Source organism: Aegilops tauschii, chromosome 7, assembly GCF_002575655.3.
Source record: "Aegilops tauschii subsp. strangulata cultivar AL8/78 chromosome 7, Aet v6.0, whole genome shotgun sequence".
NCBI classification, from domain to species: Eukaryota; Viridiplantae; Streptophyta; class Magnoliopsida; order Poales; family Poaceae; genus Aegilops; species Aegilops tauschii.
The window spans coordinates 641,146,481-641,218,569 of NC_053041.3; the positions used below are offsets into that span (position 1 = coordinate 641,146,481).

The 72,089-nt window shown below is 42.1% G+C and overlaps 3 protein-coding genes across 8 annotated transcripts; 2 read left to right on the top strand and 1 right to left on the bottom strand.

Moving 5' to 3' along the window:
• Window positions 1-11,036: 11,036 nt before the first annotated feature.
• LOC109734087 (xyloglucan galactosyltransferase KATAMARI1 homolog) lies at window positions 11,037-12,800 on the top strand. The gene is made up of 2 exons (XM_020293316.2): window positions 11,037-11,428; window positions 11,547-12,800. Exons 1-2 carry the CDS (start codon window positions 11,037-11,039, stop codon window positions 12,583-12,585), a joined length of 1,431 nt encoding a protein of 476 aa, XP_020148905.1. The 3' UTR covers window positions 12,586-12,800.
• Window positions 12,801-19,436: 6,636 nt separating this feature from the next.
• Window positions 19,437-24,413, top strand: LOC109734059 (disease resistance protein RGA5). Of its 3 annotated transcripts, none has more exons than XM_020293282.4 (6): window positions 19,437-19,802; window positions 19,886-19,962; window positions 20,153-21,063; window positions 21,875-23,774; window positions 23,911-23,970; window positions 24,054-24,413. In XM_020293282.4, exons 3-5 carry the CDS (start codon window positions 20,231-20,233, stop codon window positions 23,920-23,922), a joined length of 2,745 nt encoding a protein of 914 aa, XP_020148871.1. In that variant the 5' UTR covers window positions 19,437-19,802; window positions 19,886-19,962; window positions 20,153-20,230; the 3' UTR covers window positions 23,923-23,970; window positions 24,054-24,413. The 3 variants fall into 3 exon arrangements, with proteins under 3 accessions (XP_020148871.1, XP_040251193.1, XP_040251191.1); XM_040395259.3 differs by having other exon boundaries at window positions 19,510-19,664; window positions 19,858-19,962; XM_040395257.3 differs by having other exon boundaries at window positions 19,636-19,760; window positions 19,858-19,962.
• Window positions 24,414-26,754: 2,341 nt separating this feature from the next.
• LOC109734060 (probable flavin-containing monooxygenase 1) lies at window positions 26,755-35,704 on the bottom strand. 4 transcript variants are annotated; one of them, XM_020293284.4, is made up of 5 exons: window positions 35,003-35,659; window positions 28,136-28,373; window positions 27,757-27,932; window positions 27,288-27,640; window positions 26,755-27,210 (listed from the first exon to the last, which is right to left on the bottom strand). In XM_020293284.4, the coding sequence occupies exons 1-5, from the start codon at window positions 35,447-35,449 to the stop codon at window positions 26,859-26,861; spliced, it is 1,566 nt and encodes a 521-aa protein (XP_020148873.1). In that variant the 5' UTR covers window positions 35,450-35,659; the 3' UTR covers window positions 26,755-26,858. The 4 variants fall into 4 exon arrangements, with proteins under 4 accessions (XP_020148873.1, XP_045087113.1, XP_040251196.1 ...); XM_045231178.2 differs by lacking the exon at window positions 28,136-28,373 and having other exon boundaries at window positions 27,864-27,932; XM_040395262.3 differs by lacking the exon at window positions 28,136-28,373 and having other exon boundaries at window positions 27,757-27,807; window positions 35,003-35,654.
• Between the last annotated feature and the right edge of the window lie 36,385 nt (window positions 35,705-72,089).

Below are 72,089 nucleotides of genomic sequence, written 5' to 3' on the forward strand. Positions count from 1 at the left end.
TCATAGAACATCCCTGTTTCTCCGACGACCTCCTTCATGATGATTTGGGCAAGTTCGCGCTGGATGTGATAGAACTCAGCTCGAAGTCGATGATCCTCGATATCTCCTACGTTCTTTGCCCATTGCAGAATATGGGCATCGCCGGACGTAGGTGCCATGCCAAGGTTCTGGTGATCCCGTTTGTACTCCAGCATGTGGTGTAGGACATAGAATCCATCATTAAGAGAATCACTCGGTTGCTGGATGCAGCAGAAGTCGGTCTTATGGCCGAAGGCGAGCCTGCCGCCCCTTCTCTTCTTGTCCTGGACCTCTCCACCCCGTGATTCGTAGTAAAACATAGCACTGTCGAGAACATCCTTGATGTGGGTGTAATCCTTTTTGTTAATGTTCTTCGACGATTCCAAGTAAAGAGCGTGGGAGTATCGGGGGTAGAGGATGATGAGGACGGCGCGCCCGCCGCTGCGCAAAATAAGTACACTTCAAATTAATTAGCCTCCACCGTGCAAATGAATGATTGAAATCGAAGGAAGGATATCCGCGCGGATGACTTACAGGGGATGATAAGGCACGAGAATCGCCTCCTTGTCCTTATTGGCGAGCATGAAATTGACGATGTATTCCCTCGCGTATTCACGGTGCTTTGCGCAGACTCCCAAGAAGCCCTCGTGCATGAAGTACGGGTCAGCGACACAGATATGAGGTATCTGCTCAACCCCGATGATGTAGTTCATGTGCAAGGCATAAAGGCGGACAAATGTAAAATCCAGCTTCTTCACGTGAAACATGTCGAATATGTAATCGGATCGAAGGAAGAACTTATCCGCGGGGAAGAAGTCGACGTATGACAATTGCCGCAGAACGTTAACCACGTAGAGTGGGTATCCTGGATCTTTCGAGGCGATGAGGCCTTTCTCTATCCGCAACACATCGTCATGAAGTCTCCTTAGATCACCGAATCTGGCCCCTAGCGCTGCTGCAGGTAGGATTGGTTGACCGGGGATATGCAATTTATCCGCACCGGGGATATCTATACGGTCTTGAACCCGAGGCTGCTGAGGCGGCTGGATCATAGAATCAGCTTTCTTGCCTTTCCTCGGTCTCTTCCTAGGCTTCTTTGCCGGAAGGTCGTCTATAATATGTTGAGCCTCCGGAGGCGGCAATTCAGGCACCGACTCATGACGCTCAAACCCTGAGTAGGCGCCAGTATAGACATACTGTTGAGTGCCATCGTCATCCTCATCCTCATCCATGGCGACGTCGTCAGCGACTAATGGAGCCTCTTCCTTACCCCGCCCGCTATCACCCAACCCGACACCCGATGCTAATTGGGTAGGTGGGGCGTTGATGTTCATACCTTGTTGAGGCTGCGTGCTCGTGGGTGTGCAAAAGGCACAAGGATCGTTTACAAATATGCATGACTAACGTGTAGTTGAATTGATCAGAAACTAAAATTACCAGCAGTCTCATGAACTCCGTCGTGAGCGCGTTCGTCTCGAAAACCTTCTTCACTGGGTCCCAACGGTGCCGGGCCCTAAGGACGTCACACTCCTGCGGGACGGTGAACTCCGCCAAGGGGTCTGGGATGCCCAGACTCGCGACTTCCGCGTCCTCCTTGGCCCATATGGACCTCTTCCCGCCGTACCCACGACTTCCGAGGTGGTGGCACCCAATGTTCCTCTATTGAAGCCCCTTCATGTACTTCGACTTTTTTTAGGCATCTTCGGCCTCGCAAGCCGCCTTGAATATTTCAAATTGCTCTGCCGTGATTGTCGGATTATCCTTTACAATCTCGGAGTAGGGATCGTTTTTTGTCGATCTTTGCTTTCACCCTTGTTTTGCCAGGCGGCCAACGCATCGCTAAACTTCGACATGGCATGTTTGTTTATCTTCTTCATTGCCGGGTCCTTATCTGGATCTTTATAATCCTTTTCATTCCGGCCCGGGAACAAGAATATCTGGTGCAACTTCTTTAGGAGGGAGCGCCTCATATTATCTATCTTCTGTAGTTTCTCATCGTTGATGGTGGCGGTTGTCCATACGATGCAGCCTATTTGATTGCCGTAGCACGCGCGCGCTTCCTCGGGCGCGGTTGGCTCAAAATTGCCGTCGTCCACCGACGTGACCACCAGTCTAGTAGTCCTGAGTTTGTTAGGAAGCTGTTGCCTCTTTGCTTTCGGTTCTACACCGGCTCCACTCCCCGAGGAAGCGTCGGCCTCAGTCTCAGCGCCGCTCTCGATGTCGGTCTGAGTCTCAGCGCCGGTCTCAGTCTCAGCACCGGTCTGCGAGTCGGTCTCAGTCCCCGATGCGACCGGTGGGCCCAGCAACAACATCGGTTGGTCATCGGCAAGGCTCAAAAATTCGTCTGCCGCCAGGTAGATGTCGTCGCAATAACCAGAACCCTGTCCTTCATCGTTGCTAGCCATGTTTCCTATGATTAAATCTAGTCAATTAATTCTAGACCTAATAAAATGAACAATCACATAAAAAAGGCCTATGTTTTGCAGGAACGTTGACTCCTTCCTGGTGCGGCAAATCCCGGGAACTCGATATGTCCTAGTTTGTAGCACAAGTCATGCCGAAATTCACGGAAAATTTCGGCATGACCTTTGTAAAAAGTGGACAAATCGAGAACCTGAAATTTGCCGGAACGGAAATGAATCAACATTCCAGCAAAACATAGGCCACTCAGCTTCATTCCCTGGAAACAACAAAAGGCCACTTGGGCACAATCGAAACAAGGGCAAACACAATTGAGGAATTTGCATATATCCTGACCACTTCAAATTTGCATGTCCTAGCGTTTGACACTACAAGAAAATCTACACAAATCTCATGCTCTCTCCAACTCAATTCAAAAACCAAATATAGATTATATTTAGTTAACTACTGAACTAAACTTTACTCTAAACTAAACCCTACTGCCCTAATTAACATCTAGTTAAACAAACTCAATTCAAAAACTAAACCCTACTGAACTAATTAACATCTACATTGTCTACTACTTAACATCTATTATTGCCCTAACTAAAAAACATCAACATTATCTACTACTTAACATTAACATCTATTAACTAAAAAGGATGGGTGGGGGGCTTACAGAGAGGGGACAGACGGTGGCGGGGAGGTGCTCGGCGACGGAGGTAGGGGCGGCGAGGGCGGCCTCAGGATCGGGACGCGGCGGTCCTGGCGGGCTCGGGGGCGGTGAGGTCGAGGGCGCGCGGCGGCGGTGAGGTCGAGGGAGGCGACAGTGAGGTCGAGGGCGGCCCGAGAGGCGGCGGCGGTGAGGCTGGGCGGCCTCGGGCGGCGGCCGTGAGGATGAGCGCGGCGTCGACACCGGCAGGAGACGGCGGCGAAGTGGGGGAGACGGCGGCGAAGTGGGGCGAGGGATCGATTTGGGGGAGAAGTGGTGGCCGGGGGGAAACCGTTTTTGGTTAAGTCAAAAGTAACGGTAGCGCGTTACAGAAAACGCGCTATAGCTAAGTTAGCTATAGCGCGTTTCAGAGAACGCGCTACTGCTACGTCTTCATCATTTTTTCCCTTTTTCATTTATTTTTCTTTACATTTTATATTTTTCCTTTTTCCTTTTTCTATTTCTTTCATTTTCATTTACTTTTCTATTCGTTTTTCATTTTATTTTATTTTCATTAGCAGTAGCGCTTTACGCATAAACGCGCTGCTATAAGTATATTAGCGGTAGCGCGGTTTTTGGAAGATCGCTACTACTATGTGTAACCCATCGGCTAAGTAATTGGAATTTTAGTAGTAGCGAGTTTTCGGTGAGATGCGCTACTGATATATGTCCATCTACAGCGCGCTTATTTTGCACGCGCTACTGCTGTCTAGCAGTAGCGTGCTTTTTTAACAAGCACTACTGCTAAAGTTCTGTGTATCACGTTTTCCCTAGTAGTGAGGTAGCACTCCAGACATCTGGCTTAGCCCGGACATGACTGCTCTCTGGCTACTCATCCGACCACTGCGCCCGAGTAAGGTGCAAATCTACTTATGTTTTTAGACCTTAATCAGGACATCTGGGTAGCAACCAATACTTTTCGGACATCAGCCCGATGTTCCAATAACATCCCAGAAAATCCTGCCATTTAGTGAATTTGACAAAAATAGAAGTAGGAACTAGGCAGCCTAATATGGCTTTAGACTTTGTGTGAATGATTTTAGTGGAATATTGTATAGAATATATTAACTAGAGGAAATCCATCACAAATGCATTTGATCATGTCTTAAGAGTGCGAGATCACTATAGTTGAAGAACTTAAAAGAGATACGCTTGATAGCTTGTGAAAATCAATTCTTGAGAGTATATCTTTCTTTGCTGGTCGTCTATGCACACCACTAAAGCCAAGGGAACTAATACCTTTGACTAGAGCTTTTCCATTTGAGGTTGATGTTGACGTTTCTGCATGGATCAAGTTGGAAGTCAATCTGGATCACATTACTTGGTGAAGACCTCAAATGGCTCACCCATATACTAGGGGAAGCCTCTTCTTGTGAACTATCTTCACACATCTATCACGCGATAAATTGCAAGCTTGAAGTATGCATGCAATCTTTCGATATGCATGTCTTGAACTTGCCCTTGACAACCATGAGCAACATCACTTTTCGTCATCCTCTAATGGGCACTTCGAATCTTTCTCTTGGTGTAAGGCCATGAGAAACACCTTACCCACATAGACATATAAACCACATAATATGGGTTAGTACAGAAATTGGAATTAAAAAATACTTACCATATCATTAGATTTCTCATGTCATTAATCAGGACAAGGTCGACAAAACGACATCAAATCAGCAAGTGTCCAACATGACTATTCTTTGGTTCGTCGATGCTACCAATTTTTCGATTTGATCCTTCTCAATCCATGGTCATATGCATATTCCGCAGCCCCAACAGTCCGACCTGATAATGAGTAGAAAAGTTTTGCCCAATACTGGACACCCATACACATATGTCTGACAGATGGTGATTCGGTCCCGAGATATCATCGAACGAAAGGGTGTTCAACAAGTAAAGTCTTTGCCTTATTGAGCTAAACCAATTTCCGTTCTTTAGTCATTTCAATATTAGATCATATGTGGATTGTTGATTGCAAATAGTAAACTCCATTGGTGGCATTCATTCTAGATTCTAAAGTGATGATGATGCTGTTTATTCCAAAACTGAGCCTTGATCAACACATTATCCTAAGCATGAAAACGTCTGAGATCCTTCAAGGAATTATCAAATTAGATTCTGAGCACATCTTTTTCATCACATGGAATACATCTTGATCATATTCAATTCAATCACTGAGCTTATAATCTTGATGCACAACCACATGTAGATGGAAGTCATTCCCAATCCGTCCAACATCCTTATTGCATCACCCATGGAACATATCTTCATACATAGAATGTTGTCATTGTTTTATATATTGGAATTGTCATTCATTAGCATGTCTTAAAAGTTGTATTAATGAATTTCGTCCTTCAATTCATCCTATATTCTTCATGCATGGCAAATGGAACACTCCTTTATAGACATCAGGATGTAAACATTATTTTATAAGCATTGCCATCTCAGCATGCAACATACGTGGAAAAAGGTCCACGTCAAGATGCAACTATGCATAGCAAAGACTACACCTCAACATGCTAACATGGATGATGATTTCCATTATGTTATGCTATTTCTAATTAATAGATATTTTAGAAATATATGATAATCAAATGTATTTTTAGATTTCCACTAACCTATTTGTCTTCACAAACAAGCATTTCACCTCAGCATGTAACATATAAGTCAAAAGACTCACCTCTTCATGCAAACATGCATGAAAATTTCCATTCTATTATGCTACTTGCACTACCAGGAAACTGGTTATAGGTGGGGTCACATTAATGGCGAGTAGGTTGAGGGCCCTGCTACTACTATTATTGCCAGATACCAGTTGCGGGTAGGAAAATATACCTGCCACTGGTATGATAGCAGTGGTGGATAAAACTGCCTGCCTGCCACTGGCTTTCGGGTCCAGGTTAGTCGACTGGCAACTATACCACAGGTAGGTGCACACATGCGCCCTCCATTGATAGTTTCATTAGCAGTGGCAATCCCGCTATCCACCCACCACTGGTAACATGCTTTTGCCCACCACTGAGCAAACAAGTATGCATTTTTTTTCATTTTCTATATTTTTTTATCGATTTTAGGGTGTTAATTGTTTGTGACCATGACATTGAATGGAAAATGGTTTTGCAAAACTTAGACATTTTATGACTAAATTTGTATTTAACTATATATAATTCAAATTTGAACTACAAGTATTTAGAATTATTTTCAAAATATTTGAAGAAAGATCGTAAATAAGGTGTTTAGGTCTAATGAAACATCATATTTTTACTTTCAAGTATGTATATGTAAATTTGGAACAGACAACTTAATTACAACAATATAAATTTGTTCTTTGAATTTTGAAAAAAATATTACTGTGGCATGAAACCTATGAAATTTTGAACGCTGTCATCAAATGACATGTTGGATATGTGGTTGAAATTCTAAAAATATTTGAAAGGCTATGATGTAGATTTTTACAAAGTAAACACAGCCTCGAGGGCCGCACTCGGTTACCCACTTAATGAACGTGTAGTTCTTACTTGCAGATATGGCCTAAATACATACGCGAGAACTTAAATGGTATGTGTTCATCAATATTTTGGCATTTGTTAATCTACATATAGTTCAAAATTGATTCATCTCCATCAATAATTGGATATTATTAGACGTGCATAAAGTCCCGATCACAGCTTGATCTCATACGAGCTTGCCATGAAGAGTAAAATCTGAAAAATGGAAATTATTAAAAAAAATACTAATTCTTCATGGTAAACATTGACGAATGTTTAGAGTGTTCGCAAAGTTTCATTTTGAAATGACATTCGGAGAAGTTGTCGAAAAAATATAATCAGCACTCCAAATGCTTTTGAAAATAATACTTTTGGAGCATCATTTTTGTTTTTAGCCATGACTTCCATGAATGTCATTCCATAATGAAATTTTGCAAAAAAAGGCATTTTCCAATGTTTGTTAAAAAATAATCATGTATTTGAAGTTTTTTCTATTATTTCTGCATTTTACTGTTCACCCAAGCTGGTATTTGCTCGAGCTGAGATACTCCGCTTCCTATATGCATTAAATATATCATATAAAGCCATAATAGTACAAAATTTGAACATGAAACTTGCAATGGTGTATGTTAAAGATAGAGAATGTTTCAAGCAGAAATGATGAAAAAAAATTCCCTTCAAAACCGACAAATTTCTATTTGAATCCCCAATACTTCCCACTGGACTCCTCAATTTTTACACGAAGTGCGTCATGTTTTCTCCATAAAACATATAAATTCATAGCGCGCCCTTTTTAGGGGTCATACAGTTACACTATCCGAAGTTTCATGTTATTCAGGCGCCAACTACATTTTTTAAATCACAAAGCATTTTTCTCCTTTTAATAGCTAAAAAATTCATTTAATGACCTAAAAGTAGCAAAACAATCAAAAAAAGTTTCAAACCTTTCAAATGACTGTTTTTGTGAAGTAAATTCAGTACAAATGAAAATGGAATCGAAAATATACCTGTAAACACTAAACCACAAGATTACCAAAAAAATATCAGCGGCGAGCGGCGAGAAACACCCACCACTCGCAAGATATAGTACTGCGGGGCCTTGTATATTGTCGTCCACTTCTAACTTAGTTAGTTGTGATGACCTCTCTCTTGTGTCCGCCAGTGGTGGGAATGTACATACTCCTTTGACCCGATTCGATGCGCTAGTGGTATTTTCGTCAAATGAACCACCATCTAATTTGATCCTCTTCTTCCAAACCGCTTCAACGCGTATCCCCGTTTCGACGTCTCCACCATCTCTATAGCCGAAACCATCCAGGTTGGCACCCTGCTTCTCCATGCCACGGCCTTACCAAAGAAACCATTGACATATGCGCACCTTGTTGGTATGTGATTTCACCATCTTCTCGCACCTCCTCACCAGTCCGCAACACCGCCTACCAGAGCAGGGTGAGGTATGCCCCGTACCTGCTCTTCCCTCACCCCTCCGCACCCTACCTCCATGAGCAGGATCGGCTATCACCGCTACATTGCCTTACCTAGTGCATGATCCCCATGTGTTTGTGATAATGCATGCCTAGTGTAAATTTTAGAAAGCTAGCTGCTTGCAGGAATTTTCTTGTTGGTTTAAGTGATGATATATCTTTATAGGATGATGAAAAGGTTTAGGCAAATTTAAAATTTTGCATGATGCTATCTATTATTGTTAAGGAGCTGCTGCTAAGTGGTTGATTCATTTATGTACGCGTGCTATGTGGCAGTCAGTAATTTATCATGTTCATAAATATAGTAGAAGCAAAAAAGTTCACCAATGGAGGTGCTTCACTGCTACCTACACTACTTCATATAGCACATTTTTTTTAGCAGTTGCTAGAATTTGTTTCATGAAATTCCATCTATCGAGCACTCCTTTTTGAATTTGCAGGGATCAAATTGAGTGCCAATGCTTTAGCTAACCATTGATTAATTTCTTTTTTGCCAAATTATTGGTACTCAATATGGCCAAATTTTGGCAAAGGTCATACCATTTTTTTCCGGTGATATTTGCTACATGACTAATTATGATATATTTCTCGCACTCGATGACTGAGGGAATTCCCGTTAGTTCCCTCGGTAGGGTTCATGGCCAGACCGGAAGTACAAGAACAGAGTCTGCACACACTATTTACCCAGGATCGGGTTTCCGGAGAGTAATACCCTACGTCCTGCATTGTTTTGGTATTGATGGTGAGGGGATACCTCGTGTAGAGGATTACAATGGTGTTTGGGATGTCTATCGAGAGTTCAGTTCTAGATCGGATCCCTAATGAGGTTCTAGGCCTAGATTTATATAGATAGGAGAGGCCTAGGGTTTGCATACGGGGGGTAGGCCATATTCATACGGCTGCGGCCCTTCATTTTGGGGAACACACTCATTGCCTTCGTCTTCTTAGGGTTCCGAGATGCTCCATGGGCCTAGTGGGCCCTGGTTAATGCTGAGGCCGGGCTCCTTTATGTTAGGCACTCCGAGTCTGGGACCTCGTCACTCATTATTACAATTAACAGATTGGCAAAGGCAACACATGAGTGGAGATATGGCTCTTAACTCGTTTCTATATGCAATATAATTAATTCTCCATATTTTTATGTCCTTTTCTTTGTTCTACAAGTAGGCCATAATATTAAAATGAAAAGATTATCCATAAACCAGTTAAATAGACTATGACTTAGATAAGACACCTAAGAGACAATGCATTGGGTTCATTGTCTTTAATTTTCTTCTACTCCCTCCAGACTAGTATTTTAGTTGGGAGGATAAGTCGCTGCGACAAAACTAGCTATTAATTATCCGCGGTTGTCATCTTTCTCCCTTGATTTGGCCATTCGAAGTGCCTGTATTGTCGCTCCAAGCGGCAGCAAAACTCAAAGATCAGTTAATGCCTTGATATTTTGCGGGCTACACGCAACGTGAGCCCTTGCAGTAGTGCATATTGTGGTGGAGTCTCCTTATACAATGGCCACCATGCCAGGTGGAGATATTCTCATATAAAACACAAGCATAGAGGGTGATTAATTGCATGGACTTCGATTGATTAACTGCACAACCGACTAATAATTCAGGAATATCTAGGATTGTGAGGGCTCTCTCAATGTGCAGGTTTCTTAGCACAGTTTAATCGGCATTTTCCTCATGTGGCATGGTAGTTAATGGAGACAGAGAGAATGGAAGGTTGCAGATTAACTAACATACAACCCTTGCATGTGACTGTAAGCAGAAAAATCTGCTAGCTCGCCCAGTCAAATGTATGTTGGCCTAGTACTGCGTACTCAATCAACCTAGTATTGCTGGCCTCGAGATGTAAGTTGAGCTAGGTGCAATGCCAATGCATCATATCTCGAGATGTAAGTTGACCTCAGGGCACTCCCAATGCATCATATCTTGAGCTATACTATCTCCGTCCTGATTTAAAAGTCCCTCTTATCTTCTGATTCCTATTTTGATCATAATTTTAACAAATATAATATGAGTTATACGTAGCAAAAATAACATTATTGGAAGCTAAATTCGAGTACAAATCAAATAATATGATTTTTTGGTGACACACATTCATGTTTTGCTAGCCAAATATGTCATCAAACTCTGACCCAAAATACGATGGGGACTAATAAACCGAGATGGAGGTAGTATCATATAGTATATAACAAATATGTGTTTATATAGATACAACTTACAATGCGTTGTACTTAGTGTTGTATATAAAAGTACATTCATATAATGTATTTTGTGAGAAAAATTGGTACTTGTGTTAATGCGCTTGCTAGGATCAGTATTTACATTGAGATACTACAATATAAAAATTGTTAAATAAGCCAGCACATCAAAGTTTTTACCTCGATGACAGCCTTTAGGGCAGTCCCAATGCACTGTATTATATTTTAAGCTACAAACACCGAGTTCTGAAAAATACAGAATGAAGCAGTGGGCCGGGAGTGCCCTCATCGAATGGATACCCGATAATTTAAACTTTCAAGCCATTTGCAGTAGGGAATATCATACATTACAGTTCTAGATATGATATTACTGTATGATCCTATCTTTATAGTGGATGACACAGTATAATAATATGATACTTCATTCTCTCTTTCTTCATTTTATCATCTTCTGAAAATTGTTTGTTTGACATGCATGATAGTACTAAATATGATACTTCCGCCGTGGATAGTCTAATTGATCTGTGGAATGTAAACCCATCTCAACTAGAGCAAATCTTAAGAGCACCCAAGTCTGTAGACCAAGCCCCAGCTTGGAGAAAATCGTAGGAGCAACCAAGTCAAACTGGATGACTAGTACCAGGTTGTTTAATTTTCTACTAGTACTTATCAATAGAAGTACTGCTAGATGCGCTTCTCTTGCTTCTGAAATCTCAACTAGCCCCGCCATGGAAGCTCGCAGCTGCCGCAACAAGTTCATACTCTACGGCCTCCTCTTCATCGGCTCATGGCTCCTATCCTGCCTTCTCCACTTCCAGTTCTTGCACATCCCCATCTTGAGTTACACATACAAGCCCTCCTCTCACCGTGGTGCGGCAGCCAGACCCACCACCAGTCTCCTGCTCTCTCCCCAGCCAGCCGTTGTCGACCATCGGTCGTGCAACGGGCGGCGAGTGTTCATGCTGCATCCACCGTCACGGTTTAACCTTCTTCGCGGCTGCCTTGAGGGGTCGCCGGAGTTTGAGGATGCGTGCATCGTCATGTCCAATGCCGGCCTCGGCCCAGAGCTTGTTCCCCTCTCCGGCAACCACACCAACGGTGTCATCCCCAACGGCGGATGGTAAGCAACCGCGCACATAATCTACGTGTACGATGGCACTGCCTTTCGAACCCATCGAGTTTCTTTTGCGTTCTCTGCCTCCTAAACACATCTTGATTTAATGTGTGGATCTACGTAGGTTCAATACCAACCACCACGCCCTGGAGGTGATGTTCCACACACGGATGTGGAGGTACGAGTGCCTCACCGACAACCCGGCGGCCGCGACGGCAGTGTACGTTCCGTACTACCCGGGCCTGGAGCTGAACCACTACACCTGCGACACCAGCGCTATGGTGCGCGATGGGCCTTCCGGGGAGTTCCTCCGGTGGCTGTCGTCGCAGCCACGGTGGGCGACGCTCGGCGGACGCGACCACTTCATGGTCGCGTCCAAGACCACGTGGATGTTCCGACGCAGCGGCGGCGACGACAGCCAAGGCTGCGGCAACGGCTTCCTCAACCGGCCCGAGTGCTTGAACATGACGGTGCTCACCATCGAGTCCAACATCTGGGAGCGGCGGGACATGGCCGTGCCTTACCCCACCTACTTCCACCCGTCGTCCTCCAGCGAAGTTGCAGCATGGCAGGCGCGCGCTCGCGGCGCGCACCGGCCGTGGCTGTTCGCGTTCGCCGGCGGGCGGCGTCCCAACGGCACGCTGGTCCTCCGCGACCGCGTCATCGACCAGTGCGAATCCTCGAGCCGATGCGGCATGCTAGACTGCAGCCACGGCCTGGAGGGCAGCATCACCTGCCAGTCCCCGGAGAAGCTCATGTGCCTCCAGCCGTATGGCGACTCCTTCATGCGCCGGTCGTCCATCGACGCGGTGGTCGCTGGCTGCATCCCCGTCTTTTTCCATGAGGCATCCACCTTGGAGAAGCAGTATCGATGGCACGAGCCGGCCAGAGGCAGGGACGGCGTCCACCGCCGCTACTCGGTATTCATCGACAATGACCATGTCCTAGAAGGGAAGGTGGACATCGAGGAGGTGCTGAGCAGGTTTACCGATGAGGAGGTGGCCGCCATGAGAGAAGAGGTGATCAAGATGATCCCGAGGTTCGTGTACACAGACCCCAGGGTGAGGTTTGAGGGGGATATGAGGGATGGCTTCGATATCGCCATTGACGAGGTGATGGCGAGGATGATGAGGATAGAAAACGGGGAGGATTTGGGATGGTAGCGGAAGATGCTCAAAGGCACGGAGGATGGAAGGAGACTCGTGGCATGTGCATGTCCGATGGGGCGAGAGAGAGGCAGTCGATTATACTGCCAAATAAATACTCCTGGCTTGTACGGATGATTGCTAATCAGCTATCTGTTGGTCTCGCGTTCAACTCCTCCAGGGTACAATTTTTTGTACTGAATGTTATTTGTGGATGAATTTTGCAACAACCTAAAAACATTTAATCATGTTTCATGTAGGAATATTTCATATTTTTTCTATTTAGTGTTCATCTCGGTGTGGTACACTCGGGATTTTGTTTCATACTATTTTTTAGATGAGGTAATAATAACATCGGTGGTGTTTAAACTCGACACGGATGTTCACTTTAATGCCTAAACTTAAAAAATAGGCCAAACTGGTTCTAAAACTTGACGCATACGTGCACATACATGCACATATGGGTATCCTATCTCATCTTGGAGTTCCCTTGCCTTCAACAAGCACCCTTGTCTATCGACCAGGTTTCAGACTACAAATCCCCGCACTCAGATAGCACCCAAGTATAAGGCTCTGTCGACTGAGTACATCATCTAGGATCCACGAAAATACCCGAAAATAACGAATAAAGAGAAAATTCATTTATATACATTTCGTGTTCGTTTCTAAATTTCTGCTTAGTTATTCCCATCATCGTAACCACAGGATGATCCCACTCTCCTTTTAGTAATAGTTCTTTTTTATCCTCCCTATTAGAGAATAGTATGTGCGTAGTGCTTAATTTGAGATGACTGCAGCAGTCATAAGACTAGGATCTCATGCCTTTTCTTAAGTCTTGTCTGTTCCATAAGCATCCTATCCTCATATCAACCATGGTTTGTTTTTGGCTCTTCGGCTTCTCAGGCGCTATTTGCTTCGCTGTGGTGACCAGTGAGCAGTTGAGAAGTTGCTTCAGATCGAGCAAACCAAAATCAAGGCCGGATGGAGGTGGTGACCGGAGCTATGACCACCCTCCTGCCCACGCTCACAAGACTGCTCAAGGAGGAGTATGACCTGCACAAGAACACCAGGGGTGAGATCAGGTTCCTCAAAACCGAGCTGGAGAGCATGGAGACCGCCCTCCTCAAGGTCTCCGACTACGTTACTATTATGCTCTTCAACAGAAAATCCCGAAGGGATTGTGTGCCTCATCTGATGCATACGAAAGGTCACATGGATGTTGTTAATTTACGGCCAAGTCTGCCTACGGGTCACTGTTGTTCATACAAGATTTCTCAAACAGATGAAGACCTCACAATAAAAGAATGGAAAAAAGTTATGAATAATCGTAGGGAGCTACTTGGAAGCAACATTGTGCGAAGCCCACGATTTGGAGACAGGATAATCTCCATTCTCCATATTGGAGAGTCAGGGGCTATGTTGTTTTATGCAATTTTACCTTAGAGAGGGTAGCAGGTCCTAGCTAATACTCATGATCATGTGCTAAGAACAATTAACTAGGGTTGGTTAGATGACTATGATGATGATGAGTATGACCTGTTATTATGATAACGAGTAGAAGTTGTTAGATGACTATGATGATGATGAGTATGACTTGTTATTATGATAACGATGATGAGTTATTATTATGATGATGATGATGAGTTGTTATATTGTTATGAGCATGATAAGTTTTATATATATATATATATATATATATATATATATATATATATATATATATATATATATATATATATATATATATAAGTGATCAATGGGTGAAATAAACGTTGATTAGATTCAAGTGGAGGCAACATAGTGCAGATCGAAAGTACTACTAATCCAAACTAAAGTGATCAAGTTTGGATTAGTAGTACTTTGGATTTGCACCATGTTGCCCCACTTGGATCTAATCCACGTCTCTTTCACCCAATGATATATATAATAACTCATCATGATCATAAAATCATATGATAAGACTAATGTATAATACCTATACAAATACAGCACTGCAGCAAAAAAAATACTGGAAAATTTAGCAGTAGCGCGGGTATGCACATAGTAGCAGCGTGCTTTTAGCAGCAGCGCGCTCCTGGAAAAGTCATTGCTGCTATTAGCAGTAGCGAGCGTTCCAGCAAGCTCGCTATTGCTCTGTATGTTAGCAGTAGCGCGGGTAAACCCACGCTACTGGTAAAGTTTAGCTGAAGCGCATTATCAGTAGCGCGGGGGGGCCGCGCTACTGATTAGGCAAAACCGCGCTACTGCTAGCCTTTTCCCTAATAGTGACAAACTAAAATACCGGAGTAACTATAAGGAAATAAGTATAATTTGAAGGAGATCTACTTTGTTCACAACCATATTATATGGAGAACCAGGGAACTGGATTAATGATTTTGGATGGCTAATATGAAAAATATCACATCCTAACTCATAATTTTTGTATTGGGCATAGATATAGATTACGCTTTCTTATAGGATCATTAAGATTCATGTAATTACAAATAGACGAGAAGTTTATAATCGGATGGCTATGAATGTAATTGACAGATAACTCTCACTCCCTAATAATTATTACACTCTTCTGTTCTTTAGAACATATAGTTTTAGTCATACAGATGAGTGAAATTGAAAATATAATTGCATCATCTTTTTAGTATTAATTAGATACTCAAGAAACCTATACCTAAATTTTGAAGTCCTAAATAGACGATTTTTTTTTGCAAGAAATACAGATATTTACAGATTAAGCTGATGGAACTTATTTTACTTTGAGCAATATGGAATGAGGGGCAGAGCCAGCTCATTAGCATTATTTTCAAGTGAAACCAATAAGACGTCATTTGGTTTATAGGATTTGTAGAAATTCTATAGGATAGATGAGATTGAAAGCATGTCTACATCAATCATAAGTACATGCATGCACGTAATGCATTAAAACAAGAATACTCAGTTAGATGTCGATATGAATTCAAGTTCGATCTACCAATAAGTACATACAAATGTGACTGCACAATATTGGATTGAAGAATGGGGTAGAACAGGGAGATATTTACTAAATATGCATAAATGAATGAAACCACATGTGGCAATAAATAGACAATGTTCTACAAACTCTATAGTCAAACTTTTCAAACTTTTACTATATATCAATGTGTAAATATACTACTGAAACCATTGAAAAGAAAATAATATTACAAAATTTGTGTTGAACCTACTTTCTTTATAAGGTTATCTTAAATTTCCAGAATAATATTATACTCCCTCCATTTTATTTAGTCCGCGTATTAGCTTTGGTCAAATTCAAGCTTTGTAAACTTTGACAAAGTTTATAAACAAAATATGAACATACACAAAACAAATCAATAACATTATATTTATTACTGAATGTACTTTCACATTATATAGATTTTTTATGGTAAATGTTCATATTGTTTTCTATAAACTTGGTCAAACTTTACAAAGTTTGACTTCAGCCAACTCTAATATGCAGAGTAAATAAAAACAGAGGGAGTGCGAAATAATTGCGAGCTTCTGCATTGGGGAGACTATGTTCATGTATAAAAAAATATGTATATGAATTCAGCTAAGTAACTAAGAATAAAAAATTAAAAGGTAATTGAAACAAAATTATAACCGTTATATTAATCCTATCTGTTAATGGAAATATTTTCCTATTCATTTTGCAAGGAAGTTCCTATTTATATCAATTCAATAGTCAACACCATTACTCTATTGGATCCTCATTATTATTTGGATCAGAACATATAGACTTTCGTCAATCCGGATGTAGTACTGACAACCAACAATTGGATTTTAAAGCTGTGTAGTGATCTAACATCAAATATATAAGAAACTCATCGCAAAAAAACATCACATAAGAAACTATATATAGTAATAAAAATCATGTGATGAATTTTAAATTTATGTATTGATCTAATGTCATGTAAGAACCATACATATGGCGACTATATGGTACTTTAGAAAGGGCACAATAATCATTCACCCACAAATTAAATGTCATTAAAGATGTCACATGTATATATGTGATTTTTTTCTCATAATATTTGCGGTTGTTATAGGACCATACAATTTCGTATATCATATAATATGAATAACCATGAAACAATAAATTTATTTCTCAGATATAAGATTAATTCTCAGACATGTCCGAATAATTAAAGATGATGCCCTCGCATTTGTGAGGGCCACCTTGCTTGTTTATGAAAAAAAGGCACGTTTAGCCCTGGGCCGTGCTGGCCCAGGTGGCCAGGTTTGTATGTGACAATCTTCTCAAAAACCTCAAAAAGAAAAAAAATACCATAGTCTTCTAAAAAAAGGATAACTCAACCACAGTGTCTGTTTATGAATGAAGTGCATTTCTGCAGACAGAGAATACGCAATGTGTTTCCATAAAGTAAAGAACCAGAAATAGGCTCACGAATACCATCAATATCTACTGGAGGGGCAGCGATGAAGGCGATAATAAATACAGAAGTTGCGGTCAATAAGGTAGGGATCATCAAAACACCGAACCATCCGATGTAAAGACGATTTTCAGTGCTAGTTATCCAGTTGCAGAAGCGACCCCACAGGCTTGTACTTTCGCGTCTCTCTAAAATTGCAATCATGGTAAGATCTGGGTTTATTCAAAATGCAAGGACTCCCAAGAACACGTAGCTTGTTATTTACACTAGCAAATATGCTCGTGCGTTGCAACGGGAGAAAAAAAATCACGCCTCATACACACACTTGACGGCATCAGCAAATCCCTTGAAATCTTTCATGATGCCACGCAACAAGCAACATTATAAGTGGTGTTGTGCAAAAACATAAAGGTGTGATGATTTTTGAAGTGTACTCAAGGTGTTTAGAATTCATTATACAACACAATATCTACCTAGTTGCCAGTATATGTTTACGCATTTGCTGTTGTTTCTCGGTGATGCCCAAAAAATATTGCATTAGAATGAAAATAGCAAAATACATTTTAGTATTTAATGATAGCATGTGCATAAGAGCATTGCTTTTGTCATATATGTGTTTGCATATATAAATATATATATATATGTGTGTTTGCAATCGTAGTTCAATTCAAGACTTAATTTGGTTGCAAACATATTGGATAGCTCCACCAAAAACAACCAACCTATAAGGACATATGTAATAGGCATTTCTAAAATATCTCATCATATAAAGAATGTATTACTTAAGTTTGCACCCTGGACATAATTTCAAAAATTAGTGATAATAGCATTTTTGAAATCTACACATTTTTCTGATGAATTTTCATATATGACATGGCAGATTTGGAGTTAGGGTTTCAAAGATATTGAAATTTTATAAAGTAATTGATCTTTTGAAGAAAAAGAGAGGGTGTAGGAATCGAACCCACGACCTCCAGCGCATTAGATTAAGGAACCAACCAGTGCGCTTCTCGCATGGTTGTTGTACATGAAGGGATCCCCTCTTCTTCAGCTATGGCGGCCGCGAATAAAAAAAATCCAAACGTTTTTCTCACTTACAAATGGTATTGATGGGTAATATTTTAGTACAACTTTAGGGACAGTTTTAAGGAAAACGTTGGCAGCCGGTGCGCCGGTCGCGTCCACGCACGAAGCGTTATCCTCTCGTTTAGGCAGCCACATGGCGCGGTGGCCCACCAAGCTAGTTTTCCTCCCCTTTTTTTTCTCTCTGTTCCTGCGTCTTATCCCCTACCTTAGCCTCCTTTTCTTCCAGCGAGCCAGTACAGCGGTGTAACCAGCGGAGACAGTGCGCCGCGTACCACTCGATTCCGGTGAGCGCATCCGCCATGTCCCTCTGCCTATCCCCAAAATCCTCCTCCACGCCATGGTCGTGCACCACATCCGCCTAGTCCTCCTCTCGCCGTGGTCATGGCGCCCGCCTAGATCCTCCCCGCCTGGCTGTGCTACAACCGTCGACCATTTATGCTACAACCGGCCATCGGATATGCTGCATCCGGCGACGGGGAGGTCGCGGCTGCCGCCGTCGACAATGCACTTTTTTGCTACAACCGGCAATAAAAAGCTACCAGCGACCGACGGATTTGTTGCAACCGGTGTTGCAATTTGCCAGAACCGGCCACGTTTGCTGGAAGCGGCCGTCGCAAGATTGATGAAATGCTGCAACCAGCCTGGTAGTTTGCTGGAACCATTGTCACGGTTTGCTGGAACCGGCTTTTCCTCCCTCGATGGTGACCATGGTGACAACGGCGCATGCAATGCGTTTTCCCCTCTTTAGTTTTTTTTTGGCTGGAACCAGGTAGCCGCTTTGGCCGGCGCCTAGCATCGTCCCAGTTTTAATGACGGACGGGCAGAAGCGATAGCCGCTTTGGCAACGCATGCCTCTCCTCGGGCGCGGCGGCGGCTGCTGTCTGTAGACTGTAGCGCGGGCACATGCTCTTTTTTTTGAGAAAAGCATTTTTTGCAACTTTAGGGACAGTTTTTAATTAAAGATAAAGATTACAGGGTTTCCTCCCTCTCCCCCGGAGTCAGTGGCGGCGCATTGCAACGCGTGCCGGGAGGCTGATGCTGCTCTACCGCTGCGGATGCCGCTTCCCGGATCCGGGGAGGGAGTAGGCGGCGAGATGGGGGCAGTGGAGCAGGACAGCGACGGGAAGCCCAACCTGGGACGCACGCGGGGGGAGACGGGGAGGGGGATGCGGGGCTACCGGATTTCGTGGTGGCCACCGCGGGCTTGCCTTGGTGGCCTGCGGTGGGGGTCCGGCCCGCGCGTCGCCGGGCGCGGCTTCCGCTGTCATCACCGACCGGCAGGTCGCCGTCGCCCGAGTCGTCGGCGCGTAGCTGGGGGGCGGCTTCGTCTGGCGCAAATATCTCCGACGACGAGTGGCCCTGGATTTCTTGATTCTTGGCGGTTCCATTTGGTGGCCATTCGAGCCCGCGCTGTCAATGGCGCCCGTCGCCATCGCGCTGCACTATCCTTGGCACTCTCCTTCCGGCGATTGGCCGCCTGGGGTTTCCCGGTTGCTTCGTGCCTTCTTGTAGCCCGTGCCGTCGCCGCCAAGCGCTTATCGCCGTCCGCAGGACTGCCTGCGCGTACATATCCACTGGGCTGTGGCTTCTTTTGCAGTTCGTGAGGTATTTCCAGCTTGGCTCCACAGTTACATTCCCCTCCCCTCCTACTCCAAGTCCGGCGAATTTTGCCGGCTCTCCGGGCCTGCCGGTTGCCACAGAGTCGGTGCAGTGGATGCCATTAGCGTCTTCTTTGTTCCACAGGTATCCTATCCTCGCACCAACCATGGTTTAATTTTTGGCTCTTTTGATTTTACAGGTGCTCTTTGCTGTGATGTGGTGACCAGTGCAGTTGAGCAATTGTTCAGACTTCAGACTTCAGAGTTCAGACCAAGCAAATTGGCTTCAGACTTCAGTTCGTGAGGTATTTGCCTGCTTGGCTCCACCGTTACCTTCCCCTCCCTTCCTACTGAAAGTCCGGCAAATTTTCGGCTCCCCGAGCCTGCCAATTGCCACAGGGTCGGTGCAGTGGGTGCCATTAGCATCTTCTCTGTTACACATGTATCCAATCCCCACATCAGCCATGGTTTAATTTTGGCTCCTTGATTTTACAGGTGCTCTTTGCTGCGCTGTGGTGACCCGTCAGCAGTTGAGCAATCGTTTCAGACTGAGCAGTTTGAAATCGAGGCCCGATGGAGGTGGTGACCGGAGCTATGACCACCCTCCTGCCCACGCTCGCAGGCCTGCTCAAGGAGGAGTATGACCTGCACAAGAACACCAGGGGTGAGATCAGGTTCCTCAAAGCCGAGCTGGAGAGCATGGAGACAGCCCTGCTCAAGATTTCTGAGGCACCTTTGGATCAGCAACCTGACGTCCAGGTCAAACTCTGGGCGAAGGAAGTCAGGGAGCTATCTTATGAAATCGAGGACAGTGTCGATAAATTCCTGGTGCGTCTTGATAGACGTGCACAAAAAAATCCGCATAGCTTCATGGGCTTCATCCATAAGAGCATCGATCTGATGACGAAGGCTAAAATCCGCCACAAGATGGGCACTGAGATCAAAGACATCAGGAGCCGTATCAAGGAGGTCAGCGAGCGACGCGATAGGTACAAGGTTGACAGTGTAGCTTCCAAGCCTGCTGCCGGGTCAACTATTGAGAGCCTTCGCCTATCAGCTCTATACAAAGAGGCAACGGAGCTCATTGGCACTGAAGATAAGGAAAATGACCTAGTTAAGAGGCTGACAGAGGGGGATGCGGCATCCAAGCAGCAACTGAAGATAGTCTCTGTTGTCGGTTTTGGTGGCTTAGGAAAAACAACCCTCGCTAATGTGGTGTATCAGAAGCTTAAGTCGCAATTCGACTGTGAGGCCTTTGTTTCCTTGTCTCTTAATCCTAACATGAAGAATATTTTAAGAGACATGCTCCATCAGCTTGAGAAGCACAACTATAGTGGCATGAGCAAACAGATGTGGGGTGAAGCACAACTTGTGCGTGAGCTAAGAGATTTTCTTCTAAACAAGAGGTATGTCTGTAAGTATCGACTGCGCAATGTAAGTTGTGTACTTGATTACGACTTCAGCACTTTACCATGTCATCAATATAGCTTGCCTAGTATGGATCCAGATATTAATAAAATATTGGGTCCAGTTTTGGGTGTGGCACATTTTTGTGGCTGCGGATGTAGAAATAAGACGTTAGGTTTGAATTTCCGTAGAAACAAAGATATGGAAAATAAAATTCTAATTTTCATTCTTTTTAAAGTGCTATTTTTATATTTATTTTTTGAATTCCACAACCATTTAATATTCAAAATATTGAATAACATGAGTGTACTGAACATCCAACTTCTAAATTTTCACGAGGCAAGTCCGTACCCTGTGTTATATCTCCGATATATTTATTTGATTGATCCTTTCTCATCCATAGGCATGCCATCTATTAAGTATTATCTTCCAAATAGGCAGGCCATTGATTTGAGTATTGTTAACCCTCTTAAAGTATCAATCTGTCACTAATCTGATTTTCTAATTAAGATATGAGGCTTTAAGTATGGGGGGAACTCAATTGAACCATGAACAATAGCGACTATTCTAAAATGTCAATGCGGTTATCAGCTTTGTTTCATTGGCTTCTATCTTCAGTCATGACGATGTTTCTAATGGGAGACTTCCATCTAAAAAAAATACATGGATGTTGACCAAAGAGGAATAATGAATGATGATTAATTCCCTCGTTTTATTTTCTGTTGACACGTTTTGACTTATGTGTGCTAAAAGAAACAGAAGATCATATAGAGCTTCACTAATACATGGTCTTCCGATATCATCTTATAGGTACCTCATTGTGATTGATGACATATGGAAGAGTTCTGCATGGAAAACCATCAAACATGCTTTGATTGAGAACAAATGTGGAAGTAGAATAATCACAACAACTCGCAATCTTGATATTGCCAAACAAATTGGTGGTGTTTATGTCCTAAAGCCACTTACTCTTGCACACTCAAGAAAATTATTCTGCAAAAGAATATTTGGTACTGAAGACAAATGTCCTCCTAATCAATTAGCTGAAGTATCACATAACATTATAAAGAGATGTGGTGGAGTACCATTAGCTATCATGACGATAGCTAGTATGTTAGCCAGTAAAAAAGGAAATGATTGGTCCAAGGTGTACCAAGCTATGGGTTCTGGGCTACAAGATAGTCCTGATGTGAAGGACATGAGAAGGATTTTATCAGTCAGTTACTATGATCTACCTCCACATCTAAAGACATGTTTATTGTCTATAAGTTTGTACCCAGAGGATTATAAGATTTTAGCTAGAGATTTGATATGGCGGTGGATTGGCGAAGGTTTTGTTCGGGAAGAACATGGGAAGAGCTTGTATGAAATAGGAGAAGATTATTTCAGTGAGCTCATTAACAAAAGCTTGATCCAACCGGCGGATATCACTAATGATAAAGCGAGTGCTTGCCGTGTACATGATATGGTGCTTGATCTCATCACTTCCTTGTCAAGGGAAGAGAATTTCCTAACATATATAGGTGGTCAGCAACCAGTATCTGCACCAAGTAAGGTATGTCGATTATCAGTCCAAAGCCTAAATGAAGGCAATGTCAAGCAGATGGCAACCATGAGTGTCTCCCATTTGCGGTCACTCAGTGTGTTTGAGCAAGATATTAGTTTGTTACCAGCACTTTCAAGCTTTTCACTCATGCGTGCATTAGACTTAAGTTATTGTTCAACTGTGGATAATCGTCATGCTAAGGTTATTTGCAATATGTTTCACTTGAGGCATTTATGGCTATGCAAGACAAATATCACTCAGATCCCGGACGAGATTGGGAATCTACAGTTCTTGCAAGTATTGGACGTAAGTGAGACGAAAATACAAGTGTTACCAGCACCATTTGTTCAGCTAACACAACTAGTGTACCTTCATATTGGCATAAGTACGAGCCTGCCAGAAGGAATGGGGAATTTGAAATCCCTGCAAGAATTGAAGGATATCTATGTCACATCCCCATCCATGCTGCATGGTCTGAGCAAGCTGACGGAATTGAGGAATCTTTGTATCAGGGTTTATGAATGGAACGATGACTATAAGGAACTTTTCCGGCGGTGTCTCTCCAACCTGGTCAATCTCAAAACAATTAAAATAACCGGTGTCCACCGAAGCATAGATTACGGAGTTGACAATTTGTCGTCTGAGCTACAACAGCTTCAATGCATCCATCTGACTGATAGCATAAACTTCAATATGCCAAGATGGATATCCTCACTCTCCAACCTTTCTACCCTTCTAATCCAGCATCTGGAAACACTCAGAGAAGAGGACCTTCAAGTGCTTGGCAACATGCCATCACTCCGCGATCTTGATATATGGGTGGTAAAAACAACATATCGCAGACAAAGGATGGTGATCAACAGCAGTTATCCATTCCAATGTCTCGCAAGGCTCAAGATCGGCAGTAGCATCATGGAGCTGAAGTTCGCACAAGGAGCCATGCAGAGGCTAGAGACCCTTGAGGTTATTTTATCAGTGCAGCGGACATGGGATCAATTCGGTGATTTGGACTTTGGCCTGGAGAACCTTTCTTCGCTTAAACAGGTCTATGTTGGGAGGTGGTATGATGTGTCGTGGTCCAAGCCAGAGCCGGAAGAGGCAGGGGATGCAATTTGGCAAGCCGTACACGTGAATCCCAACAAGCCGACGCTCGAGTTTGTCATGGTAACTACTAACTACACCGATTCACCCTTCCAATTAACACATTTAGTTCTTCGCCTCGGGATTAGTTGCTTCTATAATTTTGTCTTTCTTTACCGTGCATACATATTTGATTTCTTACCACATTCTCTTTTGACAGTTCAAGTTGTGATGATGAGTCAGAAAATCATTCTGGAAAATCATCCTCGTTAATCTGCAGGTGCGTATCATTACACTAGTATTATCTTGGCCAGCAGATGATGATTAATAACTTCTCTAATATTTTGCCATCTTCATCTACAGCGATGTCTCCTGGTGATTCTTCAGGAGCTACAGTTATGACATCAAATAAATGATCTGTTGTGCAGAGGATTCCTGCAAACTTCTTATGCGATCTGTATCATTATATTCACAGTTTCATGCCATGTATCCATTATATCCCTGGATCATATTTTCCGTGATGGTGTCCATGACAGGATGAATGAACTGAGACCACATCTTGTTTCTCTTCCTGAGGTTTGTTCTGAATATACAGGGGAGTATTCACTTGCAATCACGAGTCTTAAATCTGCAAACAATATGATGAACTGCTCGGATCTAATGCAGAAGCTATTTTCTTCCATAAGTTTGTTCTGAATATACAGATGAATATTTAGTTTGCAAGTGTGGATTCCTACTTTTTCTTTTATCTGGTGCATGCTTACTAGTACTATTGTTTACTGACATCTGAAACATGCAAGAGCAACTTGTTAAAAAAATTAGTTCAGGGCAAGGGCGTAAGTGATTACTGGGTTGCTTTAGTTTGGGCTTCTTCCTTTTACAACACTGTTCATCCGGGCCGAGCACCTTGTGTGAGAACCAGCGTGAAGGCTTTTGGCCCGTGTGCAACGTTAGCCCACCATAGTTGTTAATTTTGTAGGAATTGTTTCTTTAGGAGAGGGAGGGAGGGAGCGAGGGAGGGAGGGAGGGAGAGAGAGAGAGAGAGAGAGAGAGAGAGAGAGAAGGATCCAATAGGAATTTTCAAAGCCAATCCTACATAGGAAAACAATCATATAGAATTCCTTTCCTATGAAATTCCTGCAAAATTCTTTTGTTTCAAAACAGAAAGCATGTGACGGAACGCAAGCAGAGAGGATGCATCTGCCCAGATTTGAAGGTTGATATGCAGCAAATCTATGAAAAATTGTTGCAGTTTCTATGGTTGACCGGTCTGGTCGGAGCGACGCTCACATTGGATTTGCTCTTGAACATGATTCTTTGCCCCACACCCTAGCCCTTGTCCCATCTCCTTTTCGCTCACCTATGCTCCCCATGGGTTCAGATTTGTAGTCAGGGGATTTCGTTGTCTCTAACCGCTCAAGAGCGCCAAGGAGCTTAGCTTGAAGACATTGGAGGAAAGGTCGGGCCTCTTGGTACACAGCCAAAGAAGGTGACATATTGGCCCTGAGCATGCTCTCGACCTCACAGAGGGTTTGAGCAAGGAGAGCCTGCAAGGACACGATTTGTTCCCCGACCAATATCACCGCCTCACTTGGAATTTCCCCTAGTTCAAGGTCGTTTGGTGTGACTTCCTCATTGTTTGCATGATCGCAACCCTCCCTAAAGTTTAGGACCTTGCTTTTTACAGGGTCTAGCCCTTCTTGTCAATTTTACCTTTATGACCATGCAAATCAAGCACAGAAAGGGTTGTTCGATCCATAGCCCGGTTTGTAAAAGGGATTGCCATCTGATCTGACATCTGGAGGAACATCTAGGCATTCAAAACTGATGGTTGGGATGAGAGGCATGCCCGCCTGCCGTTTGGCGCTCACACCTATAATGACTTTGTGAGGCACGCCACCTCGGTACCATCATTGTGTAGTCCCACCATAGTAAGGTGTCGAAGCTGAAATAGAAACATTATGCTGGTGATGAAGATGCTAGGCATTATCTGGAGAGAGGTGGACTAAGTTATGGACAAAATCCATGATGGATGACAAGTATCAAGGATTAATTTACTGTTGATCTCGGGATCGTGCCACGAGTCAGGGTCTCAGAGAGGAGAATAGAGATGAGGTAAGGAACCCGGGATCACTTCAGAGACAACAAAGTCATAGAGGTTTCCCAAGTTTAGACCTTAACATGGATAGTAGGCCTACTTGTGCTACAAGTGTAATTGATATGTATGATTACAGATTACATGAACTAGATTGCATATATAAAGCTAGATTTTCAGATAATGGCAATTGAAATGCCTTGAGGCTCCGGTAGGAGTCTGTAAGCCTTTTTGTAGAGGCATATTCTTCCGTAGCAAATTATCAGCCTTTGATATCATACAATATGTCATCCCCAAACAAAATAGGAAGATACATTCTAGTTATGATAGGATCCCAGAGTTAGCAGATCTGTCGATCCATCTATCTATCCTCCGTGTACCCCTATAAGGTACCTCAACACGACTAGGTCGCTAGATACTCATTGGTCTACACGGTTTATCCACCCCACCCCCATAACCACCAGGCCACATAGGTCTCCCATGTTGGCGCGTGAGCTGGAGTTTCTTGATAGGCCAACACAAGTGGATCCATTATTTGTTTTTAGTCGGGCTAATTTTATATCTCGATCCAATCTGGATCCTCAGAGTCGTATGTGGTTAGTAATAATGGAAGAAAATTGACCAAAAAAGACCTAGCCGACGACGACATAGGATTTGGCCCTCACTCGTCACCAACCGGCCACCTCTTTTATGCTCTCCGACCGGCCACCTCGTTTAAGCAGATGGTGGTTCATCCCTACCCTTTTCCTCCCATGCTAGACTTATGGGCCTATGAGCTTATATATGCATGCTTCTGCCCATCGTGTAGTTTGGAAATAATTTTAAGCGCTTATGCATCGATCCATGGGCAGCTAAGAGAGATATTGTGTTCCTTTATGACTTTGTTGTCTCTGAAGTGATTGACACCTAAAATTATGATACAACCATGGGGAAAACGACAAGTGGTTTTATTGAACATGTTATGACATATATGGCAACAGGAAGTATAGTATAGACAAAAGTCATACACAGAGTTGAGCAAGCAGTGACTAGTAATTAAGCCCCGTAGAAAAAAAATGTCTAAAGATCTACTCTTACTTAGGGTGAAGATCATTATAATCATCGGGACCATAGGACTCAAATAATTCAGCAAAAAATCCATTCTTCCTTCTTGGGTTGCATCCCATGTCTTCACATAATCTATCATTGTACCAAGTAGGAAGAAGTCCAATGCACGGTGTACGGGATTCTTCACGGGAGTAACGCTTCATGACCTTTTCACATTCAAGGACATCCCTCTGCATTGCTTTAACACTTGGTAATCTAAATCCACCATCCATGAAATATGCTAGCCACTTAGACCGTAGTTCCGAAGTGTAGACATTCGCATAGTTGTCAGAATATCCGATGACCGCAAGTTGTGGAATCTTAGGATGTATGCACTCCCTGTGAAACAATAATCAAATAAATTATTCAATAAAGACTTGATGTATGTAAAAAAATATGACTATCAAAGTGATGACCTATAAAGTGGTGTCGCCGTGGATGTTGAGCCAACGACAATAGTATGAAAGTACTTTGAGATGAACATGTCCTTGATGTTTTGATCACCATTGAATCCTGTTCCAAATATAACTATGTCACTCTTTACCAATGTAGATTCACCTTCAACAAGCACACCTTCTTTGCAAAAGCCGAAGGTCTTTGACTTTTTAATAACTATGATGCCTTCCTCTAAATTCTTGTAATGGTCCTTGGGTGTAGTGGAAAGCATACACCCCACCATCCCCTCAAAAAAGCTATGGTCGGGCACCATGCCATGCTTCTTCATTGGAATGGAGTAGTAGCTCTCAGCAAACTTTGAAATCATCAACCTCTTCTCACACACAAAAGAAATGTACACATGTCTGAAATTAGTCTAAAACAAAACCATTTACACTTCCAATAATATTGAGATTATGAATTATATAAAATGGAAACATGTTGTAGTACCAATGGAGTCAAGACGGTAGCTAATATGCTAAGGAGGAAACCTTCACCGGGCTTGTGAATAAGGAGTTCAGCAAAACGAGTTAGATAGAAATTTGATATGTTAATACCCCAAGCATAGAAGTTCGGTATGATCCATTGCTTGGTTCGGACAACCATTGTGCATGGTTTCTCCATACCTAAATAACAATTAAAATAGAAAGTTATAAAAATATAATCGCAATGTTTCGTTTTTATCTAGGCAACTATAAAGATGAAGATTATATAAGCATGATAGGCAATGCATACATCGGAATGCTTTAGAAAAATGGACATAATAATGTTTCAATTTCATTAACCAAGAGAAACAAGGTATGTTTAATTGAGGATTGGATATTTTTACCATTTATATTTGCACATTCATTAGCAATGTCAAGGGCTGAATTTCCATAGCCAACAACAGTCACACACTTGTCCTTGATCATCTCCTTAGCTTTCTCGCTACCCATTTTGGAGTAGTCCATGGAGTGGATCACTTTCCCATCAAATGCTTCTGGGCCTCTACCGGGAGGGAATTTGGGTATGTTGGGACAATTGCTAAACCTTCCCGTACAAAGAATCACAAAGTCTACCGTGTGTACCTAGAGAAAGGGAATACATGTTTATGAACAGTCACATGAGAAAAGTTAATTAGTGTAACACCCTGGCCCAATATGAGTTATAACTAGCCCACCTGTAGGGTGGACCCATATATATGTAGCACTCCCCTGACACTTTCATCTTTGCATCATGTAAAAGGGTTAGCCCAATGGTGCTATATTAGGAATACAAGGCTGGACCAAAGAAAGGGTCGTCGTTTACTTGGCAAACTATTGTGGCTGGAATTCAGACTTTCAAGAGAGGTTGTGTATGGCGGGTTGGAACGGGCTCGCAAATAAATATTTGTGATGATCGACCTTGGATTCCTTCTAGTGCATCAAGAAAGGTTATAACACCTAGAGCAGGGACAATGTTATAACACCTAGTGGAGGAAATTATAGACCCTCACACAGGACAGTGGGATCAGGAACTTATTAGGTCCGTCATTAAACCGGTAGATGTTGCTAGAATAATTCAAATTCCTCTCCGGATGGAGGCCATGAAAGATCTTGTGGTGTGGCAGTATACAAGGTCAGGAACCTTCTCGGTTCAGTCGGCGTACCACGCGGATTTTAACCATTAGTTTGGGAGCCAAATAGCCAGGTCGGACGGATAGGGTAGCGTTCAGTTAAACTGCATATGGAAATAACTTTGATAACTACATACTCCAAGGAAAATAAAACACCTTGGGTGGAAGGTGCTCAGGGGTGTACTAGCATGCATGGGAGTCTTAGCCGGAAGACACATTCCAGTCCTTCTGCAATGTCTAGTTTGCAAGACCGGGATCGATGACATTCAACAGGTTTTTTTTCTGTTGTCCTCAAGCATGCAAGGTTGGGTAGCGCTTGGGCTAAAATCTGCTAAATTTTTTTAAATAATACATTTTTTTATTAAATTACAGAAATATTACGCTGAAAAAAGAATTTTCAAAAATAATACACCGTCGGCCCACTGCAGGCCGACTGAACCCAGTCAGCCCACAGCAGGCCGACTGGTGGCCCATCAGCTTGCTGCTGGTCGATTGGGCTGTCGGCCACCAGATGAAGCCCAGTCGGCCTGCAGTTGGCCGATAGGCCTGCAGTGGGCCGATAGGCCTGCAGTGGGCCGACTATGCTCAGTTGGCCTGCTGTGGGCCGACTGGTGCATGCCTATTTTTAATAATACATGATGATATTTTTTAAAAGTATATATTTTAACACGTTATGAATACATGGTAACATTTCTTTAAATACATTTTTAATGGAAATACCATTTTTTTAAACCACACAACATTTTTTAAAATCGTATAGCTTTTCTGAAATTTTCACAAACTTTTTTTAGAAACACGCGAATATTTTCTTAAAATGTCATGATTTATCTAAACATTTTTTAACCCACGTGATATGTGAGTATATTGATTGTAATATCATCTTATATTATGGGATGAAGGGAGTACCATTTTTTACAATGTCATGGATATTTTTTGGAAACACGAGAATATTTCGAGCAAAGGTGACGTACATTCTTTAAGTGGCACGAACCATTTCTTTTACATTATGCAAACATTGTTTAACATTCTTTTCATATTTTCCAAAAAAATTGCATGCATTTTTTGAAAGGCGGGAACCTTTTTCCATTGTGATGAACATTTGTTTTGAAAGTTATCGACATTTTCAAACTGCGCTTTTCCCGCCACCCATTTCCCGCCAACCCTTTCCCGCCACCCATTTCCCGCCACCCATTTCCCGCCAACCCTTTCCCGCCACCCGTTTCCCGCCACCCGTTTCCCGCCAACCTTTCCCGCCATACCGCAGTCGTTCTTTCCCGCCATTTTCTCCTCTCTACCTATAAAACCCCCTTCAGACGGAGGTGGATAAGCATTGCAGTGTAGTGTAGTTGAGATGTCCCATTATCCTTTCGATCGTAGTTTTCACCCTGGGATGAGCAGGACTCTTCTGAGGCTAGCCACCGATTTCAGGATGGATAATAGGATAGTTTCATGGGACGAACTCACCGGTAGTGACACCATAGTGAATGAGTTGGCTCACCAATTACGTAGGTCTGGGTGGCCTGAAAGGACCTATGAGGAGGTACGTAAAGAACTTCTTAGGTTGCATGACAAGTGGAAGAAGGTAGTGGTGCCGAAGAGTGAAACTTTCAGAAGGATTGCAGCAAATAATCCATGTTTATGGACTGAGGAGAGCGAGGACGAAGATGATATCTTCATGCCGCCGCTTCCGGGTTCTGCATCGTCGAAGGGGAAGAGTTCTTCATCATCGAAGGGCAAGGTTTCTGCATCGTCGAAGGGCAAGAGTTCTTCATCATCGAAGGATAAAAATTCTGCATCGTCGAAGGGCAAGAGTTCTTCATCGTCGAAGGGCAAGAGTTCTGCATCGATCGAGGATGACGATGATGACTTCATGTAGTTTTTATGCTGTATGTTGTGAGTTCAGTTACGTGCCATTTAATGTAGATGTAGTTCTATCTAGTTGTTTGTAATGTCTCGTTGTATGAATATTATGTTCTATCTAAATATGATCTTGTAGTTCCGATAACAGAGTACTAAAATAGGGTAGGCATATGTCTCGTACATAAGTACATAGTCATTTGTCTCATACATAGAATAGACATAAGTCTCACACAGAAATAGATGGTAATGTCTCTACTGATAGATAGGAGCGTCAATGACGACGTCTGGCCTGACGGGGAGGCGGATCTCGAATGACAAATTCATCACATATAACTCGGTTTCCTGTAGCAATGCAACTCAACAACCCTTTTTCATTCCCATTCGCTCAGCATTTCTTGAATCTTGCCATCATCAGTTATGTCAATCAATTTTCTTTCCCCAGGGCCATCTGACTGCTTCCTGCTGACGTAGTACACAAAATCGTCTTCCTTCAACCCTTGATTCAACATGAATTTAGTCTTCAACCAATCAAAAGTGAAATCCACTTCACGATCTGACCCTTGTACTTGCCTGTGAGAAAAGTACCGTCAACACATATCACCGGTCGGCAATGCCTGAAAGCTTCGATGCATACACCGAAAGAGAAGAAGAGACGATGCAACACCCTCACAGTTGGGAACTCTGGCATGAACATGTCTTGGATATCGATATAGGTGCCTGGATTCCGCTGCTGCAGGGTGTGGAGGAGGTGGACAACAGAGTCATATGCATCAAAATAAGAACCAAATCTCCTCTCAAGCGCTGCATGCTTAGCCCTCCAAGCCTTGCCATAAGAAATTCTGAACTTCAACCTGGCGAAGACTTTTGTCTGGACTGCCTTCACTTCCATAGCTTTGCCTTGCACTATCTCATCGTAAAACAATCGAGCAATAAGCGTGGATGAAAGGTTGGCATGATCTTGAGGGATGCTGGGAATAAGACAAGTGTGATTAACTAAGTCACTTATCACCCAACTTGTGCCATACTTAGGGAGAAAGCCGTGCACCCTTGCGGGACAATCTGCGTTCTTACATACCATTGTCAGGAATTTCTGACTGGACACCTCAGCTTTGAAAACCCTTTGCGTGGACATTGCCCAATTAATTATTGCATCCTTCAGGGCTTGCTTGTTCGGATACATAGCACCCGTCGCAATATTGTTCTGGTGATATTGCCAGGCTGAATCATGTCCATCATTCACGGTCATTGCAGATGAGAAGTCATGATTCCATCATGCAGGATTCGGGACCTCCTCTGCATTTTCTTCTTCATCTGACTCGTCAGAATCATCGGCATGACCCCTTTCAACATCGGTGTCTTCTTCTTCCATCTGGTTCTGCATGTGCCCATCTACCTCGTCAGCGTCCACCTCGCCATTGTAATCACCATCGGCATTTCCTCCTTCTACCTGACTACTCTGCCCTGGTTCATAACCATAAGCATTTCCTCCTTCTACCTGACTGCTCTGTCCTTGTTCGTAACCATAAGCATTTCCTCCTTCTACCTGACTGCTCTGTCCTTCGTACCCACCCTCGCCTTCATGTGCAGTGACCTCCTTCACGACGGGAAGCACTAAAGCAACAGGATTGCATCCCCTTCGTTCACAACCTTGTAACCACCGCACCCAATCGGAGTCTCCCTCTATTGGCCTCAAATAAAAGTAAATTTTTGAACTTGACCATGTCCACAATGCATGAACACCGACGGTGTGTGTTTCAGTATCAAGACCTCAACTTGCCGCAATCCATTTTTTCAACTGACTAACAGACCATGTTTGTGGTGCGCTGATTGCCACCTCTATGTGAGTAAATTCACTCAGATCTGCTCCCAACTCATTTGTTTGGACAGTACCAGGACCATAGTAAAATCTCAACTTCACTACATCGGACATCTCGACTCACCTATTTTTTTTTCAACAACGAAATACAAGTATTAGACATGTCTATATATTACCAGGACCATAGTAAATTTCACGATCAATATAATTTAATCTATGTGGACGATTATGATGAGTTGCTTGACTCTTGTTTTAATAATAATATAATAAATAGGCCCATGTTTACTAATAATAAATAGGCCTCAAATAATAATAATAATATAACCGACAAATATGATAATTCAGTTTATTTGAATTATATGGCCCATGTTGATGTATTTTTAATTTTAATCAATTTTAAAAAAAATTGTCTCTTCTTTCGAACTTTTTATTCATGTTTCCAACTTCTTATCACGCACCTGTGTACGTGTCAACTATTAAGCAACAACTTATTATCCCCACTAACAACTAATACAATTCACACACCTAAAACTATATTACGAAAATTTGCCGTAGCAACTACAAATATTTACGTATACTACCGGGGCAAATAACAATAATCGCACACAAATTTAATTTCACATCGAACGAAGCGTGCGTGCGAACGAATAATATTTGCGTATACTACCGGGCAAATAACAATATTTACGTATACTACCGGGCCAAATAAAAATATTTACGTATACTACCGGGCCAAATAACAATAATCGCACACAAATATTTACTTATACTACCGGGGCAAATAACAATATTTACGTATACTACCGGAGCACCTACAAAAAAAATGTGGGCTGAAATATACCCTTGAAGCGTGCGTGCGAACGAAGAACGACGAACGACGAACGACGAACAAAAAACTGCCGGTGCTCCGGCTCCAACGAAGAACGCCGAACAACAGCTTCACCTCCACCACACTGCCCCAACTTCACCACCACCACACTGCCCCAACTTCACCACCACCACCTCCACCAAAATGCTCACCACGACCACCACGAGCTACCCCGTCAGTAGATCGACACCTCTTTTGGCTGCCCTAAATGAGTTGAACCCATTCACGGTGCCAAAATCGCGAAAATGTTGCTCATTTAGGTGCACAAATGGGTGCCATTTTTCTGTAGACAGAGGAGAAGGAAGAACACAGAAGAAAGGAGCAACGGGAGAAGAAGAATGGAGGAAGGAGAGGAAGGAAGGAGAGGATAAGGCCGGGCCGGCCAGCGTGTCAGGTGGCAGCCCCCTGTCGGCCAGCAGCTGGCCGATCGGCGGGCGGTAGGCCGACAGGGGCGCACAAGCCGACAGCCCACTGCCTCCCCCTCGCGCGACGTGGCCCGACCAACCACAGGCCGCCGCGTGTCAGCCGGGCCTGCAGTCGGCCTGCTGCTAGCTGATTGGCCTGCTGTGGGCCGATTAGGCCTGCTGCTAGCCGATCGGCCTGCAGCGGGCCGATGGTGTATTATTTTTAAAATTTCTTTTTTTCGCGTAATATTTATGTAATTTAAAAAAAATGTATTATTTAAAAAAAATTAGCCTAAAATCTGCTACAGATGAGGCGGTAGCATAAGAAATGCTAGATTAACATTTCTTTTTTGTTGACCTCAGGCACGCAGGACCGGGATTGATAACATTTTTTACACACATTTAATATTTTACAAATGCTAGATTAACAGTTTTTTCAACAATTTTATGTATAGGGTAATCTCCTCCTCCCCCCTCCTCTCCTTCGACCAAGGCAGCCTCTCCTCCTCCCCCCTCCTCTTATGTGTGACTCTCCTCTTATGTGTGACTGTCCAAACAACAACATGGCATTTTCTGTGGTTTTTACAGGGATCACATGCGAGCAGGAAAATCCCCGCTTGGGGGTTTATTGCCCAGGCTTTTCCATCACCAACAACCAAATGAGCCCTAACAGGATAGTAGCCCCCTCCCCCCCCCACCCCCACCCCCCCCCCCCCCCCCCCCCCCCCCCAAACAAAACGGTGCGGTAGGTGTGAGGAGTATAACATTAGGTCGCCATCCTTTCAAGAAGAAAGTAAAGGTCGCCATCCAAACCAATATATATAGTCGCCATCTTGACTCTCGAGAGATTAGGACTACTGCCATTTACATGATGGTTAGGTGGTGGTTGCGTTGCGTGGGTGCATGCTTATCTAGAAAGAATTGAGAATTCCATACATGAACTTTCCCTCAACACTCGACTCCCATTGCTATGTGATTATGAGAACAAGCTCGAATCAAGAAGGCTCAGCAAGATTGGATTTTGTGGTCAGAAGATCTTGAAGACCATGACCACGAACAAACCAAATAGTACCAAGTTTATATCTACTTGAATATCATCATCCTAATCCTATATGAAAAAACGTTTGCGCAGTAGTAGCATATCATGTCGTTACCTCTATGTGACCCTCGGCGTCGGCCACCGTGAGGCGCCACTCCCCGTCGCCGGAGCCGAACGCCTCGCCGCAGCCGGCCCACTCGTCCCACGCCGCCACCTCCTCCTCCGCGACGCCGACGTACTCCATGCCGGTCACGCGGTGGCCGAGCCTGACGCAGTCGAGCACGTCGAAGCGGCGCGCGTAGGCGTGGAGGTAGTCGGCGACCTGCCGCTGGTTGGGGAACATCTCCGTCACGGAGTCCGGCCAGGGGAAGTCGGAGTACCGGTACATGTGCCGCGGCGCCTGGAGCCTGGTCCCCTCCATGGCGCTCGGCCACACGCCGCCCACGGCGTCGCCCGCCTCGAAGACCACCGGCCGGCACCCGCGCTCCAGCAGGTGCTTGCACGCCGCCAGCCCGCTCACGCCGGCGCCGATGATGGCCACGCTCCTCTTCTCCAGGCCCATCGGTTGATTTGTATGTTTGTGTGCGCCGTTGACGACGGCCGGCGTGAAAGAGGGTGCTACTGTGCGGGAATCTGATCACTAAGCGGGGTGGGCGGTGTTTATGTAGGTGGTGACACAGAGAAAGCGAAGGATACCTCACAAAACTCTCTAGTGAAAGCGATGCATGCAGTCCCCGGCCGCCCGGTGTTTAATTACCGGAGCCAGCAAGTATGGTTTGCTCCATCGAATATTGAAGAGAAGGAAACTATTGGATAAGTCAAGCATGGTAGCATCGTAGCAATACGAGAATTTACCTAGCGACCGCTACAAGCACTGTAGCAAGCTGAAGGTGCGCCGCTGTCATCATCCCTCCTCACTAGAGCTAGGCCAAACTTCATGACTATAGGTTGAAAGCTTTCTCGCAAAAAAAAATTGAGAAATCTGCCAACAAAAATATATTTATATCTTTAGCTACATGTCAGTCAGCGGAAAAATGAATTTGGGTCAGTCATTTTTTGAGCCATTGATTTGTACTTCAAGATTCGTGCTCTTGTTCTTTTCCGTGTTGTGTGCGTGCGTGTGGCCAAAAGTAAAGCCGTGTCTGACATTAGTTGAAATCCAAACATATTCATGAACATCCTTTTGGAATCCGTGAATATGTTTTTTAAATGTCACGTACATTCTTCTGAATGGTAGGAAACAATTTTTTTTACTTACACAAACATTTCTATATTGTATAACATGTTTTTAAATGTCATGTATATTTTTCTGAACATTTTATAAATATCATGAATATTATTTTTGAATAATATCTACTTTAAAAGGAAATATTTTTCAAAAAAGTCACGTACGTTCTTCTGAATGGTAAGAAACATTTTTTTTTACTTACACAAACATTTTTTTATGTTGTATAACATAACTTTACACTACGCTAAGATTTTTCAAATTCGCTGTGAACAATTTTAAGTTTTTGGAGTAATTTAAGATTTTGAAATATATGTTGTTAAAACATATTCGAAAATATCACAAAAAAAGAAAAAGAAAAAACGAACGAATGAAAAAGCAGAGAAAACATACATGAGCCTAGGATGCGTCGGCCCAGTGCGGGAGGAGTGCTAGTTCGCTAGCGCATGTTATTTTTTCCCTCAAAAGGGATGTTTTTTTATTACTTTTACTTATATATCTGAAATGGAAAAAAGATCTTAAATTCTAGAAAATGTCGATGCTTGTTTGAAAAAGATTCATGCAGTGTAAAAAGTTTGCAGAACTTCTAAAATGTTGATAGCCTTCAACCAAAATCATGATATTTCAAAAATGTTCACGTGTTTCCAAAATATGTTCCTGACAATTTCTAAAATTTTAATATAATATAAGAAATAGCACAAAATTTATTAAATATACTTAATACTAAAAAATAATGATTATGACATTTCAAAAATACATTCATGTGATTCAAAAATATGTTTAAAAACGCTTCCTACCATTAAACAACTATTCATGGCATTTTTTAACTGTTCATACATTAACAGTATATTCATGATTTTGTGAAAAATGTTAATACAATATAAATAAATATTTGAATAATTTTCAAAAATGTTTCATGCCATTCAAAAAATGCTCGATCATGCGTTTGAATGTTTTAACATGTAGTCAAGAAAATGAACAAACTTGTATTTGAAAAAAATGTTATTCACGCATTTAAAAAATTGAAGGTGTATCATAAAAAATTTGGGTGTATTAAAATTGTATAACTTGTGTTATTATAAAGTACACATGTAGTTGAAATATACATGAAACAGAAAAAAAATGACAAAACCCAATAAGAAACACGGGAAATTGAAAATTGAAAAAGAAGACGATAAAGAAACACAAAGAATAGAAGAAAAAAGAAACACATGGAAGGTTCTACACACCGGTTTGGTCGAAAACCATATAATGGGTCGGCCCACTAAGTGGAGAGCACACTCATCGCAAAGAGGTGAGGCCAGAATATGTCTCGCAATAAGCGAGATGTAAGGGTCCTCGTCTCACGACAACATGGCGAGCAAAAACTATCCATCGTCTAGGGTTAAAGGCAACATCGAGGTAAAACAGAACGTCAGGGAGTTGAGAGCACCAAAGTAGGAGGACAGATCTTGCTTGAACGGAAGAGCGGGCGATCAGAACTGGGGGCTTCCCAAAACCGAGTAGCCTACTGGGTCAGCCCACTTAGATCCTTTGTAGGTGATCGCTATGCAAACACAAATCATATACTACTAGGCAGATGCTATTTGACGCCCGTAGGCGTCAAATGAAGGCTGCGACACCCGCGTGCGATGCAAGTTGGGTCAACCCACTTCGGATTTCATGTGCGGGTTCTTTTTCGTTCGCTCGCTTCCATGCGCGGGTAGCTCTATTTCCTTTTTATTTTTGTGATTTGTTTTCTCTTCCAGTTTTGGTTTCTCCACTGGTTTCTTCTGGTTTTTGTTTCGGATCTTCTCTTTCTCTTTTTTCACATTTCTTTTCTTCGGCTTTTCTTTTGGATTTTTTTTTCTTTTCACTATTTTTTGTGTATTATACAAATAGCTCACCCGTGCATTTACAAAAATGTTCATTGTACATGTAAGAAAATGTGCACCATATATTAAGAAAATGTTCAATGTATCTTTATAAAATGTTTTATTGTGTATTTAAAAGTTGTTCAACACTTATCATAAAAATGTTCGATGTGTATTTAAATATTGTTGCGCCTACATAACAAAAAAGTCAATGGAAGGAAAAATTATAAGTTGCAAAAAAAAGAAATATTCAATAAGAATAGAAAGTAAAGAAATAAAAACTGGAAGGTAAAACCCATAAGAAAACAAACAAATGCACACCAGAAAACAAAAATGGCTACAGCGGCGAAACAAAAACAGCAGCGCGCGACCAATGGTAAATGGGCCAGCCCAAGTCCCTCGGGTGCGAGCGTAGCCTCCACTAGACGCCTGCGGGCGTCAACTAGGGTATGCCAAAAGAAGTAGGCTAGCGCAGTAGTTCCCGCTATGGGTGTTGCTATTGGTTTTTTTTAGGGGAAGCTGTTTTTTTTGGCAAGTTTCGGTTGCAAACCACATGTTGCACGTGGTTTGAGGGAAAGTTGTTGTTGGTTTTGTTCGGGTGGTTCTAGCGGTTTTTCTATTTTGGGATTTCGGTTTATTATTACTATTTTCTAGTTTTCCTTTTTATTATGTTTTCCTCATGCACACTTTTCTCCTTATTTATTTCTGGTTTTATTATGTTTCCTTTTTTATATATTTTTCAAACTTTGATCATTTGAAATATTGTGATTATTTTGAATTTATGAACTTTTATATTTTTAAAATGCAAGAATAATTTTATAGTTTATGAATATTTCCAACTTGTGAACATGTTATCGAATTTGAGAACAATTTTCATAATATTTCATAAATTAGCGTGAAATAATATTTGAAAAAATTTCGTAATATAATAATTAACATTTTCCAAAGTCATGAGCATTTTTAAGTTTGCAAACATTTTTTCGAATTCACGGAAAAAAATCGATAACATTTTTAATTAAGATAAAACCAACAGGCGCGCTTCTGCGCTTTTAGCAGTGGCTCGCGGCGTGCTGAACAGAGCGTGCTGGGCTCGGCCCATTTCACTGGCGAAGACGCAACTGCAGCATACGGATCGCTATAAGCGATACCGAGCAGCTCCCGCCAACGGGTTTTCGTTTTTTTTTTAACAAATCCAGGTTTTCGTTTAGGCCCGTGTCTACATCTGCCCACTAGAGAGAACTCCCTTTTATAAACAAGATCCAATCAACCATGGGGCCCCTTGCCGACGAACTTTTTTTTCCGTCAACTTGCACCCACTGAGACAGCCAGCCAGCCCTTGGTATTCCTACAGTAGTGTATAAGATTGCATAACTATGGGGACTCATGTCCGAGAATGTGATTCCAAAACAGAAAGCATTTGACGGAAAGCAAGTAGTATAATAGAGAGGATGCATCTACCAAGATTTGGAGGTAGATATGCAACAAATCCGTGGGAATTGACTCTGCACCGCGCTTTCTGTGGCGGATCGTTGTGACGCGCACACTGCATTTTGCTCTTGAACGGGTTTAATTTTTTAAACCTCCCTAGGCTCCCGGGCACCTTCCTCTCTTTTCGCTCTTCCGGGTTTCAAATGTACAAACTGAACAGGCGGGTACACTGTCATACGAAAATTTGACATGTATTTGTCCATTATGAGTGGTGAGGCAACATCTTCAAATTCACTATACTCTCTAAGTGGAACTTTCTCATGCGATTGAGGTTTCGTCATGATTTTGACTGGATCAACAATGTTTTTTTCTTTTAAATTCTCTATGCTCCCTAAGCTTGGAGCTCTCTTAGTCAGTTGAGGTGTCATTTTCTTATTTGGTCGCAATTTTGACTAAATCAATGATTCTCAAATTAACTATAAAAACACATCAGTCTCATGCACCCCTCTCACCACCTGGCAAAAAGGAATCACCAACATGTGACACGGTACCACCAGCGCAAAAAAAACTTTCCCAGAGACATGCGGGCTGATTAGTGGATAACGTAAAATCACACCGTCAAGGAGGATCCACCAAAACATCTCATTATAAAAAAAAAATACACACTCCATCATCTTCCCCACGTGCCAAGCCAAATAATAATTTCTTGTGAAATCCAAGGTTTTAATTTAAAAACAAACAATTTTGGAGCTCACTAAAATATGGGAAAGTTTTAAAATTTGTATCTTTTGGAAATAATGCCAGGCTTCAAATTTCACTTAATTTTAATGAATTTAACCTAATTTAAATTTGGATTGAAATTAGTCTGAATCTAGCTTGAAATTTTGAGGTTAAAAAATATATTGGATCCGACAAAAATATGTGATGTTTCATTGAAATTTTTAACCTGTATGTGAGGAGCGACGAGCTGCTTAAATAGCCGCGTCGGCGTACACTTCTGAACTCCTCTAGTACTAGTGTCTCCTCTCTCCACAGCCCCGTTGGACGTCGTTTCTGGGCCCATTAGTCGGCCGCCCGAGTCGCCTTCGGGCTTGATTTGGGTAGGTTGTGTAGGCTACTATGGGCCCAGGAGCGGCGGCTGGGCTTTTTTTTTATAACTTCAATTTTTTGACACATAGAAGCGACCGGCCGCCTCCATCTATATTTGTTTCTAAGAGCCATCAGACGGCGGCGTCATCATCACAAAATCATACAGCATATAAAATCTGAATATAACTAGTTGAAGAATGATAACCCATAATGATGCAAATAAGAGTAAAATTGCAAAATAAAAATTATAGCAAGTACCAACCACAGCAAGTTTACTTAGTTGTGAAACATGCAAAATCATGTCGCATTACAATAAACAAATGTCTTAATATCAAAATTGTACCAAGTACCGACCACTGCACCTTTATTTAGTTGCGAAATATGCAAAATCATGTCTCATTACAAAAAAATGTCCTAATAGCCAACACCCCATCCTCCTATTCATTTCTTCTCCATGATCTTGAGAATCTACTCTTTCACAGTTTCCATCGTGTTGCATTCTGAATAAAGTATTTCAGCTAGAATGCATCCCCTTGAAGAATTAATCTCAACCTGGTCAAACTCAAATACCCACTCATCTCCGTCCCAGTTTTCAGCGCATTTCACCATGAAAAGACCACAAGAGACTCTACAAGAAACCGCGAGTCAAGTAGTGATGGATCAGAGAACTATATACAAAATTCAACTTTGAACATACCCATCCTCTTGTAACAGCATATCGTACTCCCTTATTGGCCAGGAAGATACATCAGGATGTTCCGTTTGTAAAATGGAGTTTACCTCCTTCGTATCTTTAGCTATTTCTTCCCTCTAAAATAGAAATGTGAAATCCATATTAAGTACGTAACAAATGACTATATTCTGTTTTATGTAAAGTTGTAAGCTTACCATCGTAGTAATCTTTGAAAGAACTCTCTTGCTGCTTTTATCAGTAGAATTTAAAACTTGAACCTCTTTTTTCTTGTTGTGTATGACAACGCATAACGGGGGACGTAAACGTCTAAAAAAGGTATTTTGACTATTGATGTCTACTACACAACTTGTTCTTGTAGACTCGTGTTGGGCCTCCAAGCGCAGAGTTCTGTAGGACAGTAGCAAATTTCCCTCAAGTGGATGACCTAAGGTTTATCAATCCATGAGAGGCGTAGGATGAAGATGGTCTCTCTCAAACAACCCTGCAACCAAATAATAAAAAGTCTCTTGTGTCCCCAACACACCAAATACAATGGTAAATTGTATAAGTGCACTAGTTCGGTCGAAGAGATGGTGATACAAGTATAGAAATGATAGTAGATATTGATTTTTGTAACAGGAACAATAAAAAACAGCAAGGTAGCAATTGATAAAAACGGAGCACAAACGGTACTGCAATGCTTGAAAATGAGGCCTAGGGTCCGTACTTTCGCTAGTGCAATCTCTCAACAATGCTAATCTAATTGGATCATATAACCATCCCTCAACGTGCGATGAAGAATCACTCCAAAGTTCTTATCTAGCGGAGAACGTAAGAAGAAATTGTTTGTAGCTATTCTTTCCGATCTATCTATCCAAGAGTTCGTACTAAAATAACACCAAGTTATTCTTTCCGATCGATCTATCAAGAGTTCGTACTAAAATAACACAAGTTATTCTTTCCGATCGATCTATCAAGAGTTTGTACTAAAATAACACCAAAACAATTTCATATTCATAATACTCAATCCAACACAAAGAACCTCAAAGAGTGCCCCAAGATTTCTACCGGAGAAACAAAAGTTATCTTGTGGGACAAAAGTCATCTTGTGGGGAACCCAGAACAAGAAAATCAGCAGGATATTTAACTTTCCCACACAAGACTTCAACATCTCTAACAATCCCAACCGGTGAGATAGTATCTCTATTGGCAAGCTTAATTGTAACATCAATTTCTTCTATCTCAACAGGTGCAATATCATGCATAATTTCTTTGTATAAGGAATGAGGTATTGCACTTGCACTAGCACCCATATCACACAAGCCATGATAACAATGATCTCCTATTTTAACTGAAATAACAGGCATGCCTACAACAGGTCCATGTTTATTTTTAGTATCGGGTCTAGCAATTCTAGCAGCTTCATCACAGAAGTAAATAACATGCCCATCAATATTATCAACCAAGAGAGCTTTAACCATAGCAATACTAGGTCCAACTTTGATTTGCTCAGAGGGTGTCGGTGTTCTAGTATTACTCTTACGAACCACAGTTGAGGCTTTAGCATGATCCTTTATTCTAACAGGGAAAGGTGGTTTCTCAATATGAGCGGTAGGAACAATAGGATCAACATTATAAGTGATAGTCTTTTCTTCAACTTTAATAGGTTCAACTACTTTTACTTCGATGGGAGGATGATATTTAAACCACTTCTCCTTAGGGAGATCGACATGAGTAGCAAATGATTCACAGAAAGAAGCTACTATCTCAGAGTCAAGTCCATATTTAGTGCTAAATTCACGGAAAACATCAGTATCCATAAAAGATTTAACACAATCAAACTTAGGTGTTATACCTGACTCCTTACCTTCGTCGAGATCCCAATCTTCAGAGTTGCGTTTAATTCTTTCCATAAATCCCATCTGAATTCAATAGTCTTCATCATAAAAGAACCAGCACAAGAAGTATCGAGCATGGAGCGATTGTTGAGAGAAAGCCGAGCACAAAAATTTTGAATAATAATTTCTCTTGAGAGCTCATGATTGGGGCATGAATATAACATTGAATTAAGCCTCCCCCAAGCTTGAGCGATGCTTTCTCCTTCGCGAGGCCAAAAATTATATATATAATTGCGATCACGATGAACAAGATGCATAGGATAAAACTTCTGATGAAATTCCAATTTCAATCGTTTGTAGTTCCACGATCCCATATCATCACATAGCCTAAACCATGTCAATGCCTCTCCCTTCAAAGATAAAGGGAAGACCTTCTTCTTGATTACATCCTCGGGCATACCTGCAAGCTTAAATAATCCACAAACTTCATCCACATAGATTAGGTGCAAATCGGGATGCAATGTTCCATCTCCTGTAAAGGGATTAGCTAGTAGTTTCTCTATCATACCCGAAGGAATTTCAAAGTAAACATTTTCAGTAGGTTCAGTAGGTTGAGGAGCAACTCTTTGCTCTAGTGGTCGGGGTGAAGATACCCCGAACAAGCCCCTCAACGGATTACTTTCCATAGTAACAAGTGACAGTAAATTTCAGCATACTATATAAATCTTTCCTTACCAAAGGCGCTTCACTCCCCGGCACCGACGCTAGAAAAGAGTCTTGATGACCCACAAGTGTAGGGGATCTATGGTAGTCCTTTCGATAAGTAAGAGTGTCGAACCCAACGAGGAGCAGAAGGAAATGACAAGCGGTTTTCAGTAAGGTATTCTCTGCAAGCACTGAAATTATCGATAACAGATAGTTTTGTGATAAGGTAATTTGTGACAGGCAACAAGTAATGAAAGTAAATAAGGTGCAGCAAGGTGGCCCAATCCTTTTTCTAGCAAAGGACAAGCCTGGACAAATTCTTATATGAAGGAAAACGCTCCCGAGGACACATGGGAATTATTGTCAAGCTAGTTTTCATCACGCTCATATGATTCGTGTTCGTTACTTTGATAATTTAATATGTGGGTGGATCGGTGCTTGGGTACTGCCCTTCCTTGGACAAGCATCCCACTTATGATTAACCCCTATTGCAAGCATCCGCAACTACAAAAGAAGTATTAAGGTAAACCTAACCATAGCATGAAACATATAAATCCAAATCAGCCCCTTACGAAGCAACGCATAAACTAGGGTTTAAGCTTCTGTCACTCTAGAAACCCATCATCTACTTATTACTTCCCATTGCCTTCCTCTAGGCCCAAATAATGGTGAAGTGTCATGTAGTCAACGTTCACATAACACCAGTAGAGGAAAGACAACATACATCTTATCAAAATATCGAACGAATACCAAATTCACATTACTACTTATAGCAAGACTTCTCCCATGTCCTCAGGAACAAACGTAACTACTCACAAATCATATTCATGTTCATAATCAAAGGGGTATTAATATGCATAAAGGATCTGAACATATGATCTTCCACCGAATAAACCAACTAGCATCAACTACAAGGAGTAATCAACACTACTAGCAACCCACAGGTACCAATCTGAGGCTTTGAGACAAAGATCGGATACAAGAGATGAACTAGGGTTGGAGAGGAGATGGTGCTAGTGAAGATGGTGATGGAGATTTACCCCCTCCCAATGAGAGGATCGATGGTGATGACGATGGCGATGATTTCCCCCTCCCGAAGGGATGTTTCCCCGGCAGAACAGCTCCGCCGAAGCCCTAGATTGGTTCCGCCAAGGTTCCGCCTCGTGGCGGTGGTGTTTCGTCCCGAAAGCTCCCTTCTTATTTTTTTCTCCAACACTTAGTTATTTCCTTTGCTTTTTATTTTGCTTTGCATCTTTATCATAAAAAATACCAAAAATATTATCCTATCATATCTATCAGATCTCACTCTCGTAAGTGACCGTGTTGGGATTGACAACCCCTTATCGCGTTGGTTGCGAGGATTTATTTGTTTTGTGTAGGTGCGAGGGACTCACGCGTAGCCTCCTACTGGATTGATACCTTGGTTCTCAAAACTGAGGGAAATACTTACGCTACTTTGTTGCATCACCCTTTCCTCTTCAAGGGAAAACTAACGCAGTGTTCAAGAGGTAGCAAGAAGGATTTCTGGCGCCGTTGCCGGGGAGGTCTACGCAAAAGTCAACATACCAAGTACCCATCACAAACCCTTATCTCCCGCATTACATTATTTGCCATTTGCCTCTCGTTTTCCTCTCCCCCACTTCACCCTTGCCGTTTTATTCGCCCTCTCTTTTTTGTTCGCCTCTTTTTCGTTTGCTTGTCGTTATGGATAGTCCCTTATCTACTCCGTTGTCCCCTGAGTTTGAAGTCTTTCACTTCAAACAAAGACAAGGAGAAAACTTAAAAGATGCCTGGTTGAGAATAATGGAATCTTACCGTAATTGTACCTTTGAAATGAACCTGAGAATTTTGCTTCGCAATTTTTATGTTGGATTAAATATGTCTCATAGACAACTCTTGGATTGCGTTGCCAAAGGCAATTTTATTGAAATTGATCCCCATATTGCGCATGAAGTTATAGAAGGTATAGTGGGAACACTACCTCAACAAAATGGGCCTCATCCTACCAAGGAAGAGACACAAGTTTTTGAAAAAATTTGCGAAGTTACTAAGATTTTACAGAAGTCTCTTGAACCTCTTAAGAACGTTAGCGGAAATATCCACCGCATGAATATGTTGATTACTCTTTGCAATAAGCGGTTGGATTCTTTAGATCTAAAAATTTCAGAATATGAAGGGAAACGTAAAGAACCTCCCGGATTTGATCTTGATTCCGCTAAAAAGTTGAAAACCAAATATGGCAATACCTAGATCTATCCTTGCTTTTATGCCTAGCTAGGGGCGTTAAACGATAGCGCTTGTTGGGAGGCAACCCAATTTTATTTTTAGTTTTTTGCTTTTTGCTTCTGTTTAGGAATAAATATTTGATCTAGGCTCTGGTTAGATGTCTTTTTATGTTTTAATTAGTGTTTGTGCCAAGTTAAACCTATAGGATCTTCTTGGATGATAGTTATTTGATCTTGCAGAAATTTCCAGAAACTTTCTGTTCACGAAAACAATTGTTGAAAATCACCAGAACGTGATAAAATATTGATTCCAATTGCTGCTGTTCAATAAACAAATTGTCTAGGTGGTCCTATTTTGGCTTATTTTTGGAGTTCTAGAAGTTTGCGTTAGTTACAGATTACTACAGACTGTTCTGTTTTTGACAGATTCTGTTTTTCGTGTGTTGTTTGCTTATTTTGATGATTCTATGGCTAGTAAAAGAGTTTATAAACCATAGAGAAGTTGGAATACAGTAGGTTTAACACCAATATAAATAAATAATGAGTTCATTGCAGTACCTTGAAGTGGTCTTTTGTTTTCTTTTGCTAACGGAGCTCACGAGATTTTCTGCTGAGTTTTGTGTTGTGAAGTTTTCAAGTTTTGGGTGAAAGATTTGATGGATTATGGAACAAGGAGTGGCAAGAGCCTAAGCTTGGGGATGCCCATGGCACCCCCAAGATAATCTAAGGACACCAAAAAGCCAAAGCTTGGGGATGCCCCGGAAGGCATCCCCTCTTTCGTCTACTTCCATCGGTAACTTTACTTGGAGCTATATTTTTATTCACCACATGATATGTGTTTTGCTTGGAGCGTCTTGTATGATTTGAGTCTTTGCTTTTTAGTTTACCACAATCATCCTTGATGTACACACCTTTTGAGAGAGACACACATGATTCGAAAATTATTAGAATACTCTATGTGCTTCACTTATATCTTTTGAGTTATATAGTTTTTGCTCTAGTACTTCACTTATATCTTTTAGAGCACGGTGGTGGATTTGTTTTATAGAAACTATTGATCTCTCATGCTTCACTTAGATTATTTTGAGGGTCTTAAATAGCATGGTAATTTGCTTAAAAATAATCCTAATATGCTAGGTATTCAAGATTAGTAAAAACTTTCTTATGAGTGTGTTGAATACTAAGAGAAGTTTGATGCTTGATGATTGTTTTGAGATATGGAGGTAGTGATATTAAAGTCGTGCTAGTTGAGTAGTTGTGAATTTGAGAAATACTTGTGTTGAAGTTTGCAAGTCCCGTAGCATGCACGTATGGTAAACGTTATGTAACAAATTTGAAACATGAGGTGTTCTTTGATTGTCCTCCTTATGAGTGGCGGTCGGGGACGAGCGATGGTCTTTTCCTACCAATCTATCCCCCTAGGAGCATGCGCGTAGTGCTTGGTTTTTGATGACTTGTAGATTTTTGCAATAAGTATATGAGTTCTTTATGACTAATGTTGAGTCCATGGATTATACGCACTCTCACCTTTCCACCATTGCTAGCCTCTTCGGTACCGTGCATTGCCCTTTCTCACATTGAGAGTTGGTGCAAACTTCGCCGGTGCATCCAAACCCCGTGATATGATACGCTCTTTCACACATAAACCTCCTTATATCTTCCTCAAAACAGCCACCATACCTACCTATTATGGCATTTCCATAGCCATTCCGAGATATATTGACATGCAACTTTCCACCATTCTGTTTATCATGACATATTCATCATTGTCATATTGCTTAGCATGATCATGTAGTTGACATAGTATTTGTGGCAAAGCCACCGCTCATAATTCTTTCATACATGTCACTCTTGGTTCATTGCATATCCCGGTACACCACCGGAGGCATTCATATAGAGTCATACTTTGTTCTAGTATCGAGTTGTAATCATTGAGTTGTAAATAAATAGAAGTGTGATGATCATCATTTTCTAGAGCATTGTCCCAATTGAGGAATATAAAAAAAGGCCATAAAAAAGAGAAGGCCCAAAAAAATGAGAGAAAAAGAGAGAAGGGACAATGTTACTATCCTTTTACCACACTTGTGCTTCAAAGTAGCACCATAATCTTCATGATAGAGAGTCTCTTGTTTTGTCACTTTCATATACTAGTGGGAATTTTTCATTATAGAACTTGGCTTGTATATTCCAACAATGGGCCTCCTCAAGTGCCCTAGGTCTTCGTGAGCAAGCAAGTTGGATGCACACCCACTTAGTTTCTTTTTGTTGAGCTTTCATATACTTATAGCTCTAGTGCATCCTTTGCATGGCAATCCCTACTCCTTGCATTAACATCAATCAATGGGCATCTCCATAGCTCATTGATTAGCCTCGTTGATGTGAGACTTTCTCCTTTTTTGTCTTCTCCACATAACCCCCATCATCATATTCTATTCCACCCATAGTGCTATGTCCATGGCTCGCGCTCATGTATTGCGTGAAGGTTTATAAAGTTTGAGATTACTAAAGTATGAAACAATTGCTTGGCTTGTCATCGGGGTTGTGCATGATGAGAGCATTCTTGTGTGACGAAAATGGAGCATGACTAAACTATATGATTTTGTAGGGATGAACTTTCTTTGGCCATGTTATTTTGAGAGGACATAATTGCTTAGTTAGTATGCTTGACGTATTATTATTTTTATGTCAATATGAACTTTTATCTTGAATCTTTCGGATCTGAATATTCATACCACAATTAAGAAGAATTACATTGAAATTATGCCTAGTAGCACTCCGCATCAAAAATTCTGTTTTTATCATTTACCTACTCGAGGACGAGCAGGAATTAAGCTTGGGGATGCTTGATATGTCTCCAACGTATCTATAATTTTTTATTGCTCCATGCTATATTATCTTCTGTTTTGGATATTATTGGGCTTTATTATTCACTTTTATATTATTTTTGGGACTAACCTATTAACCGGAGGCCCAGCCCAGAATTGCAGTTTTTTGCCTATTTCAGAGTTTCGCAGAAAAAGAATATCAAACGGAGTCCAAACGGAATGAAACCTTCGGGAACGTGATTTTCGGAACGAACATGATCCAAGAGACTTGGACCCTACGTCAAGCAACCAACAGGGAAGCCACGAGGTAGGGGGCGCGCCCTCCACCCTCGTGGGCCCCCTGTTGCTCCACCGACGTACTTCTTCCTCCTATATATACCTACGTACCCCCAAACGATCAGATACGGAGCCAAAAACCTAATTCCACCGCCGCAACCTTCTGTACCCACGAGATCCCATCTTGGGGCCTATTCCGGAGCTCCGCCGGAGGGGGCATCGATCACGGAGGGCTTCTACATCAACACCATAGCCCCTCCGATGAAGTGTGAGTAGTTTACCTCAGACCTTCGGGTCCATAGTTATTAGCTAGATGGCTTCCTCTCTCTTTTTGGATCTCAATACAATGTTCTCCCCCTCTCTCGTGGAGATCTATTCAATGTAATCTTCTTTTGCGGTGTGTTTGTTGAGACCGATGAATTGTGGGTTTATGATCAAGTTTATCTATGAACAATATTTGAATCTTATGAATTCTTTTATGTATGATTGGTTATCTTTGCAAGTCTCTTCGAATTATCAGTTTGGTTTGGCCTACTAGATTGATCTTTCTTGCAATGGGAGAAGTGCTTAGCTTTGGGTTCAATCTTGCGGTGTCCTTTCCCAGTGACAGTAGGGGCAGCAAGGCACGTATAGTATTGTTGCCATCGAGGATAACAAGATGGGTTTTTTATCATATTGCATGAATTTATCCCTCTACATCATGTCATCTTGCTTAAGGCGTTACTCTGTTCTTATGAACTTAATACTCTAGATGCATGCTGGATAGCGGTCGATGTGTGGAGTAATAGTAGTAGATGCAGGCAGGAGTTGGCCTACTTGTCTCGGACGTGATGCCTATATACATGATCATACCTAGATATTCTCATAACTATGCTCAATTCTGTCAATTGCTCAACAGTAATTTGTTCACCCACCGTAAAATACTTATGCTCTTGAGAGAAGCCACTAGTGAAACCTATGGCCCCCGGGTCTATCTTCATCATATTAATCTTCCAACACTTAGTTATTTCCTTTGCTTTTTATTTTGCTTTGCATCTTTATCATAAAAAATACCAAAAATATTATCCTATCATATCTATCAGATCTCACTCTCGTAAGTGACCGTGTAGGGATTGACAACCCCTTATCGTGTTGGTTGCGAGGATTTATTTGTTTTGTGTAGGTGCGAGGGACTCGCGCGTAGCCTCCTACTGGATTGATACCTTGGTTCTCAAAACTGAGGGAAATACTTATGCTACTTTGCTGCATCACCCTTTCCTCTTCAAGGGAAAACCAACGCAGTGCTCAAGCGGTAGCACGCCCCCACCGTCGTGGCCAGGGTGTGGGCCCCTCTGGTTGATTATTTCGCCAGTATTTTTTATTAATTCCAAAACATGCCCCCGTGAAGTTTCAGGACTTTTGGAGTTGCGCAGAATAGGTCTCTAATATTTGCTCCTTTTCCAGCCCAGAATTCCAGCTGCCGGCATTCTCCCTCTTCTTGTAAACCTTGTAAAATAAGAGAGAAAAGGCATAAGTATTGTGACATAATGTGTAATAACAGCTCATAATGCAATAAATATCAATATCAAAGCATGATGCAAAATGGACGTATCAACTCCCCCAATCTTAGACCTCGCTTGTCCTCAAGCGGAAGCCGAAATCGAAAAATATGTCCACATGTTTTAGAGATGGATGTGTCGATAAAATAAAATACGGACATGAGGGCATCATGATCAATCTTAGAACAGCAACACACACACGCACACACACACACACACACACACAGATATATATATATATATATATATATATATATATATATATATTGTCATATGATTTCTTATGCTAAATTAACAATCTATTCACCATGTCAAGTATGAATCAGAAACTTCATTGAAAACTAACAAACTATAATCTCGGTCATTGAAGCAAATCATAACATCGAAAGAGTCAATAAAAGAGCTTTTCAGCAAGTCCACATACTCAACTATCATTTAGTCTTTCACAATTGCTAACATTCACGCAATACTTATGGGTATGGAGTTTTAATCAAACACAGAAAAAGATAGGGGCTTATAGTGTTGCCTCCCAACCTTTTACCTCAAGGGTAATGTCAACAATAATAGTTCATGATGACTTACATCCAATTGGATATATATCAGGATCTTTCCAACACAATGTGCTTGCCAAAGGATAAAATGTAAAAAGGAAAGATGAAGATCACCATGACTCTTGTATAAGGTATAAGACAAGAATAAAAGATAGGCCCTTCGCAGAGGTAAACAGAGGTTGTCATGTGCTTTAAGGTTGGATGCACAAAATCTTAATGCGAAAGAACGTCACGTTATATTGCCACTTGTGATAGGGACCTTTATTATGCAGTCCGTCGCTTTTATTGCGTCCATATCACAAGATCGTATAAAGCTTATTTTCTCCACACTAATAAATCATACATATTTAAGGAGAAATTTTTATTGCTTGCACAATGACAACTTACTTGAAGGATCTTACTCAATCCATAGGTAGATATGGTGGACTCTCATGGCAAAACTGGGTTTAAGGATATTTGGAAGCACAAGTAGTATCTCTACTTGGTGCGAAGAATTTGGCTAGCATGAGGGGGAAAGGCAAGCTTAACATGTTGGATTATCCATGACAATATACTTTAGTTCGGATATAAGAAAACATAACCCATTACGTTGTCTTCCTTGTCCAACATCAACTTTTAGCATGTCATATTTTAATGAGTGCTCACAATCATAAAAGATGTCCAAGATAGTATATTTATATGTGAAAACCTCTCTTTCTTTATTACTTCCTATTAATTGCAACGATGACCAAAACTATGTTTGTCAACTCTCAACTTTTATTCATCATACTCTTTATATGTGAAGTCATTACTCTCCACAAGATCAATATGATCTCTTTATTTCTTTTTATTCTTTCTTTTTCTTATTATTCCCTCAAGATCATAGCAAGATAGCAAAGTCCTTGACTCAAAACTAATCTTTATATTATATAGCTCATGGACTTGATTACGTAGAAGAATCATAAAGCAAAGCTCAAAACTAAATCATACTAAAAACTTTATTCTACTAGATCAAGATATTACCAAAAGGATCGAACTAAGAAAAACGATAAAGATAGGATTGTGGTGGTGATATGATACCGGGGCACCTCCCCCAAGCTTGGCAGTTGCCAAGGGGAGTGCCCATACCCATGTGTTTATGTCTCTTTCTTCGGAGGTGGTGATGTGATATTCTTGGCGATATGCCTCTCAGGATACGATTCTCCTCCTCGAGCTTATTGACTTGCTGCTTGAGGTCCATTATTTCCTTACGGAGTTTACCCGTGACGGCTAAAGCTCCTTTCACCCAAGGATGTTGCATAGCTGCGGGAGAACAAGTAACACTCTTTTTCATATTCTCATAGGAAAGAAATCTAACATTGGAAGGGATGACCGAGTTTGGAATAGCTGAGCTCTGTAGTTCCCCCATCGTGAATCCAGCTCGGAAACGAGAAGTAACTTCTTGGTCCTCTTCCATGGCATCTATCCTTTTCAAGTCGACCTCCATCTCTTCCTCCGTTGATGGCCCAAAGTGGCCAGCATCGTTGTATCCTCCTGGCCCCGGTGTCGGGTGAGACACACGACTCTCCCCGACTAACTCTTGAGAAGACATCCTGCTCTAATCTGCGGCAGAAACAACTCAAAACAAGAACAGAGGATATTTGCGGGATACGAGGGTCAAAACCTTTAGGAGATTATATAATGAATTTTTACCGACCAAAAGAAGTATGGTGCAAGAAAACAGAGTCCGGAGAGCACACGAGGTGCCCACGAGGCAGGGGGCCGCGCCCAGGGGGGTAGGGCGCGCCCTCCACCCTCGTGGATGCCTTGTGTCCTTCCCGGACTACTTTTTATTTTCCTATTTTCCTAAATATTCCAAAACGGAGAAAAATTACCATTAGAACTGTTTTGGAGTCGGTTTACTTACCGTACCTCATACCTATTCCTTTCTGGAGTCTGAAGCGTTCTAGAAAGTATCCCTTATGTATTCCTCCGGGGTTACAGTTTCAATAACATTAGTTTCAACATTTATGGGATTACCTGAGATATAATGTTTGATTCTTTGACCGTTCACCACCTTCGGATTTGTGCCTTCGAAGTTGTTGATTTTTATGGCACCGGAACGATAGACCTCCTCGATAACGTAAGGGCCTTCCCATTTAGAGAGAAGTTTTCCTGCAAAAAATCTTAAACGAGAGTTGTATAGCAAAACATAATCACCTACATTAAACTCACGCTTTTGTATCCTTTTGTCATGCCATCTTTTAACTTTTTCTTTAAATAGTTTGGCATTCTCATAGGCTTGAGTTCTCCATTCATCAAGTGAGCTAATGTCAAATAGCCTCTTCTCACCGGCAAGTTTGAAATCATAATTGAGCTCTTTAATGGCCCAATATGCCTTATGTTCTAGTTCGAGAGGTAAGTGACATGCTTTTCCATAAACCATTTTATATGGAGACATACCCATAGGATTTTTATATGCAGTTCTATAAGCCCATAATGCATCATCAAGTTTCTTGGACCAATTCTTTCTAGGTCTATTAACAGTCTTTTGCAAAATCAATTTAAGCTCTCTGTTACTCAGTTCTACTTGACCACTAGACTGTGGGTGGTATGGGGATGCAATTCTATGATTAACATCATATTTAGCAAGCATTTTACGGAAAGCACCATGAATAAAGTGTGAACCACCATCAGTCATTAAGTATCTAGGGACTCCAAACCTCGGGAAAATAACTTCTTTAAGCATCTTAATAGAGGTGTTATGATCAGCACTACTAGTTGAAATAGCTTCTACCCACTTAGTAACGTAATCAACAGCAACTAAAATATGTGTATACCCATTAGAGGAAGGAAACGGTCCCATATAATCAAAGACCCAAACATCAAATGGTTCAATAACAAGTGAATAGTTCATAGGCATTTCTTGATGTCTACCAATATTACCAATTCTTTGACACTCATCGCAAGACAAGACAAACTTACGGGCATCCTTGAAGAGAGTAGGCCAATAAAAACCGGATTCCAATACCTTATGTGCAGTTCTATCTCCAGCGTGGTGTCCTCCATACGCCTCGGAGTGACACTTACGTAGGATCTGTTCCTATTCATGCTCAGGTACACAACGTCTAATAACACCATCTACTCCTTCTTTATAAAGGTGTGGGTCATCCCAGAAGTAATGTCTTAAATCATAGAAAAACTTTTTCTTTTGCTGGTATGTGAAACTAGGTGGTATAAATTTAGCAACAATGTAATTAGCATAATCAGCATACCATGGAGCAGTACGAGAAGCATTTATAACAGCTAATTGTTCATCAGGAAAGCTATCATCAATAGGTAGCGGGTCATCAAGAACATTCTCTAACCTAGACAAATTGTCTGCAACGGGGTTTTCAGCTCCCTTTCTATCAATGATATGCAAATCAAATTCTTGTAGTAGGAGAACCCATCTAATAAGTCTAGGTTTAGCATCTTTCTTTTCCATAAGATATTTAATAGCAGCATGATCAGTGTGAACAGTTACTTTAGAGTCAACAATGTAAGGTGTGAACTTATCACAAGCAAATACAACTGCTAAAAATTCTTTTTCAGTAGTAGCATAATTTCTCTGGGAACTGTCTAGAGTTTTACTAGCATATTGGATAACATTTAATTTCTTATCAACTCTTTGTCCTAGAACAGCACCTACGGCATAATCACTAGCATCACACATAATTTCAAAGGGTAAACTCCAATCAGGTGGTTGAACAATAGGTGCAGAAATCAAGGCTTTCTTAAGTATTTCAAATGCTTCTACATAATCATCATTAAAGACAAAAGGAATATCTTTTTATAAGAGATTAGTCAAAGGCCTAGAAATTTTTGAGAAGTCTTTAATGAACCTCCTATAAAAACCGGCATGACCAAGGAAACTTCTTATACCTTTGATGTCCTTGGGACACGGCATCTTTTCAATAGCATCAACTTTAGCTTTATCAACTTCAATACCTCTTTCAGAAATTTTATGCCAAGACAATACCTTCATTAACCATAAAGTGGCACTTCTCCCAATTCAAGACAAGATTAGTTTCTTCACATCTCTGCAAAACTCGATCAAGATTGCTCAAGCAATCATCAAAAGAAGATCCATAAACGGAGAAATCATCCATGAAAACCTCAACAATCTTTTCACAAAAGTCAGAGAATATAGCCATCATGCATCTTTGAAAGGTAGTAGGTGCATTACATAAAGGCATACGTCTATAAGCAAAAGTACCGAAAGGGCAAGTAAAAGTGGTCTTTTCTTGATCCTCTTTTGACATAGGTATTTGAGAGAAACCAAAGTAACCATCTAGAAAGCAAAAATGTGTATGTTTGGATAATCTTTCTAGCATTTGATCAATAAAAGGTAAAGGGTAATGATCCTTTTTAGTAGCTTTATTTAATTTGCGGAAATCAATTACCATCCTATAACATGTAACAATTCTTTGTGGGATCAATTCATCTTTATCATTAGGAACAACAGTTATACCTCCCTTCTTAGGGACACAATGGACAGGACTTACCCACTGACTATCAGCAACGGGATAAATTATACCTGCCTCCAAAAGCTTTAGTATTTATTTTCTTACCACTTCTTTCATCTTAGGATTTTACCGTCGTTGATGATCAACAACCGGTTTAGCGTCTTTCTCCAATTTTATTTTGTGCTGGCATAGAGTGAGACTAATGCCCTTAAGGTCATCAAGAGTATATCCAATAGCAGCACAGTGCTTCCTCAGAGTTTTCAATAATTTTTCTTCTTCTTGCTCTGAAAGGTTAGCACTAATAATAACATGATATATCTTTTTGTCATCAAGATAAGCATATTTAAGAGTATCAGGTAATGGTTTAAGCTCAAACACGGGATCACCCTTGGGTGGAGGGTGTCTCCTAGAATTTCAACAGGCAAGTTGTGTTTCAGAATAGGTCCCTGTTTAAAGAACACTTCATCTATTTCCCTTCTTTCATTCATAAACATATCATTTTCATGGTCTAGCAAATATTGTTCTAAAGGATCATTAGGAGGCACATCAATAGAAGCGAGACCAATAATTTCATCCTTACTAGGCAATTCTTTATCATGGGGTTGTCTACGAAATTTAGCAAAGTTAAAGTCATGAGACATATCCCCTAAACCAACAGTAACAACGTCCTTTTCGCAATCTATCCTAGCATTAACAGTATTCAAGAAGGGTCTACCAAATATAATGGGACAAAAGTCATCTTGTGGGGAACCCAGAACAAGAAAATCAGCTGGATATTTAACTTTCCCACACAAGACTTCAACATCTCTAACAATCCCAACTGGTGAGATAGTATCTCTATTGGCAAGCTTAATTGTAACATCAATTTCTTCTATCTCAGCAGGTGCAATATCATGCACAATTTCTTTGTATAATGAATGAGGTATTGCACTTGCATTAGCACCCATATCACACAAGCCATGATAACAATGATCTCCTATTTTAACTGAAATAACAGGCATGCCTACAACAGGTCCATGTTTATTTTTAGTATCGGGTCTAGCAATTCTAGCAGCTTCATCACAGAAGTAAATAACATGCCCATCAATATTATCAACCAAGAGAGCTTTAACCATAGCAATACTAGGTTCAACTTTGATTTGCTCAGAGGGTGTCGGTGTTCTAGTATTACTCTTACGAACCATAGTTGAGGCTTTAGCATGATCCTTTATTCTAACAGGGAAAGTGGTTTCTCAATATAAGCGGTAGGAACAATAGGATCAACATTATAAGTGATAGTCTTTTCTTCAACTTTAATAGGTTCAACTACTTTTACTTCGATGGGAGGATGATATTTAAACCACTTCTCCTTAGGGAGATCGACATGAGTAGCAAATGATTCACAGAAAGAAGCTACTATCTCAGAGTCAAGTCCATATTTAGTGCTAAATTCACGGAAAACATCAGTATCCATAAAAGATTTAACACAATCAAACTTAGGTGTTATACCTGACTCCTTACCTTCGTCGAGATCCCAATCTTCAGAGTTGCGTTTAATTCTTTCCAATAAATCCCATCTGAATTCAATAGTCTTCATCATAAAAGAACCAGCACAAGAAGTATCGAGCATGGAGCGATTGTTGAGAGAAAGCCGAGCATAAAAATTTTGAATAATAATTTCTCTTGAGAGCTCATGATTGGGGCATGAATATAACATTGAATTAAGCCTCCCCCAAGCTTGAGCGATGCTTTCTCCTTCGCGAGGCCAAAAATTATATATATAATTGCGATCACGATGAACAAGATGCATAGGATAAAACTTCTGATGAAATTCCAATTTCAATCGTTTGTAGTTCCACGATCCCATATCATCACATAGCCTAAACCATGTCAATGCCTCTCCCTTCAAAGATAAAGGGAAGACCTTCTTCTTGATTACATCCTCGGGCATACCTGCAAGCTTAAATAATCCACAAACTTCATCCACATAGATTAGGTGCAAATCGGGATGCAATGTTCCATCTCCTGTAAAGGGATTAGCTAGTAGTTTCTCTATCATACCTGAAGGAATTTCAAAGTAAACATTTTCAGTAGGTTCAGTAGGTTGAGGAGCAACTCTTTGCTCTACTGGTCGGGGTGAAGATAACCCGAACAAGCCCCTCAACGGATTACTTTCCATAGTAACAAGTGACAGTAAATTTCAGCACACTATAGAAATCTTTCCTTACCAAATTCCACCTACCAAAGGCGCTTCACTCCCCGGCAACGGCGCCAGAAAAGAGTCTTGATGACCCACAAGTGTAGTGGATCTATCGTAGTCCTTTCGATAAGTAAGAGTGTCGAACCCAACGAGGAGCAGAAGGAAATGACAAGCGGTTTTCAATAAGGTATTCTCTGCAAGCACTGAAATTATCGGTAACAGATAGTTTTGTGATAAGGTAATTTGTGACGGGCAACAAGTAATAAAAGTAAATAAGGTGCAGCAAGGTGGCCCAATCCTTTTTCTAGCAAAGGACTTTTGGAAATATGCCCTAGAGGCAATAATAAATGGTTATTATTATATTTCTTTGTTCATGATAATTGTCTATTGTTCATGCTATAATTGTGTTATCCGAAAATCGTAATACATGTGTGGATATATAGACCACAACGTGTCCCTAGTAAGCCTCTAGTTGACTAGCTCGTTGATCAACCGATAGTCATGGTTTCCTGACTATGGACATTGGATGTCGTTGATAACGGGATCACATCATTAGGAGAATGATGTGATGGACAAGACCCAATCCTAAGCATAGCATAAAAGATCGTGTAGTTTCGTTTGCTAGAGCTTTTCCAATGTCAAGTATCTTTTCCTTAGACCATGAGATCGTGCAACTCCCGGATACCGTAAGAGTGCTTTGGGTGTGCCAAACGTCACAACGTAACTGGGTGACTATAAAGGTGCACTACGGGTATCTCCGAAAGTGTCTGTTGGGTTGGCACGGATCGAGACTGGGATTTGTCACTCCGTATGACGGAGAGGTATCTCTGGGCCCACTCGGTAATGCATCATCATAATGAGCTCAATGTGACTAAGGCGTTGGTCACGGGATCATGCATTGCGGTACGAGTAAAGAGACTTACCGGTAACGAGATTGAACAAGGTATTGGGATACCGACGATCGAATCTCGGGCAAGTAACATACCGATTGACAAAGGGAATTGTATACGGGATTGATTGAATCCTCGACATCGTGGTTCATCCGATGAGATCATCGTGGAACATGTGGGAGCCAACATGGGTATCCAGATCCCGCTGTTGGTTATTGACCGGAGAGGCGTCTCGGTCATGTCTGCATGTCTCCCGAACCCGTAGGGTCTACACACTTAAGGTTCGGTGACGCTAGGGTTGAAGAGATATGAGTATGCGGAAACCCGAAAGTTGTTTGGAGTCCCGGATGAGATCCCGGACGTCACGGGGAGTTCCGGAATGGTCCGGAGGTGAAGAATTATATATAGGAAGTCCAGTTTCGGCCACCGGGAAAGTTTCGGGGGTTATCGGTATTGTACCGGGACCACCGGAAGGGTCCCGGGGGTCCACCGGGTGGGGCCACCTGTCCCGGAGGGCCCCATGGGCTGAAGTGGGAAGGGAACCAGCCCATAGTGGGCTGGGGCGCCCCCCATGGGCCTCCCCCCTGCGCCTAGGGTTGGAAACCCTAGGGTGGGGGGCGCCCCACTTGACTTGGGGGGTAAGTTACCCCCCTGGCCGCCGCCCCCATCCAGATGGGCTCCTGGCCGGCGCCCCCCCCCCCCTCCCAGGGGGCCTATATAAAGGGGGGAGGGAGGGCAGTAGTACAACAGCCTTGGGTGCCTCCCTCCTCCCCTGCTACACCTCTCCCTCTCGCAGAAGCTCGGCGAAGCCCTGCCGAGACCCGCTACGTCCATCACCACGCTGTCGTGCTGCTGGATCTCCATCAACCTCTCCTTCCCCCTTGCTGGATCAAGAAGGAGGAGACGTCGCTGCACCGTACGTGTGTTGAACGCGGAGGTGCCGTCCGTTCGGCACTCGGTCATCGGTGATTTGAATCACGACGAGTACGACTCCGTCAACAACGTTCATTGGAACGCTTCCGCTCGCGATCTACAAGGGTATGTAGATGCACTCCTTTCCCCTCGTTGCTAGTATACTCCATAGATGGATCTTGGTGAGCGTAGGAAAATTTTAAAATTATGCTACGATCCCCAACAGTGGTATCAGAGCCAGGCCTATGCGTAGTTACTATGCACGAGTAGAACACAAAGCAGTTGTGGGCGTTGATGTTGCCAATTCTTCTTGCCGCTACTAGTCGTTTCTTGTTTCGGCGGCATTGTGGGATGAAGCGGCCCGGACCGACCTTACTCGTACGCTTACGTGAGACAGGTTCCACCGACTGACATGCACTAGTTGCATAAGGTGGCTAGCGGGTGTCTGTCTCTCCTACTTTAGTCGGAACGGATTCGATGAAAAGGGTCCTTATGAAGGGTAAATAGAAATTGGCAAATCACGTTGTGGTTTTACGTAGGTAAGAAACGTTCTTGCTAGAAACCTATTCAAGCCACTAAAAACTTGCAACAACAATTAGAGGACGTCTAACTTGTTTTTGCAGCATGTGCTTTGTGATGTGATATGGCCAGAAGATGTGATGAATGATATATGTGATGTATGAGATTGATCATATTCTTGTAATAGGAATCACGACTTGCATGTCGATGAGTATGACAACCGGCAGGAGCCATAGGAGTTGTCTTTATTATTTTGCATGACCTGCGTGTCATTGAATAACGCCATGTAAATTACTTTACTTTGTTGCTAAACGCGTTAGCCATAGAAGTAGAAGTAATCATTGGCGTGACGACTTCATGAAGACACAATGATGGAGATCATGATGATGGAGATCATGGTGTCATGCCGGTGACGAAGATGATCATGGTGCCCCGAAGATGGAGATCAAAGGAGCATAATGATATTGGCCATATCATGTCACTATTTGATTGCATGTGATGTTTATCATGTTTTGCATCTTATTTGCTTAGAACGACGGTAGTAAGTAAGATGATCCCTTATGATAATTTCAAGAAAGTGTTCCCCCTAACTGTGCACCGTTGCGAAGGTTCGTTGTTTCGAAGCACCACGTGATGATCGGGTGTGATAGATTCTAACGTTCGCATACAACGGGTGTTGACGAGCCTAGCATGTACAGACATGGCCTCGGAACACACGCAATACACTTAGGTTGACTTGACGAGCCTAGCATGTACAGACATGGCCTCGGAACACGGAGGACCGAAAGGTTGAGCATGAGTCGTATAGAAGATACGATCAACATGGAGATGTTCACCGATCTTGACTAGTCCGTCTCACGTGATGATCGGACACGGCCTAGTTAACTCGGATCATGTTTCACTTAGATGACTGGAGGGATGTCTATCTGAGTGGGAGTTCATTGAGTAATTTTATTAGATGAACTTAATTATCATGAACTTAGTCTAAAATCTTTACACTATGTCTTGTAGATCAAATGGCCCACGTTGTCCTCAATTTCAACGCGTTCCTAGAGAAAACCAAGCTGAAAGATGATGGCAGCAACTATACGGACTGGCTCCGGAACCTGAGGATCATCCTCATAGCAGCCAAGAAAGAATATGTCTTAGAAGCACCGCTAGGTGAAGCACCAATCCCAGAGAACCAAGACGTTATGAACGCTTGGCAGCAGCGTGCCGATGATTACTCCCTCGTTCAGTGCGGCATGCTTTACAGCTTAGAACCGGGTCTCCAAAAGCGTTTTGAGAAACATGGAGTATATGAGATGTTCGAGGAGCTGAAAATGGTTTTCCAAGCTCATGCCCGGGTCGAGAGATATGAAGTCTCCGACAAGTTCTTCAGCTGTAAAATGGAGGAGAATAGTTCTGTTAGTGAGCACATACTCAGAATGTCTGGGTTACACAACCGCTTATCCCAGCTGGGAGTTAATCTCCCGGATGACGCGGTCATTGACAGAATCCTCCAGTCGCTTCCACCAAGCTACAAGAGCTTTGTGATGAACTTCAATATGCAGGGGATGGAAAAGACCATTCCTAAGGTATATTCAATGCTGAAATCAGCGGAGGTGGAGATCAGAAAAGAACATCAAGTGTTGATGGTGAATAAAACCACTAAGTTCAAGAAGGGCAAGGGTAAGAAGAACTTCAAGAAGGACGGCAAGGGAGTTGCCGCGCCCGGTAAGCCGGTTACTGGGAAGAAGTCGAAGAATGGACCCAAGCCTGAGACTGAGTGCTTTTATTGCAAGGGAAGTGGTCACTGGAAGCGGAACTGCCCCAAATACTTAGCGGACAAGAAGGCCGGCAACACCCAAGGTATATGTGATATACATGTAATTGATGTGTACCTTACCAGTACTCGTAGTAGCTCCTGGGTATTTGATACCGGTGCGGTTGCTCATATTTGTAACTCAAAACAGGAACTACGGAATAAACGGAGACTGGCGAAGGACGAGGTGACGATGCGCGTCGGGAATGGTTCCAAGGTCGATGTGATCGCCGTCGGCACGCTACCTCTGCATCTACCTACGGGATTAGTTTTAAACCTCAATAATTGTTATTTAGTGCCAGCTTTGAGCATGAACATTGTATCTGGATCTCGTTTAATTCGAGATGGCTACTCATTTAAATCCGAGAATAATGGTTGTTCTATTTATATGAGAGATATGTTTTATGGTCATGCCCCGTTGGTCAATAGTTTATTCTTGATGAATCTCGAACGTGATGTTACACATATTCATAGTGTGAATACCAAAAGATGTAAAGTTGATAACGATAGTCCCACATACTTGTGGCACTGCCGCCTTGGTCACATTGGTGTCAAGCGCATGAAGAAGCTCCATGCAGATGGACTTTTGGAGTCTCTTGATTACGAATCATTTGACACGTGCGAACCATGCCTCATGGGTAAGATGACCAAGACTCCGTTCTCCGGAACAATGGAGCGAGCAACCAACTTATTGGAAATCATACATACCGATGTGTGTGGTCCAATGAGTGTTGAGGCTCGCGGAGGATATCATTATGTTCTCACTCTCACTGATGACTTAAGTAGATATGGGTATGTCTACCTAATGAAACACAAGTCTGAAACCTTTGAAAAGTTCAAGGAATTTCAGAGTGAGGTTGAGAATCAACGTGACAGAAAAATAAAGTTCTTACGATCAGATCGTGGTGGAGAATATTGAAGTCACGAATTTGGTGCGCACTTAAGGAAATGTGGAATCGTTTCACAACTCACGCCGCCTGGAACACCTCAGCGAAACGGTGTGTCCGAACGTCGTAATCGCACTCTATTGGATATGGTGCGATCTATGATGTCTCTTACCGATTTACCGCTCTCATTTTGGGGCTATGCTTTAGAGACTGCCGCATTCACTTTAAATAGGGCTCCGTCGAAATCCGTTGAGACGACACCGTATGAATTATGGTTTGGGAAGAAACCTAAGCTGTCGTTTTTAAAAGTTTGGGGATGCGATGCTTATGTCAAGAAACTTCAACCTGAAAAGCTCGAACCCAAGTCGGAGAAATGCGTCTTCATAGGATACCCTAAGGAAACTATTGGGTATACCTTCTACCTCAGGTCCGAAGGCAAGATCTTCGTTGCCAAGAACGGGTCCTTTCTGGAGAAGGAGTTTCTCTCGAAAGAATTGAGTGGGAGGAAAGTGGAACTTGATGAGGTGATAGTCACCCCTTCCGAACCGGAAAGTAGCGCAGCGCGGGAAAATGTTCCTGTGGTGCCTAGACCGACTGGGGAGGAAGTTAATGATGATGATCATGAAGCTTCGGATCAAGTTACTACTGAACTTCGTAGGTCCACAAGGACACGTTCCGCACCAGAGTGGTACGGCAACCCTGTCCTGGAAATCATGTTGTTAGACAACGGTGAACCTTCGAACTATGAAGAAGCGATGGCGGGCCCGGATTCCGACAAATGGCTAGAAGCCATGAAATCCGAGATAGGATCCATGTATGAAAACGAAGTATGGACTTTGACTGACTTGCCCGATGATCGGCGAGCCATAGAAAACAAATGGATCTTTAAGAAGAAGACAGACGCGGATGGTAATGTGACCATCTATAAGGCTCGACTTGTCGCTAAGGGTTATCGACAAGTTCAAGGGGTTGACTACGATGAGACTTTCTCACCCGTAGCGAAGCTGAAGTCCGTCCGAATCATGTTAGCAATTGCCGCATACTATGATTATGAGATATGGCAGATGGACGTCAAAACGGCATTCCTTAACGGCTTCCTTAAGGAAGAGTTGTATATGATGCAGCCGGAAGGTTTTGTCGATCCTAAGAATGCTAACAAAGTATGCAAGCTCCAGCGCTCAATCTATGGGCTGGTGCAAGCATCTCGGAGTTGGAACATTCGCTTTGATGAGATGATCAAAGCGTTTGGGTTTACACAGACTTATGGAGAAGCCTGTGTTTACAAGAAAGTGAGTGGGAGCTCTGTAGCATTTCTCATATTATATGTGGATGACATACTATTGATGGGAAATGATATAGAATTCTTGGAAAGTATAAAGGCCTATTTGAATAAGTGTTTTTCAATGAAGGACCTTGGAGAAGCTGCTTATATATTAGGCATCAAGATCTATAGAGATAGATCAAGACGCCTCCTTGGTCTTTCACAAAGTACATACCTTGACAAGATATTGAAGAAGTTCAATATGGATCAGTCCAAGAAGGGGTTCTTGCCTGTATTGCAAGGTGTGCAATTGAGCACGGCTCAATGCCCGACCACGGCAGAAGATAGAGAAAAGATGAGTGTCATCCCCTATGCCTCGGCCATAGGGTCTATTATGTATGCCATGCTGTGTACCAGACCTGATGTAAACCTTGCCGTAAGTTTGGTAGGAAGGTACCAAAGTAATCCCGGCGTGGAACACTGGACAGCGGTCAAGAATATCCTGAAGTACCTGAAGAGGACTAAGGATATGTTTCTCGTTTATGGAGGTGACGAAGAGCTCGTCGTAAAGGGTTACGTCGACGCTAGCTTCGACACAGATCTGGATGACTCGAAGTCACAAACCGGATACGTGTATATTTTGAATGGAGGAGCAGTAAGCTGGTGCAGTTGCAAGCAAAGCGTCGTGGCGAGATCTACATGTGAAGCGGACTACATGGCAGCCTCGGAGGCAGCACAGGAAGCAGTCTGGATGAAGGAGTTCATTACCGACCTAGGGGTGATTCCCAATGCGTCGGGCCCGATGACTCTCTTCTGTGACAACACTGGAGCTATTGCCCTTGCGAAGGAGCCCAGGTTTCACAGGAAGACCAGGCATATCAAGCGTCGCTTCAACTCCATTCGTGAAAGTGTTCAAAATGGAGACATAGATATTTGTAAAGTACATACGGACCTGAATGTAGCAGATCCGTTGACTAAACCTCTCCCTAGAGCAAAACATGATCAACACCAGGACGCAATGGGTGTTCGATTCATCACAATGTAACTAGATTATTGACTCTAGTGCAAGTGGGAGACTGTTGGAAATATGCCCTAGAGGCAATAATAAATGGTTATTATTATATTTCTTTGTTCATGATAATTGTCTATTGTTCATGCTATAATTGTGTTATCCGGAAATCGTAATACATGTGTGGATATATAGACCACAACGTGTCCCTAGTAAGCCTCTAGTTGACTAGCTCATTGATCAACCGATAGTCATGGTTTCCTGACTATGGACATTGGATGTCGTTGATAACGGGATCACATCATTAGGAGAATGATGTGATGGACAAGACCCAATCCTAAGCATAGCATAAAAGATCGTGTAGTTTCGTTTGCTAGAGCTTTTCCAATGTCAAGTATCTTTTCCTTAGACCATGAGATCGTGCAACTCCCGGATACCGTAAGAGTGCTTTGGGTGTGCCAAACGTCACAACATAACTGGGTGACTATAAAGGTGCACTACGGGTATCTCCGAAAGTGTCTGTTGGGTTGGCACGGATCGAGACTGGGATTTGTCACTCCGTATGACGGAGAGGTATCTCTGGGCCCACTCGGTAATGCATCATCATAATGAGCTCAATGTGACTAAGGCGTTGGTCACGGGATCATGCATTGCGGTACGAGTAAAGAGACTTACCGGTAACGAGATTGAACAAGGTATTGGGATACCGACGATCGAATCTCGGGCAAGTAACATACCGATTGACAAAGGGAATTGTATACGGGATTGATTGAATCCTCGACATCATGGTTCATCTGATGAGATCATCGTGGAACATGTGGGAGCCAACATGGGTATCCAGATCCCGCTGTTGGTTATTGACTGGAGAGGCGTCTCGGTCATGTCTGCATGTCTCCCGAACCCGTAGGGTCTACACACTTAAGGTTCGGTGACGCTAGGGTTGAAGAGATATGAGTATGCGAAAACCCGAAAGTTGTTCGGAGTCCCGGATGAGATCCCGGACGTCACGAGGAGTTCCGGAATGGTCCGGAGGTGAAGAATTATATATAGGAAGTCCAGTTTCGGCCACCGGGAAAGTTTCGGGGGTTATCGGTATTGTACCGGGACCACCGGAAGGGTCCCGGGGGTCCACCGGGTGGGGCCACCTGTCCCGGAGGGCCCCATGGGCTGAAGTGGGAAGGGAACCAGCCCATAGTGGGCTGGGGCGCCCCCCATGGGCCTCCCTCCTGTGCCTAGGGTTGGAAACCCTAGGGTGGGGGGCGCCCCACTTGACTTGGGGGGTAAGTTACCCCCCTGGCCGCCGCCCCCCATCCAGATGGGCTCCTGGCCGGCGCCCCCCCCCCTCCCAGGGGGCCTATATAAAGGGGGGGAGGGAGGGCAGTAGTACAACAGCCTTGGGTGCCTCCCTCCTCCCCTGCTACACCTCTCCCTCTCGCAGAAGCTCGGCGAAGCCCTGCCGAGACCCGCTACGTCCATCACCACGCCGTCGTGCTGCTGGATCTCCATCAACCTCTCCTTCCCCTTGCTGGATCAAGAAGGAGGAGACGTCGCTGCACCGTACGTGTGTTGAACGCGGAGGTGCCGTCCGTTCGGCACTCGGTCATCGGTGATTTGAATCACGGCGAGTACGACTCCGTTAACAACGTTCATTGGAACGCTTCCGCTCGCGATCTACAAGGGTATGTAGATGCACTCCTTTCCCCTCGTTGCTAGTATACTCCATAGATGGATCTTGGTGAGCGTAGGAAAATTTTGAAATTATGCTACGATCCCCAACAAGGACAAGCCTGGACAAATTCTTATATGAAGGAAAACGCTCCCGAGGACACATGGGAATTATCGTCAAGCTAGTTTTCATCACGCTCATATGATTCGCGTTCGTTACTTTGATAATTTAATATGTGGGTGGACCGGTGCTTGGGTACTTCCCTTCCTTGGACAAGCATCCCACTTATGATTAACCCCTATTGCAAGCATCCGCAACTACAAAAGAAGTATTAAGGTAAACCTAACCATAGCATGAAACATATGGATCCAAATCAGCCCCTTACAAAGCAACGCATAAACTAGGGTTTAAGCTTCTGTCACTCTAGCAACCCATCATCTACTTATTACTTCCCAATGCCTTCCTCTAGGCCCAAATAATGGTGAAGTGTCATGTAGTCAACGTTCACATAACACCAGTAGAGGAAAGACAACATACATCTTATCAAAATATCGAACGAATACCAAATTCACATGACTTCTTATAGCAAGACTACTCCCATGTCCTCAGGAACAAACATAACTACTCACAAATCATATTCATGTTCATAATCAAAGGGGTATTAATATGCATAAAGGATCTGAACATATGATCTTCCACCGAATAAACCAACTAGCATCAACTACAAGGAGTAATCAACACTACTAGCAACCCACAGGTACCAATCTAAGGCTTTGAGACAAAGATCGGATACAAGAGATGAACTAGGGTTGGAGAGGAGATGGTGCTGGTGAAGATGGTGATGGAGATTAACCCCCTCCCGATGAGAGGATCGATGGTGATGATGATGGCGACGATTTCCCCCTCCCGGAGGGATGTTTCCCCGGCAGAACAGCTCCGCCGAAGCCCTAGATTGGTTCCGCCAAGGTTCCGCCTCGTGGCGGCGGTGTTTCATCCGAAAGCTTCCTTCTTATTTTTTTCTTGGACGAAAGACTTCATATAGCAGAAGATGGGCACCGGAGGCCTACCAGGGGGCCCACGAGACAAGGGGCGCGCCCCCCACCCTCGTGGCCAGGGTGTGGGCCCTCTGGTTGATTCTTTCGCCAGTATTTTTTATTAATTCCAAAACGTGCCTCCGTGAAGTTTCAGGACTTTTGGAGTTGCGCAGAATAGGTCTCTAATATTTGCTCCTTTCCAGCCCAGAATTCCAGCTGCCGGCATTCTCCCTCTTCATGTAAACCTTGTAAAATAAGAGAGAAAAGGCATAAGTATTGTGACATAATGTGTAATAACAGCCCATAATGCAATAAATATCAATATGAAAGCATGATGCAAAATGGACGTATCACACCCAAAACATGAAAACTTCAATCACACAAAACTTAACGGAACTTCGTGGGATAGGTTAGTATGATAAAGAGCAAACCATTCACTTTGGTACTGTCAAAGACAAGATTCATAATTGTTCTCATACAATACCTACTGTACCCTATCATTTCTACAATTTATATTGAGCAATATAAGCCATAGAAACTAGAAAACAAGCAAACTATGCATTGAAAACAGAATCTGTCAAAAACAGAACGGTCTGTAGTAATCTGCACTCCAACCATACTTCTGCTACTCCAAAAATTCTGAAAAATTAGGACAACATAGGGAATATATATCACCTGTACAAAATTCAGATCAAAAGCACGTTCCAGTGAATTTTTAGAATTCCTGGACCGCGCAAAAGTTTCTGTTTTTGCACAGAATCAAGTCAACTATCATCCACACTATCCCAAAGGCTTTACTTGGCACTTTATTGAAACAAAAGCTATAAAACATGATTAATACAGTAGCCTAATCATGCGAACACACAAAAACAGTACGTAAAAGTGTTGGGTTGTCTCCCAACAAGCGCTTTTCTTTAATGCCTTTTTAGCTAGGCATGATGATTTCAATGATGCTCACATAAAAGATAAGAATTGAAACATAACAGGAGCATCATGAAACACATGGCAAATACATTTAAACCTAACCCACTTCCTATGCATAGGGATTTTGTGAGCAAACAATTCATGGGAGTAAGAATCAACTAGCATAGGAAGGCAAAGCAAACATAACTTCAAGATTTTCAACACATAGAGAGGAAACTTGATATTGTTGAAATATGTAGAAGCATATATTCCTCTCTCATAATAATTTTCAGTAGCATCATGAATGAATTCAACAATATAACTATCACATAAAGCATTCTTTTCATGATCCACAAGCATAGAAATTTTATTACTCTCCACATAAGAAAATTTATTCTCATCAATAGTGTAGTGGGAGCAAACTCAACAAAATAACTATCATGTGATTGAAAATTAAAATCATAATGACAAGTTTCATGGTTATCATTATTATTCATAGCATACATGTCATTAACATAATCATCATAGATAGCAACTTTGTTGTCATAATCAATTGAAACCTCTTTCGAAATAGTGGATTCGTCACTAAATAAAGTCATGACCTCTCCAAATCCACTTTCATAATTATTATAGTAAGATTCAACACCCTTCAAAATAGTGGGATCATTAGTACCTAGAGTTGACACTCTTCGAAACCCACTTTCATCAATATAATCATCATAAATAGGAGGCATGCAATCATTATAAAAAAATTGCACATCAAACCTTGGGGGACTAAAAATATCATCTTCGTCAAATATAGCATCCCCAAGCTTGCAGCTTTGCATATCATTAGCATCATGGATATTCAAAGAATTCATACCAACAACATTGCAATCATGCTCATCACTCAAAGAGTTTTTGTCAAACATTTTATAGAATTCTTCCTCTACTAATTGAGCACAATTTTCCTTTCCATCATTTTCACGAAAGACATTATAGAGATGAATAATATGATGCAACCTCAATTCCATTTTTTGTAGTTTTCTTTTTATAGACCAAACTAGTGAAAAAACAAGAAACTAAAAGATTCAATTGCAAGATCTAAAGATATACCTTCAAGCACTCACCTCCCTGGCAACGGCGCCAGAAAAGAGCTTGATGCCTACTACACAACTTGTTCTTGTAGACTCGTGTTGGGCCTCCAAGCGCAGAGTTTTGTGGGACAGTAGCAAATTTCCCTCAAGTGGATGACCTAAGGTTTATCAATCCGTGTGGGAGGCGTAGGATGAAGATGGTCTCTCTCAAACAACCCTGCAACCAAATAATAAAAAGTCTCTTGTGTCCCCAACACACCAAATACAATGGTAATTGTATAGGTGCACTAGTTCGGCGAAGATATGGTGATACAAGAGTAGAAATGATAGTAGATATTGATTTTTGTAATAGGGACAATAAAAACAGCAAGGTAGCAATTGATAAAACGGAGCACAAACGGTATTGCAATGCTTGAAAATGAGGCCTAGGGTCCGTACTTTCGCTAGTGCAATCTCTCAACAATGCTAATCTAATTGGATCATATAACCATCCCTCAACGTGCGATGACGAATCACTCCAAAGTTCTTATCTAGCGGAGAACATATGAAGAAATTGTTTGTAGCTATTCGTTCCGATCTATCTATCCAAGAGTTCGTACTAAAATAACACCAAGTTATTCTTTCCGATCGATCTATCAAGAGTTCGTACTAAAATAACACAAGTTATTCTTTCCGATCGATCTATCAAGAGTTCGTACTAAAATAACACCAAAACAAATTCAGATTCATAATACTCAATCCAACACAAAGAACGAGTGCCCCAAGATTTCTACTGGAGAAACAAAGACGAGAACGTGCATCAACCCCTATGCATAGATTACCCCAATGTCACCTCGGGAATCCGCGAGTTGAGTGCCAAAACATACATCAAGTGAATCAATATAATACCGCATTGTCACCACGGGTTCATATGCAAGACATAAATCAAGTGCTCTCAAATCCATAAAAGTATTCAATCTAATAAAACGAAATCTCAAAGGGAAAACTCAATTCATCACAACAAGATAGAGAGGGGAAACACCATATGATCCAACTATATTAACAAAGCCCCCGATACATCAAGATCGTGCCATCAAGAACACGAGAGAGAGAGAGAGATTAAACACATAGCTACTGGTACAAACCCGGAGACCATAGGGATGATGAACATGGCCACCGGTGATGATTCCCCCCTCTGACGGAGTGACGAAACGGGGTCTAGATTGGTTTTTCGTGGCTACAGAGGCTTGCGGCGGCAGAACTTCCGATCTCGGGTGATGGTAGCTGCAACTACGTCGGTATTTCCCCGGAGAGGGAGGGATGATGTAGCACAACGACGGTAGGTATTTCCCTCAGTTATGAAACCAAGGTATCGAACCAGTAGGAGAACCAAGCAACACAACATAAACAGCACCTGTAGACAAACAACAACACCTCGCAACCCGACGAGTTAAAGGGGTTGTCAATCCCTTCCGGGATACGGCGCCTCAAGATAGGCAAGCGGACGTGAGGTAAATTGTAATAGATTGATAGATCGAACGCCAAATAAAATAAATAAAGATAAAACGCAGCAAGGTATTTTTGTATTTTTTGGTTTAATAGATCTGAATAAAAATACAAAGGAAAAGTAGATCGCAAGGCAAATATATGAGAAAGAAGACTCGGGGGCCGTAGGTTTCACTAGTGGCTTCTCTCAAGAAAAATAGCAAACGGTGGGTAAACAAATTACTGTTGGGCAATTGATAGAACTTCGAATAATTATGACGATATCCAGGCAATGATCATTACATAGGCATCACGTCCAAGATTAGTAGACCGACTCCTGCCTGCATCTACTACTATTACTCCACACATCGACCGCTATCCAGCATGCATCTAGTGTATTAAGTTCATGGAAAAACTGAAGTAGTGCAATAAGAATGATGACATGATGCAGACAAGATCCGTTTATCTATATGGCGGTAGATATAGATCTCGTCTTTTTATCCTTAGTAGCAACGATACATACGTGTCGGTTCCCTTTCTGTCACTAGGATCGAGCACCGCAAGATCGAACCCACTACCGGGCATCTCTTCCCATTGCAAGATAAATAGATCAAGTTGGCCAAACAAAACCCAAATATCAGAGAAGAAATACGAGGCTATAAGAGATCATGCATATAAGAGATCAAAGAAACTCAAATAACTTTCATGGATATAAAAAGATATAACTGATCATAAACTCGAAGTTCATCAGATCCCAACAAACACACCGCAAAAAGAGTTACATCATATGGATCTCCAAGAGACCATTGTATTGAGAATTCAGCGAGAGAGAGAAAGCCATCTAGCTACTAACTACGGACCTGAAGGTCTACAAAGAACTACTCACGCATCATCGGAGAGGCACCA

What these genes read in the sequence shown, in the direction of transcription:
- LOC109734059 (XM_020293282.4), top strand. Translation starts at nt 20,231, where the DNA reads ATGGAGGTGGTGACCGGAGCTATGACCACCCTCCTGCCCACGCTCGCA. An exon ending in GATTTTCTTCTAAACAAGAG is followed by an intron (nt 21,064 to 21,874) that starts GTATGTCTGTAA and finishes ATCATCTTATAG; the next exon opens with GTACCTCATTGTGATTGATG.
- LOC109734060 (XM_020293284.4), bottom strand. Translation starts at nt 35,449, where the DNA reads ATGGGCCTGGAGAAGAGGAGCGTGGCCATCATCGGCGCCGGCGTGAGC. An exon ending in TGAATGTGCAAATATAAATG is followed by an intron (nt 27,933 to 28,135) that starts GTAAAAATATCC and finishes ATTGTTATTTAG; the next exon opens with GTATGGAGAAACCATGCACA. An exon ending in CTACCGTCTTGACTCCATTG is followed by an intron (nt 27,641 to 27,756) that starts GTACTACAACAT and finishes GTGTGTGAGAAG; the next exon opens with AGGTTGATGATTTCAAAGTT.
- LOC109734087 (XM_020293316.2), top strand. Translation starts at nt 11,037, where the DNA reads ATGGAAGCTCGCAGCTGCCGCAACAAGTTCATACTCTACGGCCTCCTC. An exon ending in GTCATCCCCAACGGCGGATG is followed by an intron (nt 11,429 to 11,546) that starts GTAAGCAACCGC and finishes GGATCTACGTAG; the next exon opens with GTTCAATACCAACCACCACG.